At 49.4% G+C, this 71,419-nt stretch overlaps 1 protein-coding gene across 1 annotated transcript; it reads right to left on the minus strand.

Moving 5' to 3' along the window:
* Window positions 1-3,960: 3,960 nt before the first annotated feature.
* LOC135996164 (heparan sulfate glucosamine 3-O-sulfotransferase 3A1-like) lies at window positions 3,961-35,639 on the minus strand. Its single transcript, XM_065647937.1, has 2 exons — window positions 35,068-35,639; window positions 3,961-4,579 (listed from the first exon to the last, which is right to left on the minus strand). The coding sequence occupies exons 1-2, from the start codon at window positions 35,637-35,639 to the stop codon at window positions 3,961-3,963; spliced, it is 1,191 nt and encodes a 396-aa protein (XP_065504009.1).
* Window positions 35,640-71,419: the final 35,780 nt, after the last annotated feature.

The raw sequence follows: 71,419 nt of genomic DNA on the forward strand, positions 1-71,419 counted from the left end.
GGGCTCTACGAGCCTGTGCCAAAACACGTCACCATCAGTGGAAAAAAAAAACCAAAACAAAACCAAACCCAAACCAACAAATTTTTGCAGAATAAGTGCAATACTTGTGCTCAGCCCCCCTGCACCAAAGCTCACGGTGGTTTCTGTGCCCCGTTTGTGGGGCTGAGTGGCGTGAGTTGCTTTGCAAAGCCTCCAAGAGCCACTGCTGTGCAAAGGGGGGTGACGGAGATGTGAAAGATTAATTTGACACTTGACATTGACAGGATGCTTTATAAAGGTGTGTTTTGTTTTGTTTTGAATGTTCTAAAAATCTAAGTGTTGCATGGCATATAAACCAGCGCTTCATCGGTAACTAATGGCACATTTGTTTATTGAAACCAGAAGAATTTGAATACACCTAATTAGTTTCTCATAGTTAATGTATTGGTTTTTCTGCTTTTTTTTTTTTAATCGAACTCTATATGTCACTTTAATTTTTATTTATAGCTGCTTTTGCTTTCCCCTCCTAGTACACATGCTCATTATTGTAGGCATAAGACGGGAGCAGTTTTCAATAGTTTACTTCCAATTCTTCTTAGGTTACAATAATCTAAACTTCATGGCTGGATTTTAAAATAAGCCTAAAGAGTTTAGAGGCTTAAATGTTATTAGAGTTCAAAGCATTTGATTGCGGGACCTCTTTTTTAAAAGCCATTGTTCATACGTGGAGAGATTTTCAAAAATACTTATGGCCCAGGTCGAAAAAATCAATTACAGTCTCAGATCCCCGGATAGTTTTCCTAGGTGTGCACCGAGGGATTCAAACCCTCAGAAATTAGTGGATGTAAAACATTCAAGCATTTTTGGGACTGTATGGCTATGTAGCAGAGATCAGTGTGCTGGGAAGAGTTTTGTAAAGGCGGGTACGATAGCTAGGCTTGTGTACACACTGAAGCTATATACTGATTTAATGACGGTGATTTGGTGGCAGTTACAGAAATTCATTTGTACGAAGGTGCTCGCTAGTGCTATAGCTGGTTCAATATGGGAAGAACAATCTGTAGCACTATAAAGCTGCTTTTTATCAGTCTAAATGTGACCGTATGAGAGACAAGAGCAATATAATTATATTGATTTTTTAAAAATCATACTCTTAAGTGATATTTATACTTGTCAAAGGCATGTACAGATTAGCCCAACCTTACGTCTGCTTGAAATACCGAAGAAATGGCATACTTAAATCGTTTCAGCCTGGAAAACCTCAGATTCGGTGCCTCCGTGGTGCTGCACGGTTCGGTCGTGCCCGTGAGGGGTGCCTTGTCCTCGCCACCAGCTTGGCTTTGGCACTGGGATGGAAGAGCAGAGCATGGGAGGGACAGTGGCCATGGCCCAGTCCTGCCCCAACAAGCCTTGCTGTTTGAAGGGTTTTCCCAAGAATTAACTCCCATCCTTTTGGTTACACCTTAAGCCCATTCCCCCTTGATCTGGCTGGCACGGGCAGAGTGCAGATTGCTGCCCTTGGCTCCAGTCATACTTTGGGGAGACCATTACCAAGAGCCCAACACTCTTCCAACTTCAACTGAAGCACAGGAGGGTCCAGCTGAACATGAGGAGAAACTTCTTTGCTGGGAGGTACCAGAGCCTGGACCAGGCTGCCCAGAGCGGGTGTGGAGTCTCCTTCTCTGGAGACATTCAAACCCGCCTGGACCGACCTGTGTGATCTGCTCTGGTGACCCTGCGTGAGCAGGGGGGCTGGGCTGGGGGATCTCCAGGGGGCCCTTCAGCCCCCACCAGGCTGGGATTCTGGGATTCTCTGATTTGGAAGCTCTGAGCTCCAGCAATGGGCTGCAGAGATGATGGGAGGGACCACAACCCCGTGAAGCCAAAGCTGTTCATCCAGCTCTGATCTTCTCACATCATCTCTTGCATGAACTTCGAGGGGCTGAAGGGAGGCAGGTAAGAGAAAGGGCTGTTGGGGGTCTGTGTGATCCCCCATCTGCATTTTTGCTGTAAGGTGTTTGCAGAAGGCAATTATGTAAAATGTTTACCCAGATGTGGCACAGGACATTGCCAAAAAGGGGCTTAAAATGGGACACACTGGAACAAGAAGGTGGGAAGAGCCTGAAGGTCTCAGTGGAGGTAGCGAGGGTGGCACAGAGCTGTGCTGTGCCAGGACAGACCACTGAGCACAGCCCGGCTTTGGTGCCACCAGCCCATCACCAGCTGGGGCACGGACACCTGAGCTCAGGTGGGGCTTTGGGGCAGCAGTGGTGGGAGAAGGTCCTGGGGCCTCACAACGCTAATGAAGTTGTTTTAATTACCTTGAGAAATAGGCTTTGCATGTAAAACCGGTGTGTCTTCAGGGGATAGGAAGGTCCCAGGACTCCGCATCCTTGGGACTCCGTGCCATCGCTGCTCGGCTGTGATTTTATTCACGTCTTGCCTGGTGTGCAGGTACACGGTGAGCCTGGTCCCCAGGCCCCCAGGTTACCAGATGATCCCCCACTTCGTTTTACCCCATCCGGGCCTTTCCAAAGTTAGACTTGGGAGAAGGAGTTGTGTTTATACAGTACCAAGCGATAATTAGATGCTCCTATAGTCCAGAAAATGCTGAAGATAAAGACCCAGCAGATAAATGAGCCCACGGTAATAACAAGATCCTGCTTCACTAATAGATTTCTGTTGCTGAGACACTTCTACGAGCCAAAAAAGGTGATAAGGATCAAAGCAAAGAATTTAAAGCTCCTGGTTATTGCAAACAGGAGATTTGTTTTGCCTGATGATTTTTAAAGCCCTGCACAACCAATGTTCCTGTTCCTGCTTCTCCCTCGGTTCTCCTTTAGGAAAGGACAAGAAAACTTCCAGCACCTCCTCATTTTCTCCCCTTTCTGGACATGACTTTTGTTCATTTTTTAGCCCAAACAACCCTTTCTCTGCTGTTTTAAGACCGGTCCAACTTAAAATATTCTTCATTATGGCTTAAATATTATCCGCCAGACACTGTGAACTTGTTCCCTGCATACGAGTGGTGAGACAGTGGGTCCCCATCACCTTCAAGATGGGTATCATGAGCATCATCTCAGTGTGGACCTTTCTTGCCCATCACCCAAAGCCCTGCAGATGGGCCTCCCCACCCAGGGAAATGCGCTTTGCTCTCGACATCGCAAAGGGGTACATGGTGCAGGCAATGGGGGACCCTGGTTTAGAGCCAACCCCCGTGAATGAGCCTTTTGACTACCTGGCAGTTTTCACCATTGAGTCAAAAGAATCATTTGTTTTCTTTCACTTTTGGCTACCAAAATTGTTTTGTCTCAAAACACAACAAAGGATTATTGGTTTTGGCTTCTGTAAGATGAAAAATAAGTTTGGTTAGTGAAAAGAGCTTGATTTAGGGAGGGCAGAAGTCAAACAAAAAATTGGATAAATGAAAATAATTTCACCAAAGGTTTCACACAATAAAAAAAAAATCCCCTAAGGTAAGGTTTTGAAAGCCAAGTTAGTTATTAAGCCTCTTCTGTTTAATTGTCAAAAGTGATGAGGTCTGGTCTAAAACGGCATTGGCAAGCCAAAACCTGGCTGACCTTCCAGGAAGGCTCTGAGCTCCCCCAAGCACCCCTCTCACTTCTGGGGGTGGACCTGAGGACATAGAGAAACTTCGCACCTTTTTTTTTTTTTTTCTTTTCTTTTTTTTTTTTTTTTTACAGAGACAGTGCTAAACCTTGGGCCCATTGAAGGAGGCAGCTAAGCTGCAGGCCATGTCAATAGGACCAGGTTGTTCACGGCCTCCTTTTCTGGATGGACACATCACCTCTGAGAGAAGAAAGGAAACAAAGCAATGACAAAAGCAAAAAAAAAAAATCCGAACCAATCGTGTTTCAGCACAACTATTTTTTTTTTCTGTATTTTCCCCCTCTCTACTAATATGTAAAAAAAATATATATTATATTATATTTTTCTTTTCTTAAATTATTTCTTTCAGCCTCAGTCCCAGCCGAAGTCCTGCCCCGTCATCTGGTAGAACTTCATGTTGAAGGGCCGGTAGAAGTCCCGCAGTCTCTGCACCACCTCCTGGTCTATGTCGGGGTGGGTCCTGCCTTTCGTCTTCCCCAGGCAGTGGGGTTTGCTGCTGCCTTCTGCCTTCTTCAGGCAGGGGAAGCCCTTGGTTTTGTTGAAGTAGAAGTGTTTGTCGGTGATGATCCTCTTGAGGCCCAGAAAGTCCTGGACCCTGCCCAGCTCCCCCGCGGGGTCGCTGATCAGCCTCTCCCCGCTGACGAAGAGGATCTGCCCGATGGGGAAGTAGAGGAGCCAGTTCTCCAGGTGCTTGGCGTAGATGCCGATCTGGATGGCGCTCCACGACGTGTCGATCAGGCCCGTAGTCCTGTTTTTGAAGGTCAGGCTCTCAAAGGTGGGGATATCGGGCTTCTTGGAGAGCGTCTGGGTATAGTCCGAGATGGCTCTGGTGACGGGGTCCCGCACCACCACGATGAGCTTCGTGCCCTTGGACATGGAGGAGATGCGGGCTGGGGCCTCCTTGGTGACAAAGTAGCTGGGGGTCTTCTCCATGGTGATCTGCCCCTCCAGGGTCCTGGGCATGAGGTCTCTGAGAGAGGGGGAGAGAGGGACACGTTAGCGCCGAATGCCCCAGGGATGTCCTGGGTACCAAGGATGCTCCTGAGCCTCACGCCTCCAGCCCAGCTGTATTTCTTCCCCGCATGGATCACCAGGAAGACCATAATGCTCTGATTCAGCAAAGCAGCCAAACACACTCCTAATTTCCTCTTACTTTGGGTGCCTGTTTATCTAGAATTAGACCTAAACCTATTTTGCCTATTCAAGGGCATCTTGGAGGCTTCTTCAGGGGGATCCCACCTCCCTTCTAGCAATGGCACTGTAAGAACAGAGCCCATCTCTACAATCCTGATGTCCTATCCCTTTAAATTCCTCTCTGCCTGCACTGGGGTTTCCTGCACATTGGCTGAAATTCTCTGGAATAACAGAGAATTTCTGGAGTAACAACACTCCCTTCCTGCAAGGCACAAGGGATTTTCAAGGCCAGGATGTAAGGCTCTATCTTTTGGTATTTTCAAGGTGGCAGCAAGCTGATGTCACATAAAAATGTGCAATATCAGCCCCCTGACCTCAGCAATTTCCTCCTTCCACCCAGAGAAATCCTACCCGCAGCACTTTGGGAAGCTCTCCCAGCCGGGAGCGCGAAGGGGCTCAGGGCTCAGTGCCGTGTCCGTCCTGCTCCATGGTCCCCTCGGGAGTTCAGAGCCCTCCTGGGCCAGGCACTGGGTGTGATTTGCTAAGGCGTCGCAGGATTTGGCTGCAGGATAACCTCAGCTCCTCTGTGTTAAACAAGACAAGGCAGGAAGGTGGAGGAGCCACATGAGCGGTGTTTGTCTGCTCGTCCTGGGCGCTCCCAGCTCCTCTCCTGCCACACCACGTCCCATCCCCTCACACAGAATCACAGAATCGTTTTGGTTGAAAGAAACACTCAATATCATCAAGTCCAACTATTAACACTGTCACTACCCCATGTCCCTGAGAACCTCATCTCCGTCTGTCCAACCCCTCCAGGGACGGTGACTCCACCACTGCCCTGGGCAGCCTGTTCCAGTGCCCCACAGCCCTTTGGGGAAGAAATTGTTCCCCAGATCCAGCCTCAACCTCCCCTGGCGCAACTTGAGGCCGTTTCCTCTCATCCCGGCGCTTGTTCCTGGGGAGCAGAGCCCGACCCCCCCTGGCTCCAAGCTCCTTTCGGGCAGGTCAGAGATCAGAAGGTCTCCCCTCAGCTCCTGTTCTCCAGCTGAACCCCCAGCTCCCTCAGCCACTCTTCTTAAGACTTGTTCTCTAGACCCGTCACCAGCTTTATCATGTTGTCCTGTATATCACCCCTGGACAGGAGCCAGAACCTGCAAAACACCAGTGATTCACACCATCATCATGTGGTTACACAAACCCGTCCCTCCACCCAGGCTCTCAGCAGAGCTCTCACAGCTTGGTCTCCTTCCACCAGTCCGGTCCTTCCCGGGGGGATGGCAGATGGATGGGAGGTGGCTGCAGCACCAGTGAGGGCCACCCTGTGCCACCAGCAGGTCTCGTGGCAACTGTGGCCCCGGGTCCCGAGGAGCAGGGACCCGCGTCCCCCCCACGCCCTGACCCCTCGTCCTTGACCTCGCGGCGGTTGCGACACCCGTGTGGCATGATGAACTGCTCCCTGCCCGCGGTATTGTGACCCTCTCGCAGCAGCAACATCTGGTTTGCAAACCTGTGCAATATGCCAGCAAAATTAAACTCATCTATCAAAAAAGCAACAGCGAAAAGCCAACAACAGCTAAAAACACCAATAACAACCAAACCCCAGGCTGAGTTGTTATGTTACAAATGAGGCAGTGAGGATTGACCCTTCCTAGAGCAATTCTTTCTATTTGCAACCACATTGCATAAAGGCTGAACAAAGACATGGTCCTAGAGAAGCCAAATATTTGCTGGTTTTTGCTGAGGGTTTCTGTTTGGGGGAAACTCCATGAATTTGGGACATTCAGGCTGGAGAAAAAAACAAAAACCAAACAAAAAAACCCCTAAAGGATATGAAGACATAAAGGCAATCGCTGGTCACACTAAAGATGCAGGTGGGTTCAAACCAACATGAGGATGGCCTTTGCTGAGCAGACACGTAATTCTACGGTGGGATGATGCTGCAAAGGGCAAAAGTGTAAATGGTTCAAAAACAGCCTGGCCAAATCCATGCTGGACAAAATGAACTGGTGGCCATGAAATGTGAGGGTCCCAGAGCCACTTCAGCCATGGGGAGCCCCCAACCCCGATTGCCCTCAGCTGGGAGGAGACAGGAGGAGAAGGAGCCCTACAAACCACCAGCTTTTGTACACTTGTCAGTAGATACCTGATGCCAGCTGCCCTCTGGAAGAAGGTACAGGACGGCTGTTTGCTCTGGCCATCCATATGGTTTTTTGCCCAGGGCAGTCTTTTTTTTTTCACCCATGTACACCAAGCCCACATTTCCCAGATTCTTTGGACCCCCTGCAACGACTGAGTCACCTGGAAGCACTTGAACCCTCAAAAGGGTGAAAGGGACCAGGTTATCCCCCCTTTCCCCACTGCTCCCCGGCTGGTCCTTGTCCCCATCCCGCAGCTCCTGCAACTGCGAGTTGCTGTCAAGCAAGAGCAGGAGCTGCGGAACCGGCAGCAGGAAGGCAGGATGACTTCTGTTTGTGTTCGGAAAAGTGTTGAAATCTCTGCTGTGTCTTCCCAAGGAGGAGATTAACCCCTTCCACGGTGAGGCTGCAACACAAAAGCTTTCTTCAGCACCCAGGAATGAGCCGGCACCTCCGCTGCCAGGCCAGCGGGCAGGGACACGCCAGGAGCCACGGGGAATGTGCTGCCACAGCTTTTGGGAGATTAATTAATTACAAAGGGCATCTTTCATGGATGTAAACAGTTGCCTGGAGGCCTCCCTGGACTAATGGCATCTGGGTTTTATTGCAAAAGAGCCACTTGAAAAGACAAGAACCACAAAAATGTTTTTGGCAAGAGCAGCCACCAGTGGGCCCTGCCAGAATAAATGGATTCTGTTATTTTAATTTTAGTAGAGCTTGGGGCTTTATTTAATTACTTAATAGGGGAGGAAGACTTTCCTCAAAGGGAGCATTTCAGCTAGGCATGCATATTCATATCTGGCCTTTTCCAGGTCCATACGTTCTTCCCAGCAGTGTTATCTGAGACGGCCGTTCCCAGCCAAACCCCCAAAGGTACCTCATGGGGCTGCTGCTCAGGAGGGTTGTGGCCCCTTCCTCACCCCAATGGGCTTTGCAGGACTTCACTTTGGTAATGCAATGGTTCGGATTTGTCCTCCCTTGGAGCTGCTGCAGCAAATACTCCAGGGCCGGGCCAGGGTGGGAGAGGTGAAGCTGCAGGTCGGCTGCCTCAGAGTGCTGGGCTAGGGGATGATGCTGTGCAAGGGCTGGGGACAATGCTGCGCAAGGGCTGGGGACAATGCTGCGCAAGGGCTGGGGATGATGCTGTGCAAGGGCTGGGGATGACACTGTGCAAGAGCTGGGGATGACACTGTGCAAGAGCTGGGGACGATGCTGCGCAAGGGCTGGGGACGATGCTGCGCAAGGGCTGGGGACGATGCTGTGCAAGTGCTGGGGACGATGCTGTGCAAGAGCTGGGGACGATGCTGTGCAAGAGCTGGGGACGATGCTGTGCAAGGGCTGAGCACCAAGCGGTTGCAGGACCCAGCGATGCACATGGTGCTGCTCAGGGATTTATCGATGCAGCCCAGTGTGCCAGTCCTGGACACTTGACTTCAGTGCTGGGGTCACATTAAGACATTCCAGTAACAGTTGCCCAACTCTCAGACACTCCTGGTGTGGGAACTGAGCTTTGGTGTCGTGTTTATTATGGCTTTTGTATCTCTTTATGGACTGTACAATGATGCCTTTAAAAATCTTAACTTGAGTTTCCCAGGGCAAGGAGGGTGCTGGCTCTGCCCTGGAGATCAGAGTCCACAGAGATGCCACTTTATCTCAAGTTCCTGTTCTTAGCAAAAGCACATTTCTGCAGAAGAAAGCATCACTTTATGTCAAGAAACCAGAATAATGTATCAGGCTCCATCCTTACAAGACCAAGCACCCAAGGGTTGTGCTTCTGGAAATACAGCTTGGAGGAATGGATGCAATGATACGTGGTGGTGGTGGTTGCCACTGGCCCATGCTGGGTACCTGCCTTGACTCCATCAGGGGCTGGGAAATGGGTTAAAACAGCTGGTCTGTCACAGCTGACCTGTGCTGCTGTCCCACTAACTCAAAGCAGCAAGAGAAGCTGGAGATTAGCGAGAAAACAAGCACTGGTTGTTCCAGAATGAGATTTTTTTAGGAAGGCATAGCCTGTTTCATATAGGAGGAGCAGCCCTGTGCTGTTGTTTCCCACTGAAGTGGGAGCAGCTTTTGGCCACTGGATCTAGAAAACTCAAGGTGAGTTTGCTGTTTGAAGTCCATCTGCCACTTTGCTCCCAGCTGGACCAAGCCATGTCCTGCTCAGGACCCCCTGGGCTCCTCGGCAGCACACAAGGCATTAAAAGCAGCTGGGGATGGACTTGCTGCAAACCTTTCCCACATAAATCTAGTCCAGATCCCTCTTGACGGGGGGCTGACGTTGGCAGATAAGGGCAGCTCTTCACCAAGCCATTGCAAACCAGAGCAATAAATAAAGCTGCTGTGATTAAAGCGATCAGCCCCATGTGCTCCCTGGCCTCTAGTCACACCTGCCCCAGTCATGTGCTAAGGGCAGGACTCAACTCTTACCTCCAGAAAGTGAGGTCCTTCTCCCTGGTATGACTTTTTAAAAATAACCAGCCTGTCAGAGCCCGGGTATCCAGGCTGAATGGACTGAAATGATCTTTCAGAATTAAGGTATGCCAGCCTAAAGCCATACAGAAGAGCGATGGTGTCACCCCTGTGCTGCTGGGGTCAGCACTGCCCTGTGCATGGCCAGGTCTACCTCGAGCTCACCTGCAGCGTGAAAATGAGTTTGTGCACTGCCTGAAATGGCAATTGCAATACAACTGAGGAGGAGGAGGATGCAGAGCAGGGGTTTGGAGCAGCCCTGGGGTTTGCAGCTTGCAGCAGTGCAGCTTCTCGGTGCCAGAGCAGGGAACAACCCAGCGTGACTGAGCAGCAAAGAAAGATCAGTCCCTGCTCACCAAATGCTGATGCCTGGTCCCAGCACTAGCAGACTGGGACCTGGCCACAGCCCTGAACTGTCCTCTGGAAAAGGGATGGAAATGAAGCAGAGACGTGAAGCCGGAGTTCCACACAGCCTGTTCGCACAGGGCTGGGCTTTCCCAAAGGTGCTGCTGACTTTGGCCATCAGGATCTTCCCATTACGCAGCCTGCAAGCTGCAGCGGGGTTATGAGATGCAGCAGAAGGGCATTGCGTACCCCTCCCCTGCACCCCAAAACACCTTCCCTGAACAGCCCAGCCTGGGGAGCACCTTTCTCCAGCCTCCGGGTGCCTTTTCCATCTTTCTTAATAGCCTGAGCTACTGGTCCAAGCAGTGGGATACACACAGGGCCAGTGGGGAAGGAAAACCCCCAGGCAGATATTAGAACATCCAAGGAGCCTCCCTGTTTCCATGGCTCGAAATGAGTTGCCAGTGAATTGCTAATTAACACCTTACCGCAAGCTTCACAGAAGAAACCTGCCCTCTGATACTTTTTGCCCTGCGCAGCTTAAACCAGCAGCAGTTTGGTTTTGCTCCAGGTTCAATGGCCAGGGTTTGGCCGGGCTCTGAGGCAGCCCAGCCCGCAACAACAGTGGGAAAGGAAATCACTTGTGGTGGCAAGGGCTGTTTTTAAAGAAGTGTCACCGACCAGGTCATTGCAGGAAAAAACTATATCACAGAAATGCTGCTCTTTTCAAAAGAGCCCAAGGGCTCTGCAATCCCTGGAATGCCACGGAAAAGCCTTCCTGGCAAGGAAGGGCCATATCTGGTCCCAGAAACATAACACAGGGGCACGAGGAGGATCGGACACTCTCCCACCAGCAAACACCCGTCCCTGGTCCTGCCTTTGCACCATGAAGTGACAGCACAGTAAAAAATTAAATCGGCTTGTTAGTGCAAAATTATTTGGTCTTTGTGTATGGGAGGAAGAAGAGGAGGAGGAGGAGAAAAAACACATCCCTTTCATCTGTGGGAGCCAGCAGTGTTCAAAGCTTGAGGGGAACCCTCCTCCATCAACCACCCGAAAAACCCACTAGCACTGAGATGGGCACTGGTGCCTTCCTGTCCTTTAGTCTCACTCGACAGCATTTTCTGCCTCTCTCTCGGGTGCTGCTTTCTGTATGTCAAGTGTTCAGTGGCTGGTACGATGGTGGATGCTGTGCCAAGGGGAAGGAGAGCAGAGCAAAAGGAAGATTAACTGTCTGATGGGGGCTTATTTCACCTCTAATTTCTCTACCAAAATGCTATCAGAATGTCTGTCTCCAGGATGAGGCATAAGTGTGGATGTCACACAGCTCACAGTCCCGGGGGAAACACGGATCCTTCTCCAGCATGAAGCTATGAGACGAGGATGGGGAAACCAAGGCACAACAATGCCTGGGGCTTGATGCAGCCTGACGCCTCCGAAGCAGCGTGCATTCCTCCCTGTGCTACTGCAGCCACCAGCGAGTTGTCTTCTCCCCCCCAACCATTTCTCTTTTTCTTCCAGATCCTTTTAAGCAGTGGCTCTGCAGCAGAAATTTATAAAAAAATCAAAGCCTGCTATCACAAGCAGTTGCCTTTCCCCCACCCTCGAGCCCACACTCCCAGAAGTACCATTACAGCCTGTACCGGAGATGATTGAAAAGAAAGATGCTCTGGCAAGAGTGATAACTTGATGTAACCAGTAGCGTACATGTATATATAAATTAAAAAACGATGCCTAAAGAGATGAATGTGTCCCTCCTCCGAGGCCAGTGTCCCAGCCCAGGGGCTGTGCTGCCCTGGCAGCCCTAGCAAGGTTTTAAATTTGCTTTGATGAGCTGTGAGGGCACATTGGAGTTAGCTGAGCCTCCTGCTTTGCCTTCCTTCAGATGTCAGGTGAAATCAATAAATGGAAAGATGCATTTCAGGAATCTAATAAAAATTAAAAAAAAAAACCCCACCAACACCAAAAACACCTCCAAGAAAAGCTGTGGGACTGAGGAAGCTGAAAGGAGAGCGGGAAAAGATCAGAGAGGTCTGAACGGAAAAAAGAAAATCACTTATTGTGTTGCTGGATGTAAAATCAAGTCTGATGGACATGAATATCAAAGGGAGATTCTTGCTATTGGTTTTAACAGAGGACGGATTGGGCGCAGGGGATAAACCCGGCACACCGGTAATACGTCACCTTCCCGAACAAAATGCTGTGGCAGAGGCAGGGCCTCTCCTCCCTCCCCAAATCTGCTCTGCGCTTGCTGCTGGCGGGAGCTCCCGAGCTCGTCCTTACGGCGGATGTCGGTGTTTATTTGAGCAAGTCTTGATATTTATGTATTTCATTACATCTGCAGCCGGTAGCATCTGTTTTCACGCTGTATCTGTCAAGGAAAATCTTATCAGCGGAGCTGCTTTCCTCTCCTTCCAGTTAAGCTCCCTCTGAAGTTTAGGAGGCGGCTGACAGCCTGACATGGATGGAGCCAGTACCCGTGGTGCAAACCTTCGCCTAAACTGCAGCCCACAGGGACCCCTGGACACCCGCCCTGTCCCCATCCAAACCCCAGCAGCTGTCCCAGCCCCAGGCGCAGCCCAGCCGGCAGGCAGGGTCTGTCAGGGCAGGGCGACACAGAAAGACAAGGCAGGTGGCCATGCCCATCACATGGGCATCCTGGCAAAGGCATCCGTGAGTCCACCCAAGGGCTGTGCCAGGCTCCTGGGGGTTCCTCAGTAGATTTCCCCCCGGCTCCGTTGCACCCCCGCTGCATGCCAAGCGCTGTGGGCAGCTCTGCTCCCTGCCACCAGCGGGTTTAACCACCTCAGCATTTAAAAAACACCTCCAATGCTCTCACTGCCTCCAAAATGGAGACACTAAGCTCCATGGGGGCAGCAACCTGTGTCACCCCATCCCGAGGCCACAGCCAAGAAGCCTTCTCCTTCCCGAGGAGCTGGGAAACCCATCAAAGAAACGTCGCAGAGAAAGCGGTGTGTTTGCAGGGGCTGTTGCTGATACCTGCAGGTGCGACATAGATTCATAGAATCATTTTGGTTGGAAGAGACTCTCAAGGTCAGCAAGTCTAACCATTAACCCACCCCTGGCACCACCCCATGTCCCTGAGAACCTCATCTCCACATCTGTCCAACCCCTCCAGGGATGGCGACTCCACCACTGCCCCGAGCAGCCTGTTCCAGTGCCCCACAGCCCTTTCCAGGAAGAAATGGTTCCCGATATCCAATGAAACCTCCCCTGGTGCAACTGGAGACCATTTTCTCTCATCCTATCACTTGTTACTTGGGAGAAGAGACCAACACCCTCCATGCTCCAACCCCCTTTCAGGTAGTTGCGGCTCATTATGTGTCTCATCACAGAGCTGATGCTCTCTTTGTGGCTCTTGGGGCCACGAACTTGCTCAGGATGAGCAGGAACAATCCTGGGCCAGGGAGAGGGCGGCTGCTGCTCCATGGATCTGGGGCCGAGGTGGCCGGTCAGGAAGTGGCAGTGTCCCCAAGACAAGGGGCTCATTCTGTCCCCAAAAGCCCCGTGTACGAGCAGGCTCACGCATAACTTCGCATCAGTTTCCCCGGCCCTGGGGCGATGGAGCTGTCGGATGTTTCAAAGGGTCAGAGGAGCATTTGCACGCAAAAAGCAGCTGCACATGGGTCTTTGCTCAACAGCCCTGTCCCCCCCACGCTGTGCTTTCAGTGCTGCCTCACTGCCCCCTCCTACCCTGGGAAGGGAGATTGCACTGATCAGAGCTAATTACAATCTGCAAGCCCTCTGCCTAATTGCTCTGATTAATTATTGATGGGCAGAGCTGCTGCTGTGAGGGCAGTAGGTGACCTCCCAGCTCCCAGTGACGATGATGCTGGTGGCAAGGAGCAGTGCTGCTGTCCTGGCATCCCATGAGCGGTCTGGGAGAAGGAACCATGCCGAGAGGCTCCTGAAAATGTTCTGTGCTGGGAAACACATCTGGGCATCTCCCCAAGACATCCAGTGCCTGAGTGCTATCGACAAGCAGAAACTCCCCGGTGCCATTAGCTGTGCAAGCCATTGATTTTCTGTGCTGGAACAAGAAACTCCTTGGAGCTGAGGCAATCATGTGTGGCACCGCTGCCTCCTCCGGGCTGACCAGCTGCGCTTTGGAAAAGGGGCGTTTTGTAGTTGTTTTCTTTCCAATGGCTAAAAAGTCAAGTCATCATCATGCATTTCTGCATCCATCTGGGAGGATGCTGAGTCCTGCCCAGTGGTGTTGCTGGTAAATCCCAGTGAACCGCCTACCAGAAGCAGATGAAGAGCTCCAGAGCCCTTGGCCATGGACCCCTTTACCATGTCTCCATCCTTTGTATGGGATGGGAGACACCACCAGGCACCATCTAAGGAAGTTTCTCTGCTGGGCTCGGGGATGACTTCCTGCCAAGGAATCCTGCCGTGGTTCTCCCTTTGCTTGGCCACAAACCTGCTCTGTAACCCAGTCTTAGAGCTCGTCTCAAGGCACCCCAGCAGCTCTAGCAAGGGTGCAGGTTTGGGGTACACCATGCACAGGGGAGCACAAACCCTGCCCTTCCCAGAAGCCCTGGACCCAATGCTCATCACCCCTGGCAGTGGCCATGTACATTTTTTGATCTCCTGTGTTTTTACATCTCGGTGGTCTCTCCAGCACCACGTACCTCCCCCAGCAGGAGCTTAACCCCAGCAGTGGTCGGGGCTCCAAGTGTGGAGCACGAGCCTTTTGCCCAATCCCTGCAGCACCAGCTGATTCTTACAAGGGGGTAAATCAGGCCCACAGTGATTTTAGCCTATTTCCAGACTTAGCTCCCAAATGAAAAGTGATTCCTCATTTCCCAGATGGATTTGCTTGGGTAAATTCAGGCTTCTAGTGCCTGGTTCTGTTGGCTTTTTGGTGCTGCTTTTTATTGTAACTGTGGTGCCTCTTAGTGAAAATGGACATGAGTTCTGCTCTCCTCTACAGATGCCTCTATTATTCTGCAACCTGCTGATTCCCTTCTACGCCATATGATGCCAAAGGAGGATTTTCCAGCTGAGATGATGGGCACGATCCTTTCCCAGCCTTGCACCCTGCCTTTCTCCCTTGCAAGTGCCCAAAGTGCAAATCAAGAGCTCCCCATCCCATTCCCACCACTGGAGGTGGGCAGCAAGGGTCAGTCCATGGCTGGAAATGAATCCTATGACCCCAGCACCTACCAAAAGCAGCAGGTTTGCTGAAAAACGTGTGCCCGTTTGCCCGCTGCACAGCTGTGCCATGGGGAGAGAGCTCACAACCTCTTCCCCATCACACACAGGGATGCAGGAGAGTCACATCCTTCATAAGGACCGGCATGGCCTTCAGCCTACACCTCACTCTCCTCAATTCTGAGGTTAAAATACCCAGTTTGGGGACCTGCATCGCCCTTCTGGAAGTGCTCTGCAGTTTTTTGTTCGTATCAAAGATGTGCCTATATGGGCTGATCTTTATCCCCGGCTTGTAGATGAAGAGGGCAGGAGATGGCATGTGCTCTGAAAAGCTTATGGAGTAAAGAGAAAAGACTGAGAGAGGAATAAGAATAAAAAAAAGCGTCTGCTATAATTAAACCTTAAGCCTGTCTCTAGGGGCACCCCTGAAGTGTTAGACATGTGCATCTCCCCAAACATCCTCCCAGACCTCACCCCAGGTGAACCCTCTTGATGGGCTCAGCCTTGGGGTGCCAGGGCAGGGGGGTTTGTACGGGAGAGAACGTGGAAAAACCTCAACCCCCAAACCAGTAACCATCTCATGTCTCTCTCACTTGAGGATCTTGAAGACCACACATTTCAGCCCTGACTAAGCAAATCACCTAAAGAAGAAGGTTAAAGAACTGTTTATTGTTGGAAATGTCTCCCTCTCTAGGATTCATTTTTTGATAAATTAGCTTCAGCTTCATTACTTCATGATATATTTCCCTTGACATTTAATTATACTTACCCCAAACACATTAAGCCAATCAGTCTGAACAGCTTCTTATTAATATGCAAATTTCTCCTTTGAAAAGCCATGAATCTCTGAAAAATCTCTTCAGACTTCAATTAGGCCCATTTGGGAAGTTGGGAACCCCCTGAAATACCCTTCTGGTCAGAAGCCAGAGGGGACTGGCGGGGCCATGGGGCCCAGACCCACAGACACACCTCAGAGCCTGGTTTTAGGATGGGAGAAGGGGATGCTGCCATCCCCTAAAGCACCTGCACAGGCCGGGAGTCATGAAGAGGGATAAATTGTTGGCCCTGAGGGTGGTGAGAGCCTGTCCCAGGTTGGCCAGAGAGGTGGTGGCTGAACCATCCCTGGAGACATCCCAGGCCAGGCTGGACGGGGCTCTGAGCAACCTGAGCTGGTGCAGATGTCCCTGCTCATGGCAGGGGGGGCACTGGGGGAGCTGGGGAGGGCCCTGCAACCCAAACCATCCTGTGATTCTAAGATGGGAGGTTGAATCCTGAAAAGCAGCACAGTGATGGTGACTTATCCCCATCCCAGCCTTTCTCTGTGGGAGATGATGTTTCTCCACCAGTCTGGGAGACAGGGTGACCCTCTGCCGAGGACCACGAAGGCTTCTCCCGGCAGGGGAGCTTCACGTGGGAGCTGCAGAAGATGCAGTGAAATCTCAGCCCAGATTCTAGCAAAACAAACAGGAAACCGGTTCCCCTGGCTCCATGGGCAAACAGGACATGATTTGCATTAGGCAAATAAATTGAACCACACAATTAACCATCTGCCCTGGAACAGATTTAGGTTTTGCTTTAAAGCATCACTTCCAGCCTCCCTCTGCTCTCATACCCATCGGAACGCCACAGGATTTTCTAGTCAGAAACCAACAGGGATTAAATTCATTGAATCATTCCTGTAAGTAATTGGAGAGGAACATCAACATAGGTACTACAGCCCCGGTGGCCTTTGGTCTCCCTGACGTGTTTCCCGTGGGTTACGCCAGTGGACAAGCCACAGAACTGCTTCAAACCCTTCCAGAGTCTCCAGTTGCCACCAAAAGCTTTTACTTGCTAAAACGAGACCATTTCCTGGGAGCTGCTGAGTGCCACAACATCTTCTCAAGAAAAAGTTACCCATTTCTTCTTATTTCAAAAAAGGTTGCAGTTTTTTAAGAAATATGACTCAGTATATTTTTTTTTTATTCCCTACAGTTAGACATTAAGATCGGAAATACATTGCAATCAGCGCACTATATAAATAGTCCAATTTCAGAAAACAGCTCTCATGAGCAATAAAGAAACCCAATTTACTACGCACTATAATAAAAATATCTCTTTTAGCATATAAATCAAACCAAAGTGAACAGATAGAAAAAAATAAACTCAACCCCCCTGGTTTTTGCCCAAGAGCGGAGGCAGTTGGCCCTGGGGAAGAGCTCGCCTGCCCTAGATAAATATATGCAAGAGCAAATCCGTTAAAAATTGTAGCCACCACTTTGTTTTCTAAAGGTCCCAGTTTATCCTTCGGCAGAAGAAAGAGAGCTGGGGAGAGGCTGGCGAGAAACAAGATCCTTTCCTGTATAAACAGCATAGCCCATGCTGATTTTAAGTGCATCATATGGTGTATATTTTATGTGTGTGTATATATAGAGAGAAAGGGAGATTTTTCAAGCCAGCCAGAGACATAAAGTGATCTTATATCATCTAAAACCAACAATTGGACTTGGACTTCTGGCAGTTTTCCTTGCAGTTGTCTCTGCCACCCCCAGCCCCTTCCCCCACGGTGCGTGCTGCCGTCTGCCCCCATTATTTTTCACAAAGGCATATAAATCACTGTGGAAACTCTTATTATCTTATTTTCCCTCTGCTTCCCTCTTGTCTGTTTTGAGAAAAATTAATGCATTTGTCTCCAGAAAAATGTGCAGTCTCTATAATTCAGTTTTAAAACAAGCACAACTAGCAAATGGATAGACCTCGGTTAGGAGACTCATTTTTCATGCAGTAATTGAACCCTTCCCTTCGATTTTTCCTTTGGGTGTTAAAGACAACTGATGCCTTCCTGGAATTTGCTGAGGTCTAAGAAAGGTGGAAAGACAGACAGACAGCAAAAGATAGAAAGAAAAAGACAGAGAGAAAGGAAAAGAAAGAAGAAAATGATGAAAAGGGGAAGGGAAGGGAAGGGAAGGGAAGGGAAGGGAAGGGAAGGGAAGGGAAGGGAAGGGAAGGGAAGGGAAGGGAAGGGAAGGGAAGGGAAGGGAAGGGAAGGGAAGGGAAGGGAAGAGAAGAGAAGAGAAGAGAAGAGAAGAGAAGAGAAGAGAAGAGAAGAGAAGAGAAGAGAAGAGAAGAGAGAAGCCTACCAGTACACCCACCCCTAAATGGGAACTCAAATCAATACAGTTCTTCAGATAAAGTCCCTCAGACAGCGGTGTTTTTTCCCAAACCACAAAAATCACAGCCAGCTTTAAAATAATCCCCATCCCTTGTGTCGTGGGGCTCCGGGGCACAGCAAGAGTCTCCTCCTCAGAGCAATACATACAACAGGCTCCTGTACAAAACCATCTGCATCTCCAGCACAGTCCCTGGACCGCATCCTTGTCTCTGATCAGCTCCGAGGTCCGATTCACCACTCGCACAGAAGAAGTCAAAAATAATTCCAGAAAAGCCACAATCAAGTGAGCGCTCAGGCCAGCAAAGTCTATTGTTCCTTTGTCTCTCACCATATTATCTCTGTCCCCTGGGAGCTACATTATTGCCTGCAATATATAATGTGATTTGCTTGTTTTCCATGTCTGCCTCATTTTTCTTAGGCGCAAACACACAGGCACCTTCGGCTGTGCAGACTCACAGCGATGCATGTGTTCTGCCCATGGAAGATGGGAGAGGAGCGAGGACGGGAACCGGAGCAGGAGAGAGGGGACGTGGGTGAGAAGCTGCAGGCAATGGAAAAGGGCATGAAATGTTGCCTGGAAACTGGAAGGACACAGAAAACCATTGAATGGATGTGATTGGAAGAAAAAAAAAAAGGTGTTCCTCCATCCTCCTTGCTTCTGGAGGAGAAGAAATTCTCAGAGACCAAAAATCAGGACATAGTGACTGCAGAAACTAAAGTATTAATAGTTACATTAAAGCAGCTGAAGCCAGAGGTAGGGAAATAATATCAGGAATGGGCAGTGGATGCAGGAGGCTGAGACCCACCTGGGCCACTCTCCGGAGTTTTGGACACCCCTGTGTCCCTATAGGTTAAAGGACCAACTGTGGTGTTTGTCAGGAGTGAGGAGAAGGGCTTTCTCCCTTCTCTGCAGACATAAACCGATCCATCCTCCAAGGTGTTGTTCAGAAATCCTGAACAATTCAACAGAGATTATTAAATTTTGGAAAATACTGTGACATGCCCTATTCTGCTGGAGATGCTGCATGTATATGTGTGTGTGTGTGTGTGTGCACATCAATAGAGAGATTTATGAAAGAGCCGGACACCTCAAAGCACCCTTCCTGCTTTTTGAGAACAGAGGTTGTTTCTTAAATTATGCTGAGAAGTGACTTCTTTATATATCACTACACATCTCCTCCTGCTGCAATGCCAAAAAATCCTCTATCTGTATTATAAAAAAGAGAGAGCCTGACCTCAGGCTATGACAAGTTTACCCTCAGCGTTATTCTTCATCCTTCCTGTGCCAATGCTTTGTCCTTTTGCAAAATGAAACTTTAATGGCTGGGAAAGGGCTCCCGACTTTCATTCCTGGAGCAAAGCAGTCAAGTGCAAAGAGGGCAAAAGCCTCCAGAAAATAGAAAGCTTAAAAAGATTCCTGCTAGCTTAATTTGCAAGTTCTGGGCAAGGTGGGGGTTAGTGCTGAAGAAACTGTGCCAAGCAATCGCATCCTGGTCCCTCCAGCCCCTCGGTCTATTAGGGGATTTGAGCCACAGCTCACAAGGTCACACATTAAGAGCTCGTTTTTATTCCACCTCCTCCCAGGGAATGCATCACTGTCTGACCCGGTATCAAACAGAGTCATCTGACATATTTCAGCAAGTTTTAGCTGATAGCATATCTAAATTTCATGAGTAAATGCACAGTGTCTAGCTCGGGTCCGGCTGGTCCATAGGTTTGTACCACACTCACTTTCCTGTCGCTGCATGGGGGGGGAACACGGTGGCTGCTGCTTGGGCATTAGTGTGACACTAAGGGTCCCAAGAGTGAATCCAGCTCATTACAGTAAAACAAAAAAACAAAACAAAAAAGAGAAGAGAGGGAAGGGAAGGGAAGGGAAGGGAAGGGAAGGGAAGGGAAGGGAAGGGAAGGGAAGGGAGAAGAGAAGAGAAGAGAAGAGAAGAGAAGAGAAGAGAAGAGAAGAGAAGAGAAGAGAAGAGAAGAGAAGAGAAGAGAAGAGAAGAGAAGAGAAATGCTCTCTAGAATATGAATGGATGAAAAGAAAACCAATTAGTGACCTCAGCTTCATGAGTCAACTTGAGTTGTTTGGCTCCAGGCCAATAAACTCTCATCTTTCTCACTCAGCACCAAACTAACATGGGCTGGGGGTTTCAGATCGGCTCCTGGGGATGATCCCCAGACTCTCATTTCCCAGGGCTGCCCTGCCGAGAGCTCTTCCATGCAGAGACCCCTTGGCAAGGTCAACCCTCCTCTCCCTTCATTTCTCAGCATCCACAAAGAGCAGAAAACGCAGCCCGACCATGCTCTGTCTCATTGCATTCCCCTGGGAAAATGTAAGAAACTACAGGAAAAACTGGCCAAGCCCACACTTGATGATCTCAAAGGTCTTTTCCAACCTAAACGATTCCATGATTCTATGACACTCTTAACAGCAGCAGGGATTTGAAATCCATGCCGACCCATGGCCCATGACCATCAGGCATCTCCTGGTGGTTGGGGTACAGGGTGTCACCTTGCAGGGCGGTGGCACCACCGGGACCTTTGGCATGGCATGGTCTTCCCATCCCAAAGTGGAGAGTCATGGGGGGAGCTTTGAAAAGTGATTCTGTGTCTTGGGAGCCCAGGTCTCCCCGAGAAGCAGTGAGACTCCTGCTCTTAAGCCACTTTGGAAAGCCCAGCCAGGACCCCTGGAGATGAAGATTTTGAAGTGCGATCAAAGAGACTCGCAGAGATAGCAAGGAGGATTAATGCTTTTGCAAAAGCACAGGGAAAGCTTCTTAGATATTCCAGTGGGGCTTTTTTCAAAGTGGCCTAAGGGAGTTAGGCACTTAAATCGCACTCAGATCCTTCATTTAGTTTGCAAATCCTGCGCTGGAGTGGTGCAGAAGTGTGACCCCTGAAGCATTACTTTCCCAGCGTGTCTGTTTGAGTGAAAAGCTGAATTGATTCTGGCTGTGTTGGTGGCCCCCTGCAGCTGCTCCTGCTCCGTATCAGCGGGAGCCAGCTCACCGGTGGGAACAGTTGAGAGTACAACGTGTTTAAAGAAATAAATACGGGACCAACTACACACTGAAACCTTGAGGGTTGTGTGTTCAAGGGAAATCACTGAGAGCAGCTCCATGTCTGGGGTTAACGCTGGACGCAACGTGTTGGAGGATGCTGCTCATGGCAGATCCGGGCTGTGAGACCGACCTCCAGCCGGGCGAGCAGCATCACTAGTCCTGCCCAATGGATTTCACCAAGATCTCTAAGAAAGCTGCAGGAATCACTTATTTAACGAGTTTGCTTACTCTTCACTGTTCATGTCCCCCTGTATTTTTTTCCCCTCCACCGGCAGCCTTTTACAGTTAAAAAAAAATGTAGAAAGAAGACTGAGGGGTTCCCCAGACAGTTGCACGTTCATGGTGTCTTTCAGCATTTCTACCGCCGCTGCTAATGCTATCGTGGAGGGTTACAACTGTTGGAAAGCAATATGAGGAAGCTGGAAAAAAAGGCACAAACAATAAACAAAGAACCTGTTCTCATGCAAATGTTCCTCACAACAACGACGACAATAATAATTATAAAAAATAAGACAGACAAGAAACGCACACCACGGTCCAGCCGCGGTGAACACTTTCCAGGCCTTCCTGTCAGGTCCCTGGACTTTCATTTCACCTTCTCCATCACCACAAACTGGACAGGGAGCCCCATCCATCGAGCCTCCGGCACAATGCAAATGGGTTTGGTATTGTTGGGAAACATGGCACACATGTGATGTGCTATTGTCCCTAATTTGATTAATGAAGCGATCACGCTAACGGGGCATTCCGCACCCCCCCAACACCTTGTTACTAACCCATGCCAGGAACTCCCCATCAGAGCATTAATTCCCCCGTACTCCGCTTTCCCAACCTTGTCAGGTAATTGTTTATGAAAAGATGAATGTATACAATAATACTGGGTGAAGGGAGCTGATGTATGTGGTGTTAATGAATGAAATAATCAGTTTGGTAATAACTGGCATGTGTATTTGTCAAAAGGGAACCAGCAGGACATTAGCATTCTGTAGCCACCGAACCTTTATCTCCTGGGCTTGTGTTTGACAACCGCCCCCAGATAGTCCATGAATAAAATCCAGAGTAGTACCCAGACATAATTAAACTGCCAATGTGGATGTATCTAAATGAACTTGATATCTTAATGACACTAGATAGCATGCGAATAATGAAGGCGGCATGAAAGGGATGTGCATAATGAACACAGACATCCCGGCTGTCGCTGAGGAGCCGCCCGTGGGGACCGTCCTCGCCAACGGTGGCCCCTGGACCTCCTTGTTAGCACGGGGGCCACGGCCTGTGCTCCCACGCCGTGCCGAGGGGACCCGTGCCATGGTCGTGGGGCTCGGATGTACCAGTGCTGGGGACAGAGTGCTGCCCCTGTGGGGACAAGGGCTGGTGTCCTGCACTGCTGGCCGGGTTGTGGCCATGTAGGACAGGGTGACATGTGGGCACAGGGCTCTCAGACCTGCCTGCTGGCACATCGCGCCCTCCCTCCTCCAGAAATCCCTCCTTTGCCCCATCCTCTGCACCAAATCCTCACCGGTCCTGCTGCATCTACTCCTCCAGAGACCTCTGGCATGGTCTTGTGCAGCACAGACATGGTATTTAGGAGCATTTGATATGATTAAATTACCAGACATGCTCTTTTTTTTTTTTTTTTTTTTTTCCCCCAGCATGGAGATTGTTTTCCAGGAGAGAAGCCACTCCTCGGGGACAGGCTGCTCAGAGGAGCCTGGCTGCTGGACGGGTAACATGTCCCGAGATAACTCGGCACCATGTGCGGAGCCACAACCCCTCCTCGTCCCCATCATCCACAGACGTCAAACCAGACGCACCCTCTCCCAGCAACCCTGGGTACGATCCTTGCTCTGGAGGATGCTGGGCACTCCTGAGAGCCCTCCCACCCATCCCTACAAAGCCACCCCAGTGTTGTGCTCCCATTTGCTGGCGTTTCCTCCCGAAAAGGCAGATTTCAGCCTCCTCCCTCAGGGAGGCACTGCGCTGGGCTCACACGCCACACGGCTCAGAAGGTAATTGCCACTTATTGCTCTAATGGCTCCAATTTTAGCAGCAAATGAGTGATGTACAGTAAGTATCAGTCTTATTAAAGAAATAATAATGGGAAATTAGAGCAGGCACTATGGGGAAGGAACACTCCCCTAGGTATGAGGGATACAGCTGTGCTGGCATTTGACAGCACAGAGTCCCTGCCTGCTGCTGATCTAACTCCAAGATATTTGAATACAATAAGTTCAGCACGTAGGAAAGCAACCGGCTCAATACGGCTCCGCTTGGTCCGTAATGACTGATCCATCGGTGGCTCAGCAATTGCTGCGAAACCAGCGTGGGAAATGTGAACTGGAACAGGTCCTATCTCCCTCTAAAAAGGAGATAAGGAAAAAAACGCTTAACGAAAGTGAGAAAGTACAGCAGGCTTGAGGGAAAACAGCTTAAAAACCAGGAGAAAACGTAGCCTGGACCACCACAGCGACAGCCGATGCAGAGAGCAACCTGCCAGGGTAGCACAGCAAGCTGTGATGCAGGATGGAGTATTGAGATGGGTTAAAAAAACATAACTCCTGCTTGGGCCAGAAAAAGGGAAAAGGTGGCACTGACGTGGCCCAGGGAGGTGACAGGAGAGACCTGGGCACACACTTACCACCAACGTGTCTTGAGAAACGACAGTCACCATTAGAAAGACGCCGGAGAGATGCAGCCAAAGAGCTCCATGTCCTTTCCAGGTGACACCTTTAACTTACTGCACTCTGCCCCTTTACCCCTGCTGGAGATTTGGCCCTGCCTGCCAATTATTTCACCATTGCTTTCCTTCCCAGTAAAGACATCCCTGTGGTGCATCCTCATTAGACAGTAATGGTGATTTCATTAGATTAAATAACTCCGATGTCCCCCAGAGACCAACAGCACTTTAAACATAGAGCCTCGGAGTTAGAATTACTGTTATTTAACATTGATTAGATTACAAGGCAAATCCAATTTTTCCCCTAAACATATGACGGCTATGATTTGCCTAGCGGGAGACGTTAAGGACAGCATTCCTGGAAATCCGTGCCGAGGGGGAGAACCGTGCCTGAGTCAGCAATGTTGGGGTGACCCGTGGGCTCGTGGCTGACAGCCCTTTTGCAGAGAGCGTGAACGAGGCTCGGGGGTGTCCCCATCATCCTTGCCCTCACTGTGCTCCAAAGCCAGAGGGTCAGATTGACCCGTATCTCCTGTGTCAGCTTATCGCCCCCTCCAGCAGGAATATCACCAGGAAATAATTGGACCTTTTTAACCCATGGCCCTGCCATTAATCACTCCCTAAAGCTCCCTCCTGGCCCTTTTTTCCTCCAGGAGCCCAACAGCTCCCAGCAGGGGATGTGTCTCTGGGACCCATGTCTTCATTCACACCAGAACACTCAGCAGGCTCCAGTCTGGGTCTGGATTTCTCCATCCCACTCACCCTTGCAGGTGTCCAGGACGGTGACAGCCAGGACAGCCCCTGGGAGCAGCCAGGGCTGAGCACAGCTCTGCAGGTCACCCAGGCTTGGGCTCCTACATCTTGGTGTGGGCTTACACCAGCTTTTACAACGCTGCTGGAGTTGGCCAGTGAAACCAAGTGCTGCTGCCCAGGCTTTAATAATATCCAGAGTCACTCATAATTTCAAGCCAGATTTACTCCAGAGCAAACACACCCAAATTCCTTCCTCGCCTCTGCAATCACCACCCCGATGCTTTTCCCATCTACCTTTCCAGGGCTGTAATACAACCAAGCCCGGGCAGTTCCCTGTGAGAGTGGTGCTGGGGGCAGAGCTCTAGGGTGAGAGCCAAAAAAGCAGCAGAAGCATGTGCTAGGGAGATGCTTATATTGTCCAAAAATAAATACTAATTAAAAACCCACTGCTGCAATAGCATGTTTTCTGACATACCAAAGAATCCAGAGGTACGCTAGGAAACCAGAGGTTTCACATCTGGCCTGGGAAGGCTGGTGGGTCCCGATGGATAAATCAAGCCCGTGGCTTCTCTTAGCTGCTCCCTGTGTTTGTGGCTGGGGAGATGAACTGCTGCCCTGCTGCATCTCCCAGCACCAGCAGGCAGTGATGGGGAAGCACCAATTTCTTCCTCTCACCTCTATTTTGGGGCAGGCTGGAAGGGAGGGCAATGAAGGTTGGGTTTTACTGTTGTAAAGCCCGTTGAACAGCCAGGCTGCAGGGATGGGTGCGTCAGAAACGCGGACACATCCAGGCATCAGCTGCAACCCAGCAGTTTGCTGTCACTTGGCCAAACAACTCAATTACAATTAGGAAGCAATGATCAGACCAAGTCTGTAAAACTCCGAGGTGCAGCCTTCTTTAACCCCACGGCTCACAGCTTGGCTCGCCGACCCTGCCACATCGTACCGTGTAGGCAGCGTGTCCCCACACTGTGACAGAGGGCTGTGGCCCCCCACGCAGGCAGGGCAGAGCTCAACCTGCCCAAGTGCCGAACAAAGCGGCTCCAGTGCCTCAATGGGCTTCGCCACCGGGGCTGACTGGTCAAACTCAATTACGTGCTGTGCACAGCATCTGGGTCAGGCTGCAAAGTCCTCCCCCCCATCTTGGCCCCTTCAGAGGCTCCCGGTCTAACCACTTGCACACTCTACTAAATTTTTTCTTTCTGAGGCTTTTCCAGAGGATTTACTGCTGCTGGAAGCGAGAGGGGCAGAGCGGCACCAGGACTTGTTGCAAACACAGCTCCGGGAGCTGAGCTCTGGTGCCCTGAGCCCAGCTGGGATAAGCAGGGATCGCACCCCGTGCACGTGGAAACAACACTTAAAACTGATGTGACGCTGTGTCCAGCCCTCTCTGCATCCTCTGCATCTGCCTGTGGTTGGAGCAAACACAACCTGGAGCTGGAGATGCTGGAGGGAGGGACCCTGGTGCTCACCAACTGCAGGAAAGCCAAGTCCCACCCACACTAGAAGCATCTTTAGCAGCAACCTTAGTATTTCCTTATGAGCTCAGCAGCATAACCCCATTTCAGAGATGGGGAAACTGAGGCACGGGATAGAACAGGCCCTTTCTCACCACCACCCGGCCAGGCTGAGTGTGTCCCAGAGCACTCTTGCTGCCCTGGACATGACACAAGAGACACACAGCACAACAAAAATCCCATCTCCTGCCCTAAGAAGGGGCTAGCCCAAGCAAGACCCTGCTACAGCTGGGACCACTGAGGTGGGAACCAGCCACCCTGGCTCAAACAAGGAGCAGTAGTAGCCAGACAAGAAACTCTTTGCTGTTTGATGCGAGACATTTAATGTGTGGGCTTTCCTACCTTCACTTCTTTGCTATGAAATGACGAGGTTGTTCCTGGCAAGTTGCTGTTGCTGGTCTCCTAGGAGAGACGAGTGTTGGTAGAAAGTTTTCCTTCCAGCAGCTGTAGCTCACAACTCTGTGCTCCTCCCTCCTCTCCAACCTGCCCTGTGATGACATTTTTTCCTTTGCTCCATGACCTCCTTCTGCAGGACGGGCGATGCCACCGTCCCTGTCGCACCTCTCCTGGGGGACGTATCACCCTCCAGCCACCCAAATGCACAGATGGGGTTTTAATGCTTGCTCAGACACCTCCAGCAGCCCTTTAGACCCAGCCAGGCTTGCACAGGGCTCACACCCCTGTCCAGGCAGCAAAACCCTCCAGCAGATGGGCAGAAGTGAAGAACTGGGGCACTACCCATGCTCTTCTCACTGCATGCAGTAAAATTTGACTTATGGGGTTTTTTTCCTTCTTTAGAGACGATGAAGGAGCTAACAACCATTGTCACACAGGTATGAGATTGATAAATACAAGGCAAATATTTGTAGACAAATATTAATATTCACATAGCACAGTTCAGCAGTGCAAGAGGGCAGGAAGATTGCACAACGTTAGCTTTATCCCTTGCAGCGACATGCAGCTTTTGCACAGAGAAAAGCCCAAATCATCTTGCAGACCAGAGGAAAGATCGCTTCCCAGCCATCAAAAGCCAACCACCCCGAGCCCCATGGTGGGGCTCTGCCAGCAGCACGGTGCCCAGCAGGTCTGTGGATGGCAAACAAAGACGACTGGAGCCAGTTAAAACCGCAGAGTTAATTTTTAGGGGCAGAGACTAGAATTACCTGTGCTGGAAGTTAGCCCGGACACGGGGATTAGCACCCTCAACCCTTGTAAGAGGAGTCAGGAGAACTTTCCATGACCTTCAGCACAAGGAGCAGGTTGAGAAGCGGGGCAGCACCGGGGGGATGCGGCTGATGCCGAGGGAAGCTCAGCACATGCTGAACACCCATCGCCGATGCTGGTACCAGCCTCCCTACCAGGATTAGAGGAGACCAACAGCAGCACCATGCTAAATACCAAGAGGTCCCGTATGCTAAAAGATGCTGGTATGTGGTACTAGATGTCACGATACAATACCATGAAAGCAGAAATCAAATGTTAATGACAAAATGCAACACTCGAGAGCCTGAAGATGCACATGTGAGTGCTCATGCACATAAACCACCAGACAAACATGGCAGTCAAAACAATTGGATTCGATATTTTCCCATAAATGGCTTCCCCAGAGAGAACAGGCTGCAGGAAGGAGCCTTCTTCCAACAGGCCATGTCACAACAAATCAGCCTGGCTTTTTGAGATTCTCAGCAAAAAAGAGATCCCGCAAGAGAGATAAATAAATTAATAAATAGCCAGCTTCCCACCGCGATGTCGCACTTGAACATCTCTCACCAGGGGCAGGTGTGGGAAGGGCAGTTGTGGTCGGACCTGACACAACTGTTCACATCCCAGCCCTTGGCCGTGCTCGGGAAGCGGAACCGAGCAGCACAGCCGGGCCAAGGGAAGCTGCTCCGTCCCCTGTCCCCAGCCGGGAGACAGGCAGGATCCCGCTGAAGCTGCTGTGCTGACATCCATGGTCTGCACAGCTTCGTGCAAGAAAGGCAGCCGGATGCCTGGAGTTGCCCAGCTGGGATTTTCTTATGTGATGCTTGGGCACGGCTGCTCAACAGTGAGGAAAACAACCACACGAGGTTTCCAAAGCTCCCTCGGGGTAGCACTGGGAAGTTTCTCCTCTGTCTCCCACCAGAGATGTACTCGGCAGCAGCCTCGAGCCTGGGGGAATTTGAGCAGGGATCTTTATATCTCTGCAACAGATGGTGTTGCAACAGCAAGAGCGTGTTCTGAGTCTCCTCACTTCCAGGAAGCAAGAAGGATGGTCTTGCCACGCATGAAGGGAACCGGCGATTTCTTTTGCTGAAAGATTTCCTCCTGCAGAATCGCATCATTCAATGAAAGAAACGCTAAGAATAATTCACTTCCTAAGTAACTTTATTTATATTCCCACCATGGGCACGGTCTTACTCATGTACCCCCCAGGGAGTCACAAGGGCTCAGGAGGGCACAGTTTGGAGGTTAACATGTTTAACCACAAACCGTGAAAAACTGAATTACCCAGGAGGTGGGTTATGCAGGAGACAGGCAGAGACACTGGCCACTGTCACGGTCCCCAGGATGGCCCTGGTCCTACAGACCTTGCACAAACAGCCCCACTGACCCACACTGGCCTTTGTAAGGGGGTGAGACCCCAGCAATGCAACTTTAGCTGCAACCTAATCCATTTCCCTTCCATAATACCTGCACGTAATGAGAATTTGCGAAGATTTATGGCCATAACAACCACCCCGCTCCCCCTCGCTAGCCACTGCTGTTTCCCTACAAAAGCAGTTTGGGTTACGTCGATATTCTCCAGGGGAAAAGCATAATTAGCAGCTCAGGACTTTTAATGCCTATGAAAGGAAGGGGGCACACGGGGGGTTTATTCTCAGGTTTTCTGCTCACTTGTTGTTCACTCTGAGCTCTTTGGAAAGGCACCAGCTCCCTTCCCCCTCCCCAGACCTAACTGCTCTTATTATAGACTTCAAAAGCTCGGGGTGAAATCCTAGCTCGGCTGCAGTGAACAGACACACTGGTGGTGATGGTGCAGCCAGACCATGGCCCCGGACCCCAGACTCATCATAATTATTCCCAGGAGATCCCCCAAAGGCAGCAGAAGGACAGACTATGTGCCTAGGTGGGGATTTGCAAGATCTGACCTTAAAGGAAGACTGGAGGTTTAAGCGGGGTGAATCTGCTGCTCCTCTAAAGCGTATCGCAATTTTTGCCATAAATGGGCTCTCGCCCCAGCCAGCTGGAGCTTTGAGCTGCTCTTCACAAGACCCGGCTCTATGAATTTAACTGACAAAATCTTGGACAGTCAAGGCCATATTTTCAGGATTGCTCAGCGCCAGCAGGCAGGGCCAGGGGAGCCCCATTTTCCAAGCATCCCAAGCCCAGGCAGAGCTATGGGGGGACAAGGAAGGTGCTGATCCCCTCCAACCCCCCATGCCCCAGGGCATGAAGCCATACTGGACAGAAGGATGGGGTCTGTTGACTTCTGAACCTCCCCAATATATCCCCACGCACACCACAGGATCTGCCAGGAGCTGAGTCCAATAAAATCCTAAGCACTTAGTTTCATAGAATGTCCTGAGTTGGACCCAAAGGATCATCGAGTCCAACTCCTGTCCCTGCATAAGACAACCCCAAAATTCACACCATGTGTCTGAGAGCATAATCTTGATGCTTTCTAAGGGGAATGGGGTTAACATCTCCTCACACAGCAACTCATGAGCTCACCCCATCATCAGGAACGGACATGAATCCTGGGTATGAACTTCTCTGCTAACAGAAAACAGAAGTGATATATATAGATGCAAAATGCTTAAAAGAACCACCGAAAACAATAACTCCTTGGGGTTTATTTAAGGAGTAAGAGGGGAAAGAGCCCAGCCCCAGCTCTTTGCAGACAGATCTTGCTCGGGGTGTGTGTCTGGATGGCGCCATCCATCAGGTGGGCACACTAGCTGCCAATCCACCCGGCCAGGAGAGGACAGCGAGCCGAAGCTGCGCCAAGGCTACAGGACCTCTGCCAGCAGCTCTGGTGGGGTTCAGCTGCTTTGGCTGTTATTTAACGCACAGCACAGCCCAACAAGCTCAGACTCCATATAGCACTTCATCTCCATGCTGGAAAGAGGTGCTGCAGAGTCACCGCGCTGCTGTCCCACCCTGCAGCACAGGGCAGCGACGTTCCTCACGCTTTACAGATGGCCAGACTGTGGCACACCACGACGTCTCCCCAGCAGCAAGGTGCCAGCCTTCAAACTATTTCAAATCTTTGCCAAGGTGCCTTGGAGTATCTGGGTCCAGGCGACACACAAAGGCAGCAGCAAAGCACATGAGCACCAGAGCCACTTCGTATCTTGTTATAACAGACTCAATGACCCCAGCCCTGATCTCATCATCATTTCCAATAAGCTCCTTCTTCCCCTTGCTGTTCCCTAGCATGGAGAGGTTCCCTCAACCACCTCAACTCCCACCTCATCTCCAATGACTCCTTGACCAGGAGACCCAGGCTGTCCAACCAACGATCACTCATTTTTGCGCCCGTCTCAGCCCATCTCCACCTGTTGTTTACAGTGAATTACCTGCACTTTGGGGCCAAGACCATCTTTTGTTCCCTTTTTGTATAGTACCTGGCAGAATGAGCTCGGTACAGGGATGTATCTGATTACACAGCTAATAAATAAACAAGGACCTTGGTCCTCTTCAGCATGTGGTTGTCCAAGGCTGCAATTTCCAGAGAAACTGCTGCAGGCTGTGCTTGATGCAATTAGTGTTTGGGAGACGAGATGTTCCCAGGACAAGGAGCCAGTGCTGCTAAACCAGACCTTCCTACAAGCACAGCAGAGAGTGTAAAACCCAAACTGGCTTGAACTCGATGTCCAATGGCACAACCCTTGTTCTGGGCTGGACGCACCCCGAACGCAGTCAAAGACCTGGTGTTTCTTGCAGGGGCTGCAAGGATGGCCGAAAAAAAGTGGGAGAGAAAATCACTATAGAGCAACTACTACTACAGCATCTCCCTCCCACAGAGGTTTTACAAGACCTTTCTCCTGATGGCCACCTGGTCCTGCTCCAGCTTTCATGAACCGTACTCGCTCCCCTGAAGTCTCCCCTGGCATCGTCACACACTCCTGCTCCCCACACCTATGCTCCCATCCTCACTTCCATGGCTACAAAGCAGTCCCAGGCTGTGCTGCTGAATTACAGTGACCACAAAACCCCACGGACCTCCTGGCCATCCACTGATACAGGAACGACCCGACTCCTCCAACCCCAGGGCTCTGATTTCACCAGGATTTGAGGCACAGAGGACGGGAAACGGCACGAGGTGGGATACAGCTGCTCATAGCTACCGTACGCACATCTACCCTAAAGAAACCTCCTTTTCCTCCATCCCAGATCTCTTAAGCACCTGAGATGTTCTCTGTTCCCTTTGACTCAAAACAAAAACAAAAAAACCAAAACCAAAACCAGTGGTTGCCTAGAATAGAAAGAAGGAAAAACAAAACAAAACAAAATTGGAGAAAAATCCCAAGAGAACATTAATTAGGGGACAGAACTCCCCAGCTTTGGAAGCATCGGGGAGGAGTGATACTTAAACTCCCAACCTGACGGAGTAACTTTGAATTATCTTTCATCTTGCCCTGGATCGGGTGTAATCTAATGACATTAGCTTGGCTTCGCTCTAGTGAAATTGGCATCGGTGCTACAGAGGCAGAGAGATTAAAACATATGAAATAAATGTTCCTGGGGTGACTGACAGTATAATGACATTCCAACAGGCAGCTCAATCAGCGCGAGACTAACAAAGGATCAGAGGGAACCAGCCAGACTCGCAATATCGCCCGCAAATACAGATTTTTTTTTTTTTTTTTTTTTTTAATCCAGACTTTTTTTTTTTTTTTTTTATTTTTCACTTGAATGACTTAGCTCCTATTCTTGTAGTTTTCCCCAGGCAGTATACAGCTGTATTCGAGGTGGGGGATGGCAGCTGAACTCTATTAAAACCCATGGTCACCTGCTATTGAACTCTGTTGGCTCAATAGCCTTGTTCGGGGCTGGAGGGGAGGTTTCTGCGCTGGGAAGTCAATGCGAGCATTGTGGGCTGCCCCCTCCCGCCTTTTGTCTCTGCACGAAGAGAGGACTCGCAAACCCAATACGGAGAAAGCTGCTTTCGGCACACAGCGTCCCTTGATATTCGACCCACACACAGGCGCACACGGAGGTGTCACACTTACCAAATTCGATCACTCGGATTGTTTTTTATAAAGTCAGCCACTCGGTAGGACAGCTGCCTTCTTACCCAGGCACGGCTCAGGCTCTAAGAGCCGAGTGATTATTCCACTTGATTTAACGGACAGCGTTTTCCTGCATTCTGTGGCACCCCAGAGGGTGACAAGATTTTCACGCTGCCCTACAGGTACCAACCACCCAATTGGCCGCTTCGGGAGCACCATCCTGCTGCTGCAGCCACAGCTCAGCCCCTGTTCATCCACCCTCATACCATATAACAAGCAGCTATTACTGGAGCTGCTCTTGTTTCCCAGAGGCACAGGGGTCCCCTCCATGCCCCAGACCCCACAGCCACCCTGCCACAGTCCTGGTGTGGCACCCTAGTGACAGCCCACCTCTGCGCTCTGCTGACAATAGCACTATCACCCACAAAGGCTGGCTGGCCCTTCTCCGTTTGCAAGCCTGTGTCGCTGCGAACACCCAAGAGCTTTCTGTTCCCTTGGCCAGGGCGCTCGCTGCCTGCACCGGCTTCCTGCGGGCGCTGAAAGCGAACCCAACTGTTTATACCTCGTAATGATGCTGTTTAGTCTGACTGCTGGGAAACAGAAATGCACGTGAAACCTAAGCTGCTGATGCCAAAGATAAGGAATCAGGACCCCTGGCAAACATCTGGCCGTTTCCCCGACACTGAACCCTCATCAAACCCATGGAGAGAGACATATTTTTTTAAATGAGTATTTATAACAGGCTGGTAACTGGTTACCAGCGAGCTGACACTGCAGCTCTGCCATCACGCCGGGACTCTGTGTGTTAGTAAAGATTACTCATACAAGCAAAGCCAGCAAGATTAGGTCTCAAAGGAATAATCTCATACAAAGAATTCACTGTACCTCAGCCTCCACAGGGCTAATAAAAAAAAAAAAAAAAAAAAAGGAGAGATGAAATTCAGTACATCAAATACCAGAACAAACAAACTGCAGCAATTAACGGGAGAGCTCATGTACCAAATGCTAAAACATAATGATTACACAAACAGTCTGCAGGGCAGTACCTCGAATGAGTAAGAGCTGCAAGATCAAGACCAAACCTCTGGAAAATTAAATCCCCTGCACCAAGGGCTGTACTATGCCCTAAATGCTGGTGGCTCCTCCCCTGTCTAGGTCTGCACTCCTCACCCAGGCACCGTTGCCAGAAGCGGGTCTATCCCACTGCCATCTGCTCCTCAGGGCTTCGAGAGCATCTTTGATAAATGAGCTTTTCTGCATAGCCACCATAAATTTCAGTAGATGCCATCCCAAAGCCACGTGTTTATTTTTCAAAGTCAAGACTTGATTAAAGTTCTTGAGGTTTTTCAGATTCGTTTTTAATGTTTCCTTTCTGATACGGGGTCAGCATGGGGAAATTGGATAAGCACACACTAAAAATATAATTCTGTTGACATCTTCAGCCCACACAAAAGGAAATCTTTCTTCTCGGAGAACCCACACTCTGCTGCCTGCAAAAACCCAGCGTGTTTCTGACACCGGCAGATACACAAGGAAGCTCATCACTTCCACGTGTTAAGACTTTTACATAAACACTCAGACCATCAGTACTATCCTACTCCACATTTCAATACTGTCACGGCAAGCTGAGCCAAAATCATCCTCTCCTCTCTGCTAATAGCTGGGCTTAACACGAAAGTAAAACAAGCTCCGGGGGTACCCGAAATCCTCTCCTTTTTGCTTGTTCATTCAAAAAAGCCACAAACACAGACACACTCTGGGAAAGAGCAGTTTTGCCCTCAGTCTAACCAATCCTTCCCATAGGAATCTGCCAGAAGACGCTCCTCTATGAACTCTAAAACACACACGGAAAACATTTAAGGAGAATCCTGCCCCTTGGCTTTAACGTTTACGGTCTTGTTTTAAAGGGAATACCTTTTATTTAGTTTAATGAAACACTAATTAATTCAAGGAAGAACCCCATTTACCTTTTTGCTCATTTTTTAGACAAGGTGAGTGCATGGGTTGCACTCCGGGAACTGACATTTTTGGTTACTCATTAGCAGGCTGCTGAAACATTTGCACGGGAAATCTGGGGTTTTTTCTCCACATTGAACACAGGAAAGCTGCTTTTAACGGCTGCATCCCCGGGCTGGGAGTTGCGGGAGGTGATGGCACGATGTTTTGCAAGGGAAGGCAGCTGGGGCTCGGCTGGTAGTTAGGATGAGCCACAGGTTTTGCAAAGCCCCTCCACCCAAGAAAAGCCAGGGAGCAGCAAGATGTCGGGGAACCTGTGCTCCTCGGGAGTGGTTGGGGGGTTGGTTAGCTCTGACGCAGTATCCCTGGGTAGTCGCCTGGGCTATGGGGTACCCACTGCTCTTCCCGTTGCCCCCCCCGCTGCAGGGAGGCACCCACGGGGGGACCCCGCACCGGGGCTGGATGTCAGCGGGAGAGGAAGGGTGGGGGATCAGGGGATGGGTGGCGGGGAGCAGGGAGGAGGATCTGGGGGGAGAGCGGGGCTGGCGATTTGGGAGCAGGGATGGGAGAAGGGGTGGAAAGAGGGAAGATGGAGGGGAGAGCGTCTGGGGAATCGGGAAACGGAGACGGGGGCTGGGAGACCTGGGGAGTGAGAAAAGCGTTGGCGAGTGGGTCTGGGGAGCGGGGCCGAAGGGGACCAGCGATGGGGCTCGGGGCAGCGGGGCTGGAGGTCGGGGGGACGCGGCTCCGGGAACGCGGTGGGCGGCGGAGGGGCCGGGCGGCCAGCGGGGGGCACTGCCGGCCCGCCCATGTCCCCGTCCCCGCCGCGGTGCCACCGCCCGCCCCAGCCCGTCCCGTACCTGTACCAGGCGAGTCCCCGCTCGTAGTTGCGGTCGAAGAAATGGGGTTCGGCGCCGACGGCGCGGACGTCGGGGTGCACCCGCAGGAACTCCAGCAGCGCCCGCGTCCCCCCCTTCTTCACGCCGATGATGATGGCCTGAGGCAGCCGCTTGCTGCCCTCGCCCAGCAGCAGCGTCAGGGTGCCGGGCGTGCCCGCCGTGCTGCCCCCGCCGCCGCCCGAGCCGCCGGCCCGGCTCCCACCGCCCCCGGCCGGCACCTCCTCGCCCGGCGCCGCCTCCTGCCGCCGCCGCCGCTGCTTGAGCCGCTGCAGCAGCCGCTTCCGCCGCGCCGCCGCCGCCTGCCAGGGGGGCAGCTCGGCCGAGCCCCCCAGGTACCCGCCGCCACCGCCCTCCTCCTCCTCCGAGGCGGCGCCGGCGGCGATGATGGGTCCGGGCAGGGTCTGGCAGCGGTCGGCCAGGCAATAGAAGACGTAGAGGGACATGAGGAGGGAGCAGAGCATCACCAGGAACTTCTTGAAGATGCTGCGGGGCAGCGGCTCGGCGGCGGGGGCGGCCGCCGCGCTCACGGCCATGCTACCCCGAGGCGGCGGCCGGGCGCCTTGGCCATGCTCCGCGGCCGCCCCCCGGCGCGGCCCCTCCGCGCAGCGCTCAGCGGTGCCGGGGGGCTGCGCGCTGCCGCATCCCCAGCGCGGGGGCCGCGGCGCGGCGGCGCTTCAGGGGGGCATCCCCCAGCGGGGGGGCCGGGAGCCGCCGCCACCGCCCCCGCTGCTGCGCCGGGGCCGGGCGGGGACGCGGGGCCGGGAGCCGCCGGCGCTGGGGGCTCGGTGCGGGGCTCCCACGTGCGGCGCTGGCCGCGGCAAACTTCGGCGGAGACATCGCCGGGCGCGGGGCGGAGCGGGGCGGGCGAGGCGGGGCAACGGCGCGGCGGGGGCGGGGGGCAGAGCCGCCCCCTGCCCGGCCCCGGCACAGCCGCGGGGAAGCCGCTTCCGAGCTCCTTCGGGGGGAGCGGAGGGCGGGGGTGACCCGGGAGCCTGTCCCGGGGGGTGCAGGGATGCCCCGGAGGCTGGCCCGGGAGTAGAGGGGTTCCCGGGAGGCTGACCCAGGGGATGCGAGGATGTCTCGCAAGTCAGAGGAGATCTCAGCTGTCTACGTCTTTTCCCTAGATGCTGACTTACTTTCCAGCCGCCCGCTGGAGCTGCAGTGGGAAATCCACCCCGCTGCCCTCAGACAGGCTCATTCGTGAGCCGAACTCCGCAGGAGTTTTCCTTAAAGCGTGTGCTGCGTGATGAGACCATGATGTCCGTCTGACCGCACTCTGTCCACCTTTCCGTCCCTACACTCAGGTTTTTGAACTACCCGCCCTCCATCTCTCTGGTACCTGAGCACAAATTCCTGATTTGCCTGCCGATCATATCCACCCCTACATACACAAGTACCTTGAACGGAAGAATAGTCCCCCTTCAAACTGGTCAAACCGCTGACCTGGGTGTAAAATATATTTGCAGGCTTACAGCCAACAGTTAGACTAAGCACTGTACTGAATACAGCACGGAAAAAACCCTGAAATCAGACTTTTCCCCACTCGCTTGAGCAAATTACCTCTAGGCTGGCTGCAGAATCTGGCTTGGAGTTGGTAAGAAATATCTACAAACACAACATGATATTGCTCTCAGAATTTGCTCTTCTCCTTTGAGAGTACATAAAATGTGGAAATAGCTATCAGCTTCATGCCTCGGCTGCCTGATTCTAAGGACTTCATTATTTCATTGCCTGTGGGAATGTCCTTTTAATTTGAAATGTTTGTCATAGATTATAGAATTTTTAAACAAACTTGCACATGAAACACTTGACTTAGATCTTTTTTTTCCCCTCTGTTTGGTGTGGACCTAGCTGAGGAATTAAACTTCAACTACTTGGAAATAAAGCTGGTGTATCCACAAATTATTCAATGAAAAGAGGGGGAAAATTGCAATGAATAATAATGAGCCATCTGCAGAGCTGGCTGGCAAATAAAAATGTGTTTCCAAATAGTAAACAGGCCAAAATTAATAACAAATGTTTTTTGCAATGAATTATTTTATTAGATCTTCTCCCAACTTTATTACATTTTTCCTCTCTAAGCAAAGAAACTTATCTTGAATATATGGATTTCCATATCTATACCCAGCCCAGCCACAACACAGCCAGATCACTTTATCTAAAATTAGTGCGCGTAATTCCAACTCGATATGTTTGGTGACTTCAAGAAACTGTAGCGTTTCAGGTATTTCAATGCTTCAACATGTAAGTAGATGCCTGGTGTGATTTACAAAAGGGTATAAGCAGGTTAGGCCCCCAACACCTCTAGGCAACTACTTACATCATTAGGAACCTAAATGCCTTTATAAATCTGCGCTGTGATCCGCAGCTCATTGAAGCCAATGAAAAGACTTTGCTGACATCAATGGGCTTTGGAGTGGGCCCTGCAGAAGGAGCACGATCAATGCAAAGTGATTTGACTTCTTTATGCCAGTTATTATGATACTTTTTTTTTTCCTAGACACTTAGAACAATGCTACATTTTCTGTTTGAATAAATGGTCATTTCAAGCAGGGAAAACAAGAAAAGAGAAGTAAAATCGGTGTGAAATGGTGCAGAGGGATGATGTGTGTGTATCTGCTGTGATAGTATCACAGGACTCACATTTGCTGCTTTTTTTCCTGGAAATATTGGTGAGAATCTCAGCTTCCCTTTAAAAAGTCACCAGTTGCCTAGGGAAAATATGACCAGAGTCTATTTTAAAAGTTTTGGTGTCTAGAAAGCAATAAGCCAAATATATCTGTATTTAAAACAGCCTTACTATATTTAAGGCAATCTTGTGATTTTTTTTCAGAACCTGACTCACTGTTCCTGCCTGCTGGGGCTGAAGGCACCGGGGGCTCCGGCAGCAGAAACAGCTCTCTGAGAAGAGAGGTGTCTGACCTGGTAGAACGGGCAATACAGGGAAATAAAATTGCGGATAGTTTCACCCCTCTGTACCCCATATTGCTGTGGACTCTGCTAGCACAGTTGCAAATACGAGGTTTATTAGCAGACTGGTTTTGTCCTTATTTTTAGATGAGTTTCTCTTAGTACAAAGACTGTTTGGTGAACGCTGTACTATAAAGCTAGAAAAATTGAGCGGCCGACGTCATGACATCCAGTTCTGAGAATTTACACCTCTTATCTGTTCTAGCCCTAATGCCAAAATAACCCTTCTCAGGGATAACATGGGTTTTTTTAATGACCTAGAGGCTTGGAGCAAAAGGTGCTTTGCATTTTACTCAGCCTCTTACACAACTGACTTAATATTTTCAGTGCAGCTTCTTTCTTTTCCCCTTAAATTTATTCCGCGCTGATCAATCTCCCTATTTCGAAGCATTTCGCTACGCCCCATCCCAGATCCCAGCATCCCTTTCCGGCAGCCTGGCAGCAGCGGGGTGCCCCGGGGTGCTGGGATCCCGGGGGGCTCGGGGGGAGCTCCGGTGCCGTGGTGGGTGCAGGGGTGTGCGGTCGCCCTCCCCGGTGGGCTGCAGGCGGGGGCGAGTGCGGCCGTCCCGGCTCACAGCGCTGCATGTCGTGACTCACGGCTCCCTGGCACCGGCCCCGCTGCTGGCGCAGGCTCAGCCCGGGGATGGTCCTGGCAGCTTCTCCTCTGTGGTCCTGTTTGCACTTGTTCCTGACTTTGCTCGGTTGTTCCTTTCTCCTTTTATCTATTTCTGATTTAATTGCTTGTCCTCCTCCTGCTCCCCCCAAGGAATGCTCTGCTGCACAAGGCATTTCTGCTGCTACTTCTGACAGCAAGTGGGACTCTTCTCCCAGCATGGCTGGTGCCGAAATCCTCCTCCACCACCATAACCCTCACCCATTAGTAACGTTTCCTATTCCAAACGGGCTGTTTTTGGATGCCCTTCTTTTGGGGTCCCTTCATGGGGCACCACAGAAAGAGACCTGCTTACCAGGAGACCCCTTTGGCAAACAAGTCTGCAAAAGTTTAAACTCAGCAAGCCAAATCCTCTGACACTTTGGCAAACAAGAGCTGAAGGTTTTGCTTCCACCATCTGATACTTCCAGGTGCTCCCGCACAATCGGGAAAGTGGAAAACACCCAGCTTGGATGCCTCGTGCATGTACAGCCCGCGCCAGCCCCACAGGGACAGCTGTATTTTTTCCCCTTTCCCGCTGACCCGTAGCATAGATGGGATCAGGGGTTAAACTGGGAGTATGGTGGCAAAGGGACTGGGGGAGCCCGAGGCAAGCGCGGCTTAACAAGTGATTATAAGGTCTGAAGGCAAAGGGAACCGCTGCCTGTCAGGAAGCTGTTGCCGAAGAAAACATCCCATTGTAGTGGGGAGGTGGAGTATGGGACAGAGGAGAGAGAACCAGATTGATAACCGAGGGGCGATGTGACCCCGCATGGGCTCCTACAACAAAAGCCCCTTCATCTAAAATGAATCGGAACAATAGCTGATGGGGACAAGCCAGCAGTGCCAAGGATCTGAGAGCTCAAGGAGAGGGAGCAGTCAATGGCGGGTCCTGTTTTACCCAAATCCTCTATTGATCTCGGTAATCTCCTGGGCCTTCCCCCCCTTGAAATCACACAGAAAGTTCAAGGACTTTTTGCCTTTGGATTGTAGGGACATGCATTGTCCTCAAGAGCCAGCGGGACCGACAGCCAGGAGGTGTGGCAGGGGAAGGCTGGTGGGAAATGCCCTGGAGCGGGACCAGGGTGCCAGGGACGAGCTGCTGCCGTCACCTGGGCAGCCCTGGGGTGTCCCCAGCCCCAGACTGGCAGAGGTGGCAGAAGGACCGTGGCTGGTGGCCTCATCCCAGTGCTCTCTGGCTCCTGGGTGGGTTTTGACTCCACCAAACTTTTTCACAGAATCACAGACTGGTTGGGGTTGGAAGGGATCTCTGGAGATCACCCAGTCCAACCCACCTACTAAAGCAGGGTCACCAGAGCAGATCGCACAGGATCACATCCAGGTGGGTTTCGAATGTCTCCAGAGAAGGAGTGTGGGTGGAAGTACAGAGCCTGGTGCAGTGAGGTTCCAGATGAAACCTCCTGTATTATTAAAAAAGGAACTGTGGTCTTTCTCTTAGGGGATCTGCAGAGCCCTCATTAGGCACAGCGTGTGCTCGGGGTGTACAGGGCAGCAGCGGAGCCAAGTGAGCGCTGGGACTGGGAGCTGCATCCCCACAGAGCATCACCGCAGGTATGGGCAGGTGCTGGAGATGTGTGGGAGAGTTGAGTAGAGTCTCCAGTGCTGGGTGTTTTGTTGAAAAAGGTATCCTGAAATATTGAGCCATAGACACTAAAAATGTAGGGATGGGATTTTTTTTTTCTTTTTTTTTTTTTTTGGAAAGGCAAGAGTATCCACAGGAAATATAATCCAGACAAAAAAAAGTTTTGAGGGAGTATTTTCATCCTGCACTCAACCTGACAAAATGATTTGTCCTGTTGCAGAATATGCAATGCCTGCACCCAGGAAGCAAACAGACCTGTGAGCAGAAAGTGGATGAAATCTTAGTCCTAGTTTGGCTGAGGCAGGAGGAAATGTATCTCTGTACCTGACATCTGAACATGGCACGCTGTCCACCTTGTACCTGATACCTCCTGCCCAGCGGGGATGGAGAACAAGTCAACTTCATTAGAGAGCTGGCACAAGATGTGAGGACATCTGGGAGGCCTCGGATCGGGAGCATGAATTAATAAGAACCAGTAAGAGGAGGAGACTGACTGGGATTCAGAGCCCCGACGGGAGCTCGGGGCTGCCCGGCTGCTGTGGGAGGGTTGGGATTTCTGGACCTGCCCTTCCCAGCGTGGCCACCACGCTCAGGGTGATGCATCTGCCACAAAGGTGGCGAGAGCATGGCCTGGAGCTGGGCGCTTCATCGTGTGCAATATACTCTGGGGAGCAAAAGGGCTGATGTTTAAATGATCCCTGTTTGTCCTTCCCTGAGATATATGGGCTGATGATTTATCTGGAGGGTGTCTGCAGCTTGTTAACATCTCAGCCTCCCATGAAAGCAGCTGCATCGGCGTTTGTCAAAGATCGGCATGGGCTACGGACCCTCCAGGGCCAGCAGGACTGATCACACCTCTCTCCGGTTTATTGAATTCACAGCTCCCAGTTGTGGTTTTGGCGGCCTCAGCTAGTGACACCTACTTCACCCAGCAACCTAAGGGGACTGGCCCTGCATCTAGAATAGAATAATAGAATCATTTTGGTTGGAAGAGACCCTCAAGATCACCCAGTCCAACTGTTTCCCCACCCCTGGCACTGCCCCATGTCCCTGAGAACCTCATGTCCGTCTGTCCAACCCCTCCAGGGATGGTGACTCCAGCACTGCCCTGGGCAGCCTGTTCCAGTGCCCCACAGCCCTTTGGGGAAGAAATTGTTCCCAGGATCCAATCTGAACCTCCCCATTTCCTCTCGTCCTATTGCTTGTTACTTGGAGAATGGACCAACACTCCCCGCTGGCTCCAAGCTCCTTTCAGGCAGTTGTAGAGAGCAAGAAGGTCTCCCCTGAGCCTCCTTTTTCTCCAGGCTGAACCCCCCAGTACATGAGATAATAATAACAACGGCGTGAAGCCTTGTCTGCGTGTCGTGCCTCCAGCCCGCGGTGCAGGGTGAGCTGTGCAGCACCCTGAGCAGCAGGTTCGTTAGCTGGGCTGGCAAACTGAGATGATGAACGTCTCCCTGGAGTTCCCAAGGGTCCTCAGTCACTGCAGGCAAATGTTTACAAGAGCTCTCCAAGGGAAACCCATAAACTGCTCCCTGGTACAGCTCTGAGGCTCACTCCAGACAGCTATATTAGCTGGAACATGAAGTAGTTACACTCCTGCTGCTCTTCCAGTGCTTTTGAAACAGATACTTGTCTCTTTTATTACCTTTGTTTGTGTCTCGTTTTATTTGTGCGCTGCGGGCTTCATTGTGCTGGGTTTGATACAGTTGTGACTGGTTACAGGTTGGAACAACAATAAATACCTTCCAGGACTTTTGTGCTTTTTAATATTATTCTCCACTTTAAAAAAAAATGCCAAGCCAGACAATGAGAACAATACAGGGAAAATTAAACCCTAAATCTGCATTTATGGTTCTATATTAAAGGTGCAGGGAAGCCTGATTTCTAACTGTTGACAATTTTTTTTTTTTTCTGTTAACATTGTGCTTTGGGGGAAGGCTTGGCTTTCATGAAGATGTACTCGGTAAGGTTTTCCTGGTTCAGGACAGACAGACCAGCCACAGAAAATGTCCCCAAGGACCAGGCTGGGGACAAGGTGCCCCATTTGTGGAGAGAAGAAGATGCTCATGCACACGTGCTGCTTCACTTCGTTCCTCATGAGAGCCTGTACAAAGCCCTGTCTCTCTCCAAAAGTGTAACCAAAGGGCTCTGAAGTTAAAGGTGGTCTTTTTATTGACTTCATTGGACATCCAGCAATGCTTAGAGAGCACTGAGTGCTGAATCAGGCTCCCGAAGGGCTGGGACAGGGCAGCTGTGCTGGACAGAAGAGCCGGAGACCAAAGGCTGGGTGTAAAGTCCATCAGCTCCTCCCTTCACAGCAGATTTTAAGAAAGAACTTGCCCTTTGTACAGCCATGGTATATGTGGGGCTCCACAGTCGCTGATTCCTGCTCCATGGCTTGCGCTTTCCATGCAATCCCTTTGAAATATCCCGCTCCCTCAGGAGGGCTCAAACCCCACCTGGAAACAGCTGGTTCAGCGCCAGGAGCTGAGCCAGGAGCTCCGCGTTGCTCCCGGGGTGTTTATAACACCCAGAGAACACCGAGCCCTGTGGTGGCACCAGCAGCAGAGAGGGGCAACGATGTACCCCCAGCAAAACAGCATCAGAGCCCGCAACCCCCCGGGGGTGCCGTGGGAAGGGCAGGGCCTTTGGGCCCTCCCCGGGACACCCTGCGCTGCCGCTCTCGCTCCATCCCGGCTGAGCGGAGCTGGTGACAGCTCCAGTTATTGGCTTTGCTGGGCTGAAGAGAGCACTTTAAAAGGAAGCAAAGCAGTAACATAGCTTTAGTTTCTGCTGGAAGGGGGAATGAGAGCTGCACATTCCTGCCTTGTATGGGAAATCTGGCCTGCTTGCATCACCCCAGGAGTTTGGGCTGAATACTGTATTCTCAGCATCCCATCCTCAGGCAGCCCGCGCTCCTGCTAGGCGATGCTAAAACCCGCTGCCAGCTCGGAGGCGGCTGTGCTTCAGCAGCGGGTGAAGTCAGGGCTGGACAACTTGCTGAGGCTTCGAGATAGGGCTGGGCGATGGCCGAGAATCAGTGACAGCCGCACCAAACCCGCCAGAAAAATCCCAGGGTGATAACCTGCCCTGTTGTGCTTTTGGCAGTGTGTTCGCACCCACCTGCTGGTCTGCGCTGGGGTGTTTGTGGGGATTCACATGCATGCACTAGCTCACAGATAAGCCCATCACTGTGCTGGGATGAGGTCTGGATATGGCCAGAGCGGGGTGTGACATGATCCCGAGAGCCATCCCCGCCAGGGACCGCCTGGCTGGCGAGCACGTCCCAGCGCTGGTGGGTTTTGGAAGCAATCCCAGGGCTGAGCTTTGACAACTTGGGAGCACAACATCCCGGTGTCATTTCAGGACTAATTTGCATATACAGCGCAGTGCCGAGTGTGTAATTACTGAGCTGTGCAGGCAGCCAGCAGCTCAGCTGTTTCAAAACATGATCTTTAGTGCTTCAGGAAACATAAGCAGACACCTTTCCCTTGACGCAGTCATGTGTGAAGTTCGGGTAAGAGAAGCAGTGGGGTGGGTGGAGGTCAGACAGGTCCACCCAGCCAGCATCGGTTGTACATGGTCACCTCCTCTACACAGGGCAGAGGGCTGAGACAAGGTCAGGTTTGTCTGAACATGTTGATGGCCAGCAATGGACTTTTTTGGCCTCCGCAGCTGCCACGCACTGGCCAGATTTACATTTCCCAGCCCCCAGATTCCACCTTCCCATCTCTCTATTCCCTTCCTGGCCTCCATGTTCACCCGTGAGCCCTTCCCTCCCTCCTGGGAGCCGTCAGAGGCATCTGCAGCAATATGCTGGGAGGGCTCAGTCACTAATGAGGCAGGAAAAGCTCAGCCTTGAGGTTCCCCTTCATTTTGTGAGCCTGTGTCCCAGCTCAGAAGTATCCAGGTAGATAAAGAAGGGAAAAGTCAAGCTCAGGACCCAGTGTGTGTGTGTGCGCAAAGGGATGTTCTTGTTTGTGCACAGGCATTTGTGTTGCATGCACGTACAGGAGAGCAAACAGAGGTATGGACATGCATATTGTTGTGGGGATATCTGCATGTTTGCATGTGCAAGCTCTATGCATCTGCATGTCATGCATATTTTTCACTGAGGGTTTTGTGTCTTCCTAAGTTTCCCTGTGTGGATGTTCACAGAAAAAGGGCCTCACACATTTTTAAAGACACCTCTATGTCTGGACAGGTGTCCCATGCCAACAGACCGCAGAATCAGTAGTTCCAGAGCCATGATGAAAAATGGCAGAGAAGGCTGAGCATCATCATGCGCCTGTGTCACCACCAGATTAGTTCTCCCACCAGCCCCATTTCCCCACGCCTGTGCTGAACCAGGGAATGGGGAGGGAGGTGACGGACACCCCGTGCTCCCTCCAGCCTGGGGTCAGCTGGAGCATGGGTTATGTTTTCTGCTTGCCTGTTTCTTTGCAGCGGTAGATTTTTTTTTCTCTCCCTCTGCTAATATCAACAAAACCTGCCAGGGCACCTCATCACCGGAGCTCCCCGAGAGCAAACGCGACATACTTGGAGCATGCAGTCAGCTTTTCCAGCCAGTCCGCACGGCCGGCGTAAACTGTCTAAGTACCATCAGAAACCACTTTATAAACTCAGGATGGGGAGGAGATGATTGATAGCTCCACACTGGACATGACACAGCTTCTACACTTCTCTGTATTTATAATATTTGTGTATTGCCCCTACCTCAAAGCTTGACAAGGCTAGTCCCATTCACTTAGAGATATGAATTTGGCACAGCCTGACATAAACTCCATCGCTTCGGGCCACCAAGGGAGAGCCATTGTTATAAACTTTCTCCCCCCGCACCCTGCTTGGCCCCTTTTTTTCCCCCCTTCCAGTCGCATTATTTCTTTACAAGCCAACAAGAACAGAACCAAATGTTTCACATCTGTTCTCGCAGTCCGGCCATTTGCATGAGAATCGCGGTCAGTGTTTCAATGAGCACAGCTCGCTGGCCAGCAATGGGATGGAGCGGCTACCACGGGCCCCTTGTGCTTCTGCCAGATGTCTGGGCTCTGCACAAAAGAGATGGACCTGCGGCATTAACAAATCACCTTCTTTCGGGATCTAATTGCTCTAGAGATATGTCAGGTGATTTTTCTTTCTGGATGGTGTCCTGGAGCTGATCCTCATCCTCGGGTCAGCCCTTTTGAACCTCCTGTTTAAGGGGTTTGGTGAGGGTGGTCTTGTCTTCTGACATCACCTTCATCGAGGGGAGATGGCACCTTTGGCTAAGCTTAAGGCAGAGGTGTTTTTTGTTTAATCAGTAAGTAATGGTAATTTTAATGGTAGATCATCTCCAGTGATACGACACCACAGGGAAAGGTCCTTGAAAATTATGGCCCCATTTCACAGGAAGTACCCAGTAAAAAAAAAAAAAAAAAATTAAAACACCTCCACTAATCATCTCTTTTTTTGTTTGCCAAAAGCATCTTCCTCCCTGCCTGCCCCCCCTGCCCCCCCTGCCCCCTCTCCAGGCCTGTTCGGCTCCTGCCCTGAGCACTAGTGCCAGCGGTGAGACACAGGGCTGTGATTTTTGGAAGCTGCTCGCTCTCTTTCCAGCCGGGCTGGGCATTATGAGCTGCTGGTTGACTGACACAGCGGTGGATGAAAGAGCATGTCAACATAAGTCGGCAAAAATGCCTTGGAAATTGTAGCAGGGAAGTGTAGCAGTTGAAGCCCCTCCATGTCATCCGCATAAACTGCTCTGAGTCTCCTTCCCTGTCTAGCTGACGCTTTTATTAACTCTCCACGCCATGGGATTCTATCAGAAAAATTAATGCGTAAAGAGAAGTTTTTAAGGCATCACAGTCTGCAGGGCCTCTTGGGTTAAGGGCTGTGGTTCTGACTTCCAAGAAGCTCTGTGCACAGCCCTGGCAAGGGCAGCTCAGCCTTGGCGTGGGGGATGTTGGGTGGCTTTGGTGCTTTCAGCACACTTGCGCATCTAAAAGGCTTCAAGGTGGGAGTCACGCTCCAAAATGAAGATTATCCCAGGTGGTAGTTAGTGGGCCTATGCATGAGGCTGTCCTGCCTCAAGATGGAAAGCTGATATCCATGTGCTGGCATCCAAGCCCTGCCTGTGTGTTTCACCGTCGTTCCCAAGCTGGGAATCAGCCCATGGTGACATTTGGGAAAGTCAGGGTGGCCCCACAGGAGCAGGCATCTGCTGGGGTCGTGATCCCCAGCTGTGACATCCTCCTTTGGGCCTGTCCAAGCATTTAACTGTGTTTTGGAGGATTCCCCACCACAAAGGCAACACAGATTGTGTATTGATCCGGCTCCCTTCAGTCAATAGCTACAAACCACCCACAGGCATGGAAAGGTCCTTGCAAGCAGACAGGGCTTCCTGTCCCAACCTGCATGCAAAGGGGAATGAAAAGAGAGTATGCCAAGACAGCAGAGGTGTTTTGGTGGGGGCTGCTGGAGTGTGGCAGCTGTGGACAGTGGCAGGACCATCCTGGCGTGTCCCTCAGCTGTGCCCTTCACTCTCGGCTGGGCCACCGCTGTGATTCACGCTGACCTTCAGGGAATGAGTATTTTTTCAGGCTGCTGCCTCATGGGCCAAGGGGCTGGAATGCACCAGGGGAATCCCTTTGAAGCTGACGTTTCCCAGCGAGCCACGTTTTCTGCCTTTCATTTGAGAAGTGCAGAAAGGCTCATCTGTGCCGCCGGTGCCTGGGACTGTCCTCAGCCCAGGTGCAAAACGCTGCCAGCTCCCAAGGCTCATGTGCACAGTCAGCTGGGCACAAATTATAGCATCGAGCTCATGGGACAGTCTCTGTCTGGTCTGGTTTGCATCTCTGCTTACAGCAATACCACAGGACTGAAGTTTCTCAGTGTAGCTGCCCTGGGGTGGTGCTTGAAAGGCTATGGGCAGGTAAACGGCAGCACGAAAGCAAGTCCCTGGGACATCTAGAAGACCAATATGGAGAAGACAGAAACATGCATTTCCACTAGAGTCTTCCAGCTCAAGAGCTTTTGCTGTTTGAGCTCTGTGGTCCCACATGGCAATTCAGAATCTGTTTTGTCACATTGCAGCTTGGGCGTTTGGAGAGAGGAGGCTGTGGGTGATGAGTCTGCAGCTGTCATGGGGTATTCACCTCCCTCTGTACAACTGCTGGAAACACCCTGGGCATTGCACCTGCCTTGCTGAGAAAACAGCTCCATTCCTCCACCTGCCCCAGTCCTTTCCCTTGCAGATGGTTTGAATTTTGGAAGTCCACCTTGTCTTAAAACAAAAGTAGTGGGAGCAGCTACAAGACTCATCTGCTCCATTTCCATGCTGATGGTGATGCCTTAGATGGCCTCCTGGTACCTAAACTCCCCTCTCTTGAGCATCCAGTGAGAGTAGGTAAGATATTGTTGAATATCATGATAAGGTTTGTATTTCTGTTTAAAGAAAATAAATAAGGAAGGTTCATTGTAACTGATGCTGTCTGGAAGCAGGAAAGAGGATGTGCAGTATATACTTGTGAGCACAAGAGGGAGAGCAAGGAAGGAAGAGAGAGGAGGGACAGGAACGAAGGAAGTAGACTTGATACCTGTTTGTAAACTAGGTCAAGATTAATAATGATTTGGATAGTCCTGGATCTGGTCCCAGTTCTACAGGTTTTGCAAAGGCATGTAAAGAAAAGACAATTCCTGCCTGGAAGAAGGAGCAGTCGATGGCTCCGCTCCGGCGGTGATTTACACAGTCCTTACTTTACACATGCCGGGAGCCCAGTTTCCACCCGCATAAACCTCACCACATGAGTGAGGATTTGTAGGCTCCGGGCTCAGCAGGTTAAGTCAAGGCTCTGGTTTAATCCTACTTATGACAGTCAAGGCAAGTCTTACCCACAGAAAAAAAAAAAAAAACAACCCTGTCTTATGAACTGACTATTTTTATTTCAGTACTTCATATATTATCTACTTTACTCTGCCATTCCCTTTCATTGCTGTATCCAAGCAGACATGAAAATGATTGCTCCAATGGTTTAACTGCTTTAACAGCAGTGATATAAAAGAGAAGAAAAAATTGAATGCCGGGGTTGGTATTTTGCAAGACCAACTCAGCGTTTGCGCCCTGGACACAAGTTGCTTTAAGGTAACTGAGCAGAAAGTCTTGCAAAAATCCTCTAGAAAAGAGAGAGCGATGGTGCAAACTTGACTGGTGTCTGCCAGTGACATGGGGCTGGTGTGGGGCAGCGCCGGGCAGGACTCCCCGGCAGAAATGCAGTCCCACAGCAGCATTCCACGGGCAGCAGAGTGCTGGAGAGCCTGATGAGAGGGTTTGAGAGCTATTTAGCAGCACTGAATTGGGACTTGAAGCAGAATTAATTGAGCTCAAATTGCATCCTCCTAGCAATCCGCTAATCTGCTCCAGCAGGAGGATAATGACAGCTCAAGAAACCAGCTTCAAAAATCGAAACTTGCCGAGTTTTAATAAAGGAGCTACTTAAAAAGAGGATTAATACTTGCATATAAAATATCGCCATACCAAGACTTATGTTCATATGGGAGTCTTTTGCCTCCAAATGGAAGGGGGATCTCAGGAGAATTTGTGAACTACATGCACTCGCACACACACACACACGATTATGTGCCCAAAGGCACACAGAACCAAGCTGCCGTCATGTCCCCAAATTACTTTTCTTAAACCGTGTTTATTAGTCCTAGGCAGTTCTTAGCATGCAGGAACTTTAATAAAAGCTCCTTTCAAGCAAAGACCTCAAAATTCTCTGCAAACAGCAACAAATCAAGTGTCACGTCATCCCTGGTGACACGGGGACAGCACTGCAGCCTCTGGGAAATAAGAGGCATGTGGCACATACATGGCAGAGCTGGCAGCAGAGGCCGAAAGTCTTTTTGATTCCTGCACCCTCTCCCACTTCATTTCATTTCTCCCAGTTTCTTAGATCTCTTTCACTGAGAACCAGCTGAGAAAATGGGATTTTTGCTCTGATTGCAGTAGCAGCCCTTTGGGAAAATGTCCTGTTCACAGTGTCCGTGTGTGACATGATGGGGTTTCAGGATTGCTGTTCAATCCAATAGCAAATGGGTTGGATTTCTGGAAAATATTCCCCTACCCTCCTCACTCCATCGTTCCTGTTTGGGTGAAAACACCAGTGGCCTTAATGCCAAATGACTCCCTTGGCGCTTCTCCTGCACCTCAGAGCAGCGTCCATCTCCGCAGGCGTTACCTCATTCCCTAACATCTCCCTCTTTGCTCACATTTCTGTATGAATCTAATAAGACAGAGAAGAAGCTCTCCACAAAGTCTTATCCATCATCCTAAATTTACATTTCATTAGTGTAGGTACTCACAGCAAAACAAATAAACCATAGCGGGTTGTTCTCTCTGTTGCTGTCAATAATATTGTCATTGTCACCGACCCAATTAGAAGCATTTGTCGGTGTTCAGTAATAAGCTCAGAGCCGGCGCTGAGGTCTCTGTTTTTCACCAGGTGGCTCATAGGCTGCTATGAAATATTTATGAATGATCTTGGATGACATCTGTTTGCTATTTTGCTGGTGATGTTCCCAGCGAGCGGCCAGCCTGGGGAGCACATGCTGGTCCTGGCAGCATGGGCATCAGGTGAGCCCTCGCTGGTGGATCAACCGGAAAATAAACAAAACCAGGGCTTGGCTGCTCCATCCCAGAGCAGGTCCCAGTTGCTGCATCGGATCACGGCCTCGGGCTGGTCCAGGGACGTGTGGCTGGAGAAGCATCACCTGGGATGTTGCGTCTGAGGCTCAGGAGACAGCGCTGGGGATGCTCCAGCCCAGCCCAGGGCCGGTTTCCTTCACAGCAACGTGCTTTTGACTGGTTCTGCTTCTGGTTGTGTGTGAGATGTGTCTCTTCCCTGGACAGTTGTTGAGGAGGGAAAGCTTTATCTAAGAAGAAAATACTTGAAAGATGAACTATTTCAGATTTGGCCAATGTGCTGAAATACTGTGTCTGAGCACCAAAACATTTGGGCCAGCAATGAGAGTTACGCTGCCAGCACAAATTTTTTCCTGTTGTATTTATATCGTATCGGGAGTCTGAGTGCAGCTCATTTCCCAAAGCTCTTGATACCACCGGCACTTTCTCCTGAGACCCCGTCCACACCTCCTGAGCCTCCAGCCCACCCCTAAACAGTCTCTGAGGTTGCACTGGAGCTGTCAGGAGCAATACTCATTAGGAGAGGAGTTAACAACAGAGGTCTGTGTTCCCAATCTGACGTGCTGGTGACACTTTGAGGGAGGTGTTAGCTTGTCATCGGATAACCTAGTCACCACCATGCCTTGGAGAGATGTTTTCCCACAGGATGAGCCCTGGCAAACCCCACATTGCTGCAAGGGTATGAGGTAGGGGTGGTGCTGGTGTATCAATGTGGGCACCGAGGTGCCGCAGGGACATGCCAAGGGCCACAGGGTGAGCTGGTGTCAGAGCCAGGACTGGGCTCAGTCCTGGGGACCTCAGAAGGGGACAGTCCAGCACACTGCAGGGCATGTGGAACGATGCAGGGCAATATCCTCTGCCCATATAAAGCCCAGGGTCTTCTCTGTGTTTATTTCAACCATCATTTGCATCTCAAGTGTGGAAGGAGCAAATGGTCAATGCTGGATCAAGTGAAATGACCTACAAAGAGGTACCCATCTGACTATTCCTTGGACTGAATCTCCCTTGGAAGCCAGAAAAACTCTCGGTTAAAGACCTTCTTGAAGCATCTCTCCATGGTCACTTTTCTAACCAGGACCTACCACTGCGAGCTCTTCCAATATCAGTCAGAAAGTCAGCAAAAGTGGGGAAAAAAAAAAAGATTAAAGGAGAGACCCCTTCCAGTGAAGCTGCTCTGGGCATTTTCTAGACTTGGCAGGAAGGACCCCCAGCCATTCCATGGAGCTGCTTTAATTAAAACATGCACAAGCACCTTTTCACATCTGCTCTCCAGCCAGGCACTGCCTCATGGTGACTTTGCTCACAGCGGAGGGTGCCGCTGTTCTGCTTGAAGTATACGAGGACGAAAGATGAGTGGAAATAATTTTCCACTGAAGGACATCAGTGAAGTATATGAAAACTGCCTGTCTCTGGACCATCTGGCTGCTGATAATACAATATTAATAACCACAGTCAATTAAGCTGGGCCTCCCTTGGGGAGCAGGGTTTCAGTTGGGCAATGTCAGCAGAATTGATGTAATCCAAGTTCTGATGCCATCGATAGCAGCTGGCCTGGGAGTCAGGGCACCCAGGGAGGTGTCCAAGCACAATCTCCCAGGAGAGCTGCTGCCACTAAAAGATGCTTTGCAAGGAACCCTGGAAGAAGAAATGTTCAGGATGAGCTGCAGGTGCTTTAGGAGCCCAAGCTGGGGCACCAAAAGCCTCATGTCTTAGTTTTTAAGAGGTAGTTTCTCAGCAGAACATTCCAAGAGAGCTGAACTACCTACTCAAGTCAGGCCAAAGAACCGTTAAAAAAAATGCTTACATTGAAAATATATTGCGTGGTTCGTTTAACCACGGTTAAAGCAATTTAGAGCCATCAGCAGGATCAGAGTGAGGGATTTGCTCTGTTTGATCAGACAAATAAGCCGTGACGTTGGATGTCTCTGCCTGCAGAAGTTCAAACGCTGGAGCATCTTCAGAGACCCCCTGTCTGCTTCACCGAGAACCTGGACATGTCCCATGCAAGGACAAGTGTGTCTTTCCTGACCACCTCAGGCAATCTGCTGCTGCTTTGCTGGTCCTCTAAAGCATAAGATTGGATTAGGCTTTTCTTAGCTCGCCTCACTCCGAATGTAGTGTTGCCATTTTGTATGATTTTATGCCAAGCCTTGTGATATTTGGGATTTTTCTTAGAGTGTCAGTTCCTAGAATAACGTGATTACAGAAGAACCTCATCCCTGCCTCAGTTATAAAAGTACATTCCTGTCCCACATTGTTACCAGAAGGGTTGAAACAAGGAAAGAAGAGCATGTGAGAGGGAGCTAAAAACACCTCTTTTGGGGATTTGTGTTAAATCTCCTGCGTGTTTTTACATGGCGATCTCTGATCTCAGAGTCTCTGGAGCAATTCTGGTCAAATTTACCTTGAAACTGCAGATAAATTTTCTACCTATCCGGTGCATTCGAAGTGGAGCGTCATTTCTGGAGAGGGTAACAGGAGATCACCAAAATGACCCAGCTGGTCCTGACCAGGCTGGGCTGGTCCAGCATCCTGTGCCTGGGACAGTGTCACTTCCCCAGGACACTCTCACAGCCTCGGTGATCTCTGCCTCGGAGACAGCCTGAGCTTTCACCTTAGACCATCTCCTACAAGGACTAAGGTGCAAGGACAGACACAACTGTGCTCAGCACATCTGGGTGACCATCCCACATCTGCTGAAGGCTCTTTGCTGTGCCTGTTCCAGGACTGCCCAGAGGTGGCCTTGGTCTTCTGCAATGAGGGTGACCTCCATGTGGTTAGGAGGATGCTGAACCGCTGGGATAAGCTTTATTGCTGATGAACTCACTTCAGCCCTTCCTTTCAGATATCTGCTCTTTCTCCATGTCTCACTGTAAAATGAAACACCCCCTATCCTTTCAAGATGAGCGTGTTTTTCCTTGATTCAGAATTACTGGAGTTAGTTTTGGGGGCCATCGAATTAGTAACTTAAAGGATTTTAGCTGATTGCTGCAAGCTTGCATCTGTCCCTGCCACCGGTGTTCCAAGCCATGATGTCACATAGCAAACGGACGATGGCAACCATGGAATCCCACTGAAAGACAAGCCTTGTGATTTTTTTGTACCAATTGCAAGGTTATGGATCAGGCTAAAAGGTGTTTAATATGTTGTAATATTTAGGCACACTTGGCTCTCACATTTATTGGGGCTGTTTGTAGCAACATGTGATATGTGCTCACTGTGGAACTATGTGGCACGCACATAAAAACGGCACAGATGTGCTGAGAAGCGCCAGGGAAACTGGGGCATGGGGAGAAAGAGCTCCTGCTTGAGGCGAGGGCAGCAAGAGAGGGGAAAAGAGGGCAGGAAAAGAGATAAACTCATACCTGCTGGGCTTGCTCCACTCAGTTGCATCTTACTTTTACGTAGTGTTTTCTTTTGAGGTCTCAAAATCCCATTGCGCAATATTGTAAAAAAGTCATAAAATATTTTATTGCATCGTACAACTGAAATGCTGCCAAGAGCCTTAACCCCTGAGCTGCCTCCTTCCCGCGGGTGCCCAGCGTGTCACTTATCAGGAACTCTGTGTTGTGGCTGAACTTTGAAGAAGATGGAGGGGGTTTAGGGGCTCGGAGGTGAGAGTTGCTAGATAACTGCTCCAGGGCAGTTAGTCTCTAAGACTGACGTTAGCTAATGCGGGCCTTTCCCCCTGTCTGGGGATTTCAGCTTGGTCAGAACTAGAGGCAAGATCAGTCCTGATGTTTTCAATCCTCGCCATCTCCCTCAGTGCCAGACCTGCCAATGCCTATGGAGATGCCATCACTGCTCTGTGGGTACCATGGGTATGTCCTACTGTCTTGTTTCCTGCTGAAGCCATTGATCAGCCATAAAAGGACTTTTAGAAGCATCTGGTGTCAAATCACAAAGGTTTGGGAGGTGGTGGACCAGCCCTTCCAGTGAGGTCGTGGCCATAGGTTGGCCCTTGGGAGGCTGATGGTGCTGCTGGACGGGCGAGTTTGTGAAGTCACTTCTCAGCGCTGGGTCTCGTTTTCCCAAGGTGTGCATGGGGACAAACTGATTTTTTGACCTGCCTCTTGGAAATTTGCTGGTGAGGAGACCGTGGTACCAGTGTTTATGAGACTGATGGTGGATCTTTCGAGGTCAGTGGTGACATGGGAGTTACATTAGACCCTTCCCTTATGCTGGTCCCCCAAATCAAGGAGCAAACGGCACAAGGCCAACATGAGATTAGGAGGCTCCTGTTCCTCATATTATGCCCAGGAAGAAAACCTGACCTCTTGAAGCATGGTTGTGGAGTCCAGCTCTGCACAAGGTTGGGTTTGTCTTCAGTCACTTGCCCTGTGATACCCAGTGATGTATCACAAAAATGACCACCTGGCTATCTCGCCCTACCTCAACAGTCATTGTCATTAGCTTGGGAAATATTTCACATCAGCTGGAAAATTCCAGCAAGCTGGGGAGGCCAGAGGCCTCTCCTCCTGCAGATGGTGGGTCTGTGTTTGCCAGGAACCAGATCTTGGCCCGAGTTTATAAAGAAAGACTGAAAATTAGCCAGCTGTTCTCAGTGGAGATTTTCATCCCTTTTTCTCCCCCTTTAACGAAAGAAATAATAACTCTATGAAAGGCTCAGGCAGAACTTATTCAGGCCCAGGGGAAATTCACCCTTCTCAGAGGTACAGATCCCAATTAATTCTCACTTGAAGCCTATTTTGAGTGGTACTTCATGGGTGTAAATCTTTCTGTTGGTGTTCGTGCAGAGGTGAATTTTCAACCTAGTTGTAGTCTTGAAGGGCAAAATCCAAACTGCCTCTTCTTTCATAGTTCCCAAGAACACAGTATAAGCGATACCACATTTTTCAGCCTCCTGGGCTGTAAGTAGGCTGTGGTATTGAGTCACAAGCTAGAAGACTCCTTAGGAGAATCATTTACCTGCTGTAATGGATCTCAGGGTAACTCGCGGTTTGCAGGCTGCCTCCCACTCTCTCCCAGCTCCTAAACCAGCCTGTGGTGCCTCATGTCCCACAGAGACATTGCTGGGATTTTAATAAGGGACTCTTAATGCAAATTTCCCCTGAGTTTGTGCTAAATCTCCCGTCCCAGAGGCCGGCAAGCTGGTGGAGATGTGCCAGGGAGGAATGCGGGGATCTGCTCGTTTGCTTTTCTATCTAAACAAAATGCTTTCCCATAAACATGGAGGAGGAAACCCCACTTGGCCGAGCCCCTTGGAAGAAGTGTCTTCACTGGGAATGTTTATATGTTGCCTCTGAAACCTAAACTAAATCAAACTGAGGCTTTGAGCAGAAACTGCGCGGATTGTGGCCAGGGCAGGGCGCTGCCGGCCCGGGCAGCAGAGCGGGCCCTGCCTCAGGATCTAAGCCAGGATTCCCACAAATGAAGGTGGCAAATGGCTCCTGTTGTGGCGTAGACCTTCCTTACATTGGGGACAGCAATAACGGTGGATGGAGGAGGAACCTTCAGCTCCTGCTTGCTTGTATTTAGTGTTCATGAGGGGTCATCGCACAGTGTCTTCCCGGTGAACCCAGGGTAGCCAAAACCCCGTCATCTCTTCCATGAGGAACTCAGAACCTTTTGGGAGCTTCAGGGTTTGCGCAGCGCAGCCCTGAGTCCTGGCAAGGAAAGCCAAGTGCCCGTGTCCCTGCCTCCTGTCAGCCCGGGGTACCCCACGGGTGTCTCTCCTTTGGAGAACCGGGCAGCGTACTCTGTCTCCTTCATTTTAAATCATCTGCGGGTTGTTACCTGGGGGCACTCCAAGCTCCATGGACCGGTGTGTTGTGCAGTTTGGCTTTGCCATGGCAGTGCCTCAGTTTCCCTGATGCAGAGTAGAGATAACTGTACAGAATCACCACAGCTGCGAGTCCGGCTGGGGAGCACAAGGCAATTTTTATTACACCTCAAAGCAAAGTCCTTTAGGATTATTTGGTGTTGGGACACTGCCTTGTGTCACACTTGGTGTGAATGACATTTCGACTGCCTGATGGTCACTACAGCAGTAAAACTGCCATTGGTGCTCTTCACTCTCTCACGAAATCTATTTCTTCTCCCCAGAGCTATGAGGAATGAGAAGAGGAAGATGACTGAGGTTTTTCAGCCTCATACCATGGGAACCCACCAGTCTTTTGCTGCTGGACAGACTGACAAGACCAATGGACAGTCCACTCCAGTCCCAGCACACAGACGGCTGCATCGGCAAGGCTGCAGTTCCCACATGGTCCCTATATCACAGGGAGCAGTTTGACTCTACGAGCACAAAGCAGAGCTGGACCAGAATAGCACACGAGGAGAGCTCTGCTGTTACTCCCACACCGATTCTGCTAAGCCGAATGCAGAAATAATCCACTGAGCTGGGAGGTTTGGTTCTCGTTAGCATTAAAGGGGATGGGCACCCAGACTTTAATGCCCATCCACTGCCAAGTCCTTCACAAAAGGGCTGGAAGGTTTTTGCGATAACAGTTTCCTGTATCAGAGCTGAATGTGTTGTCTAGAACAGCACAGAAATCACCACAGACTCAATCAACTTCTTGCTATTAGTTTTTCCTCCTAGCTCAGCCAGAACAGGGTATCTGAAATACATTTTCCTATCTCCAGCATTTTAAGAAAATTTAACTCCCATTATTAGCTCCATTCCTGCCCCTCTCAGAATTTCTGGGAAACAACACTGATATTACAAGGACAAGAAATCACTGCCAGGTGTAGGAGCAGTTAGGGCAGCAAAGTGGCTAAACATCCTAATAAATGGTGTAATCACCCGTCAGCTTGATGTCCTCACAGCTGGGCAGTGAGCTGAGACCCGCTGTGCTGCATTTGACAGACCCCTCTGCAGACACAGCCTGCTCGTACCTACATGCAAAATACAACTGGGTGATAGAAAGATGCTCTAAGTTCCATCAGGAACAGACACAAATCCATATATAACACCACAGGAAAAGAGCAGATGAATCCACCCCACATGCCTGCAGTGCTGTTTACAGGCTCAAAAGCTATTACAGGTGTGTCTGTACTCGCAAAGCAATGCAAGCTGTCACTGCACTGGGATGCACGGTGCACTAACAAATTGCCTGGCGCAGGGCTAAACGGTTTGTAACCACTGCAGGAAAGCATCATCAGGTGTTACTGCAAGGTCTTTGGAGCAGAGGTTGCCATTTTTAGGTGTATACGACTTAGGAGGGCAAGGTCTATTACAGGCAATATGGGTGCACACTTAGATTAATTAGCAGTGTCTAAAACCCATCTCTGCCTGAGCAGTGCGAAGTCAAGGCTGTGATGCAGAAATGAGAACCATGGGACAGTGAGGAGCATCTCCCACCATGAGGTTTGGTCATACAGGACACATATTATACAAGACCCACAGCAGTAACAATGCAAACCCAGACAAAAATGACAGCTATGTATTATTTTGCATTCGGGCTGTGGTACAGCGTGTCCTGTCACATCCCACACAAATGCACACGCACGTTCTCCTGAGAGCACATCTGCTTACAAAAGCAAACACCTCTGCAGTCACTGAATTGGCCGCAAGCACTTTGCATAGGCAAAAACGTGCAGGGAGAGTGACTTCAAAAGGTGAGCAAGGAGAAAATACAGCCGCTAAAGAAGCACATAAGCTCCTCCATATTACATGCTGACAGACTGCGACATTGTAATCAGCATCAAAGTTCCCATCTCCTCTTTTTGCAAAGATTTTTTAGGAAATCTGGGGATGAAAGCAGGGTCTGATATGGGATGCGCAGCACAACCCACGCAGGTGAAACCAGATGGTGGCAGCTAACGCAGGCAAATGGCAACGAGTAACACAAATATAAATAAACTCATGTTTTCAGGAATTCAGCAGAGATTCACGCAGGCACAAAAATGATGGATCTTCAAGGAAGGCTAAAGCAAAAAACGATGTAGGTTTTTTGGTCTCTTGCTGTTAACTGCTGCGAAATTACACTGTTTTACTTCATTCAGCTCTTTATTTCCTTTCTGGAGGTGCAGCCACATGGAAGCAAAGCTGATCAGCAGGCTCCCTTGAGTCTGTGAATGAAACCTGCTCGCTGATTAAAACACCGCAGCACTTCGCTCTCCCTCTGTCTCGGTCTCTGGTCACATCGGTGCTGCACCAAGACAAAACATGCGCTCATCTTTCATAAAGAATTGCATCTCCCCTTCATCCCAGCGCTGTGTTACTGGTGAGCGGTTCCCATCTTCCATCATGCAAAGTGAAATGATTAAAAGAGAATTACTGGAATTCCCTACATCTCCATCAGAGATCAGGCTTGGTCATTTGGAAAATAAATAATGAACATCATTTGTTAATGTCACTGTTAAGTGATGAATTTTTTTTATGCTTAACATCCCAGGCCTATTTTCTCTTTGTTTCCATGTTTGTTTTTGAACCTGCTAGTGTAATTAAATCTCTACTGTTGAGGAGCCATTAAAGGTGACCAACCATGCAAGGTACCTGTTGTGGTGCACCAAATAATTACAGAGAATGGGAGGGAGCTTGGGGGAGAGAGGAGCAGGTCCCTGCACTCTACCAGGGCAACACCTGGGCTTATGGGGTTATGCCTCTGCAGAAGGAATTGTAGGATATTTTAACATGTTGCACAGGATATTCCAGTCCTAGGGCAATGCTCTGAAACTGCACACTGGATGATTTTGGCCTTAAATACATCTCCTTGCAGCTTTGTTGTTTAATATGTAAGATCATGAAGTGTCTTGGTATATGCTAAGGGGTCTTTATCTTTGAACATCTGGAATGAACCAGAAATGTAAATGTATTACGCCCTTTGCTTTGGGGAATCCTCTCCATGCAAAGGTAGGGAAAAGAGCAGAGAGGGAGGGGAAGCATCAGACATAGCAGCCAAATGCCCTTTTCCTCTTCCCCTGATCTGGTTTCTCAATTACCTGCAGCTTCAAGACATCTTGTTAGCAAAAATTGGAAAGTGCTGGGTTCCCGAAATGAGCCTCAGCAGCCTCATGCACTTTATTCTTTGTAAAAAGTAAAGTGTTCACCTTGTAAACAGCATCTATGGCTCCTCATAATCCGAATGAACAGTTAGTAAGGAATGAGATGGGATTTGTGCTGCTCTGAGACAACATTAAGCAGGGCACAGCTGAAATTATCACACGCTGTCTGATAAAAATACTGTTCTCCAGAGCTCGACGTGGAGCTGATGAACGGCACTTTCTTTCCTCACAACATACATTCAGTACCTGCTTCGTTACTTCCCAGAAGCCGCTAAGAGCCGAACCACGGCTCCTGCTGAGCAGAAACCGTCTCCTGCAGCCCTTCCATGGTGGGTCTGTGCTCATTGCTGAAGCCAACGCAATTTATCCAGCTATAAAAGGCTCCTATCCTCCTATGAGCAGCCATGCTCCAATTTAAAGCAAAGGAGCTGTAGCACTGCCATGCTCATTTGCAGGTGGAGCTCGGACATCCAAGGCAGTTTCCCATCACTGCCAACCTTGAGCTGCCCTGATGTAAGTGATGTTATTACACAATATTGAGTTATTATAGGTTATTATATGTTATTATACAACTGGTGAGGATGCACCTTGAATTCTGGGGTCAGTTTTGGGCCCCTCACACCAAGAAAGGCCTTGAGGTGCTGGAGCGAGTTGAGAGAAGGGAACGGAGCTGGTGAGGGGCTGGAGCACAAGGGTGATGGGAGTGGCTGAGGGAGCTGGGGGTTCAGCTGGAGAACAGGAGCTGAGGGGAGACCTTCTGATCTCTGAGCTGCCTGAAAGGAGCTTGGAGCCAGGGGGGGTCGGGCTCTGCTCCCCAGGAACAAGCGCCAGGACCAGAGGAAACGGCCTCAAGTTGCGCCAGGGGAGCTTGAGGTTGGATCTGGGGAACAATTTCTTCCCCAAAGGGCTGTGGGGCACTGGAACAGGCTGCCCAGGGCAGTGCTGGAGTCACCGTCCCTGGAGGGGTTGGACAGGCAGAGATGAGGTTCTCAGGGAGACTCAGGCTAGACATGAGAAACAAATTTTTTTACAATAAAGGTGGTGAGAGCCTGGCCCGGGTTGCCCAGAGAGGTGGTGGATGAACCATCCCTGGACACATCCCAGGCCAGGCTGGATGGGGCTCTGAGCAACCTGAGCTGGGTGAAGATGTCCCTGCTCATGGCAAGGGTTGGACTGGATAAGCTTTGAAGGTCCCCTCCAACACAAACTATTCTATGGTTCCATGGTTTAGTTCTTGTTGTCCCCATTTTGCACCAGTGCTGGATTTGGCCAAGTCTCCTTGGGAAGTGAAGAAGGATCCAAAATGCAAATGTAAATAGATGCTTTAAAAAGCACTGGAATATATACAAGCTCCAGCAGGAATGCAGGGAGCAGCTGCTGTTTTTCTCCTTGGCCCTCTGTTGAACGTACACATGCACATTTTGTTGGTTGTAAATGTTTAGAGAAAACAGTTACAATTAGACTGTTTGAGGACCACTTTATATCAGCTGGGCACTTGTATGAGAACCGTGGCAGTGATGAGCTCCACACGTACAGCCCAGGCTATCAAAATCTTTATCCTGAAGCACGTTAAGCGCAGCTCCTTTGCTCTTACATGCTGGTATTTCAGCATAGGTTACAAAGAGCAAACACAAAGCAAGCTGTTGAAATGATTGCTCATACCTCTAGCAAGAATATCTAGCAAGTGATAAGTCTCACAGAGCTGATCCAGCATCAGGAGACAAGTCTGCTGGCCCCCCTGGCAGCAGCCTTAGCCCTTATACTGATCCGTGGCTACTTTTTTCTTACCAGCTTTCTCTTCGGAATTGGAGGAAAGCAGAGGTGGGCTGAAAGCAAAATCTCTGAGTCCAAACAGCTCTGGATGCTGCTGCTGCAAAAAAATATCTTCTCTTTCCTTCCCTTACATCCTTCTCACCCATTCCAGAATTACCAGCCAGCTTAGGATAATGCAGCAATTTAAACCAGTGATATAGGGAGGATGGAAAGGAAGTCAATGGGTTGATCTCCATAAAGGTGATGGAGAAATGCAGGCACATCTTTAGCTCTGTCTTAGACTCCCATTTCCCCACATTGACTTATGTACCTTGCTTAGACATCTAACATGCCTGAAGCTAGATGAGATCACCCTGTCCAACGAGTTGAGAGGCAGTTGAAGATGGGAAATTGGAAGAAAAGGAAAGAGGAAAGAAGAGAAGCAAGAGGACACAGTGGGAAAAAAAGCCATGAGGAGCTGTTGGAGAGCCTGGCTGAAAACCTGTGCAGTGTCCCTGTGCCTTGAGAAGCTCCCTGTCCCCTCAGGCAGAGGAGTAGAAGATACTTCACCCCTTTGGGCCAAGGTTCTCCACAAAGTGCTCTGCTCGTGTCTTACCCCAGTCTGGGCTGGAGCTCTCCTCCAGCTGGGGCAAAGTCAGGCAAGGCAGAAAACAAACATGTCCTAATTGCAAGCGGCATCTCCTGCTGCGGGTGGTCCCTGGTCAGAGAAGCGTGACATTGTCTGGGAGCCCAGCAGCACGGCAGAGGGGTGGCATGTCCCTGCCCATGGTTTTCGTCCTGCTGCTGGGTAATAAGGGCTTAATGCAGGAACGGACACAGCGGGCTGTGCAGCAATCAGCCTGGGGCTGGCTGCAATAGTCATCATTAAAGGTGCACAACTGGCTCCCAGAGAACAAAAACCCTGTCTCTCCCACCAGCCCTCCCAGTACAGTTTTGGTGCCGGGCCAAGGCGTTGCAATTGTTGTTTTGATGGACGCCGATTCAAAACAAGCCCTCAGTCAGTAATGAGGCTTGTTCAAAATTGCCTGGGACTCCGTTTGTTCTCCTCTCAATTAATGGTTTCAGAGGAAGAATGCAAATTATTTCCCAAATTGGCGGACGAGGAGGGGGTGGGGACAGAGATAGTGTTGAGAGAGGGCGTCTAGTTCATCAGAGAGAAGGATGAACCTCCGGCACTTTGCATCCAGCCCAGCTTTGCCTCTTGGACAATAAAACAGTTTAATGTCAACAAGTGAGTTCATAAATTAATAACCTTTAACTGTGTGTCATTAATGAAGAAGGTTATGGCAAATTCTAACCCCACCACGCTACATAATAGCAGTGGTCACCGGTCATTAATGCGTGTGCTGAGTTGCAGCTCTCCTCCAGCCTCTGCAGAGGAAAAGGGGGAGGCAGAAAGCTGCTTCTATGGGGACAATTAGGCGACATTTCATGGCACCGTGATGCCCTGGATGTGTCAGCAAAGAGACTCACTAGTCCTGATACAGAACTGGGTCATGGGAGAAAGTTTTCTGTGGTTAGACAGGGTCTGAAATATGCCAAAGTTGGGTTTCCCCTGCGGGCATGCAGTCTGGAGCAAACTGGTATAAATCTCTGTATTTCCAGCATGCAGGCGGGTGCACATGTGCCACCTCTTCCCACCCACGTGACCATTCACCTGCTCTCCCTTATGCACCACATCTGGGCCAGAGCCTATCACCATTTCTCCTTCCTTCCCTTTTTCCAGGGGCCAAATTTCTATCTATAGTTTGCCCAAAAACTACACTCGTGTCAAGGCAGACCGCAAACTTATTTGTCATATAGAAGATCCCTAGAACTGTTTTTGCACATTTTACCTCTTTCGTTGGTAGCTTTGCTCTGATGAAACATTCTCCTTTCTCCCTTTTCCACCTATTTTTGGGTTTTTTTCTCCCAGTTCCCCTTCCCCTCCCTCCTGGCTGAGCCGACAGACTCCGAGACTCCAGTGGGACCTGGAACAGAGGGCTGGATGCTCACAGGGCACAGACAGAAGCACTTTGGAGCTCCTACATTAAAAAGAAAAAGGGGGCGTGGCATTTTTTGGTCAGCAGAGTGTCCTAGGATCATAGTTTTAATTCAGGTCCTAAAATGTTTATTTGCTGAGTGCGCGGGGTACAAGGCAGGTGAGTGTGCCGGGGTGCAGGGCACCTGCCATTGGGAGCCAAGTGGGGTTCAGTCCAGCAAACAGGGCCAAAAAAACAAAGCGGTATTGAAAGGAAAGAATCAGGAGCACTGGTTTGATTCTGGATGGAAGATAAGGAAGAGTAAATGAATCTCAATCTATTCAGTTCTTAAAACTGATCCTCTCTGAAGGAAAAATAAACAGTTCCAGATTTTTTAAGTTTGTGCTTGGTTCCTTATGTGCTCAGTTCTCTCCTTCTGAAATGTTCTCTGCACTGTGCTTGATGGTCATTTTCTAATTGGGCAAATGCTTTTTAGGTTTTTTTTATTTCTTTTTTTTTTGCCTAAAAACGACAGCTCAGTTCTCCTGGATAATTTAGCTTCTTATAAAATATTGAGAATTAAGACCTAATGGAAAAAAAAAATTAAAATAAATATTTTATGGCTCTGAAAAGCTCCCAACCTCCAGCAAGGAAAGCTGTTAGATACTGCTGTGTTTCTTTACAAGAAAAAAAAAAGTTTACTGCTTGGAAAAAACTCATAATTAATTTATTTATGCCCCCGGTGGCCAGGGGCAACAGACTGTGATGAGGGGAGGGGATGGGCTTTGGGCAGGTTTTAGGAGAAAAGCAGAAAGAGCAAGCTTTGCCCCCTTAAAAATATCAAGTACTGATCTTGATTTATTGACATATTTCTACACAAGCCACTTTTTAAAAGACAGATCCTGTGAAAGCCCAGCCCTTGTAAATAAGATGCTTGAAGGGACTCAGGCTCTTTGCAGGAGAAAGCTGAGTGCTGGGCACAGGACACGGGAGCTGCTGCTTGCACAGGGCCGGGCATCGCTGGAAAATCACCGAGGTACCTGCTGGTACATCTACGTGTCCCCGCTGGGGACAGGGAGCGAAGGTCACAGCCATCGCCTCAGGTTCCCCAGGGAAATGCCTCCAGCTCAGTGGGGTGAATCCAGCCATGTGCATTTGAACATAAAGATTTAGGGATGTTTTCTTGCTTGAACTGGTTAGGGCTGCTATGGGTTTTTTCCAGTAGATTTAAAAAAATGCATATTTTGTGAAAAATCTCCTTCCTGCACCACTTCTTGGCGAATGCTGGCCCAGTGTTTCCCTGGTGCTGGGCAAGGGAGCGGGTCCAAGAGGTGACAGCATCAGGGAGAAGTCAAGAAAAGTTTGAGAAATGTTGTAAATAGGACTTAGCCCATTTTTCTTCCTATCTAATCAATGAAGTTCTTTACATGGATGCATACGAACCCATGTCCTAGGAGGGAGACTGGAACTGTGTGGGGAACATGGGTTTTGATGGATCTTTCTGCACGAGGGCAGCCTCCTCTTTGGCTCCTAATAAATCCCCCCGCTCTGGCCGCTGACTGATAGATGGCAGCTAGGAAACCCCGGGGGAGGGAAAGTGAAGGATATTCTTATTATCTGCAGACGAGTTCATACACAGGATATTTTTTTTTTTAATTATTATTTTGAGTCTCTATCCAGAGAGGGCTGGTTCTAAAGGCGAAAATTGTTCGGCTCATTATCCTTTAATTATTGAAGTGAATGATTTGGGTAAAATGGAGGAGACTGAAAACATGGAGATTATATTCCAGTCCATTAGGCAACCTTAGATTTCCTAAAGCAGTATCTTTAAATTAGAAAATATTCCTGCCAGCCTTATTCTGTCATCTGCAAACTGAGAAAACTGTGTCATTACAAAAAGGACTTTTCAAAAGCTAGACATTTTATCCCCGTTTTGCTGCTTTTAGCAATAATCTCTCCATGCCTCCCACCCCTGAGCTGCTGGTTTCTGTTTTAGTTGGGCTTCAAATTTACGAAAAACGGTGTTTGAAAGGACTGCCTGCTCCACTAGCGATCGTACTTCACCTCCCCAGAAACGTGAAACACTAAAAACCAAGCAGGACACATGGAAAGATAAAGTTTCATTGTGGTTAGAAAATGTTCAATAAGAAATCGTATTGCGAGAATGACAAAAACATTTTCAGTAAAATTAAGGCGGTATCATGAAAATGCCCCAGATGAAGAATGCAGATGACCTATAAGCAGGAAGAGTGCTGTGACATTAGGTATGTACCTCTTTCCATAGTCCCATTTTCTTTTCTTGCTAAAACAGGCCAGGAGGGCTCTGGGATTGCCCCTTCCCTCTGATTTGGGTGGCTGGGAGCTGGGCAGCCACAGAGCCATGTCCCTTGCTGCCGGTGGCACCAGCATCCCCACCCCTCCCCACCTGGGAAATGACACTTGTGATAAACTTTATAACAAGGTTTTCTAAGAAGTTTTCCAGAGGAAGGGAAGAGTTTAAGCCACTCACTTCACAACTCCTCTGTCAGGCCGTGGAAACCCCGGTAATTCTTCCCGCAGTGCAAAGGCACCAGCCGGTCATCGATCTCCTACAACATCATTTCTTTGCTGTCATGGAGCCACCTCCTGCTCCTCTGGACCAAACACCTTGATCTTCCTCAGCTGCCTCTTCCTGCACTTCACATCACTGCTGAGCTCCAGCCTCTAACTTGTCTTTTTTAACAGTACTGGATTCAGAGCGGGACACAGTGTTTTGGTCAAGACCTCAAACGTGCTAAGAAAGCGAAGAAATTATTTTCATACATCCCCAAATGAGATTTGACTCAGGATTGGCATTATATTGCAATACTGGTCCATGTTTAGCTAGCAATCCACTTTTATGCCATACTGTTCTTTGGTCAATTAATTTTGATGTGTAGCTTGCACATTTGTATTCTTCCTAAACGTGCCATTTTACAGTTTGTACCAAATGTTACACTGCTAAATTCCTAATCAGGTACGTGGCTTGTTAAGATTGCTTTTGTTCCGATAAGGTGTTTTCAACCAAGCGTATATCCAAATTACATCTTTCAGACAGCGATTTCCTCCAGACAGCCCTGTCCTAAGTTACGAGAGCATCAATCCAAACACTGTCAAAAACCTCCTTACAAGAGCCGTCACATGTATCGCTTGCCTCTTATTCCAAAGGAGGAAATGAAATTAATTTGACGTGTCAGCATACATTTAGGTAAAACGGAGGAGTTTTTTAGCGTGGGAGAGTTGTTGTTGGGTTGCTTTGGAGGCTTTTAGCACAGAGCACCACACTTTAAGTAGATCTACTCCACAAAACTCCAAAAGTTGGGATAACTCAGACTGTTGATACACCAATGAGTTTGTCTGATGAAGATAAGATCTAAATATGTCTTAAATAAAGAGACAAGTTCTTGGTAAAACTCAGCTGGCTTTGGAGTCCATCAGACTCAAACACCAGAAAGTTTTCAATAGACCTCTTCAGCTTCTCTCCCTCTAGATTTTACCTTGGTCCTTTCCATTTATCTCCAAAACTCGAACAGCTTGATACTTGTCTCATGTGAAAGCTAACAGAATTTACTTTTTTTTTTCCCCCCCTCTGAGAGAGACTTAAGTTCATCAATCCTGTTGCTGTTTTTCAGACACTCACTTTCCTGAGTGGCTTCAATAACACAGTTATGATCATAATGTTACTGTATTTGTTGTTACCTCAAACTGTATATTGCTGATGTTTGGACATATTTCCCTTTTTTTCCTCTTTATCTGAAATGTCATATCCTTCTCATTCCTGTTCATTACATCTTACATCATTATCCTCAACTTGCACATGCATTTGTGAGGTTGTTTTTTTTCCACGTGCAGTCTGAATCAAATTCAGTTTGAAGCAAGTTGTTTTATGTCTTTGGAAACCCATGAAAGATTTCTGAAAGCCAGACTTGTCCCTTATTAGCTGTATAACTGATGGATCAAACATAATGATACTAAAAATAAAAACATGTTCTTAACAACTCTGATGGATAGCTGAAGACTGAAAATTTAAAAGTGTTGTCTCTCATAATTACTTTCAATTAGTATGCTTGCCTTTTGCTGCAGACAACCAAGGTGCAAATGGCTCCTGGAGCTGACTCTACCATTGTGTCTGAGAAATTTCACTCCACAAATAAAGGTTGTTTCTTCGCAAAGACACAATGCAGTGTCCGTGGGATTTTGTTTCTATCAACAGTAAATCATTTGTTTCAATCTTAACAAGCGTTTTTACAAAGTAAATTCTTAAATACGGTGGACTGGCTCCAAAAGTTGTGAAAGGACCCTTAGTTTCCCTTGTGTTAGCAAACCACCGTAAAAATATATACAGAGTTGAGACAAAGTTGACAATTTTCCTAACAAGTAAAGAAAACACCCTGCACTCAAATCCAGCAATAAGAAACACAGAAGTTTTATAAAGGTTTTGGATCTGATCCACAGCTGGTAAATTAAAATAAAATATTTTAAACCCACTTCTTCCCATAAGAAGGGTACAGATTTTTAAGATCTATTTTTATAGAGCTAAATTAGGATGATAAGAGTTTCACAACTGTTTCCCATGAAGGAGAACTGACAGCAACTCCCTCAAAATACCTGTTGAAATGCTGCAAGCTCCAAATTTGGGTGTAAAAGACTGATGGAAGCATTTGACCTTCTTTTTGAAAGAAGTGAGGGAGGCTTCTTGCAAATCTTTCAAACAATGTCAGTCTGTCAATTTTCAGACTCTTTAATTTTTTCCAGCTGTAAATCAATCATCTTATTAACTCTTCTCTAATGTCTCCCACCACGTTATCTGGGACTGGCAGCTTGACAAGCCATTTTTGCGGAGCCGTGAGAATAAAGTTTCTCTTGTGCATTGCCGTGATGTCATGAGCACTCAGCCCTGGCTTCCACTGATCCTCTTGCACAAAAGCCTCCTTCTTTGCTCATAGCAATTATTCAGCTATTAAAGCACATTACGTTAGGTTTCTTATTTTAAGAGTGATATCACTCCTCGCTTTAATGTCCAGCCGATGGAGCAATTTGCACTAACTTCCCCTGACACCGTGTTGGTGCTCAAGTCCTCAGGTTATGTTCCTGCCTGCATAAAGCTGCTATTGACGGGATCTACATGTGGAAAAGACAGAGGAGCTGTGACTGATTTAAATGTGTATGTATGCAACATTATGTACTCCTATGAAACAACATTACCAGAGCCACCATTGAGCCCTGGCTTGTGAAATCTTTAAACCTTTCCTCCAGGCCTCTTCATCTTGGCTTCTTAAGAGGGTGAAGCTCAGGAGCTCAAGCTGTGTGTGGGCACATGTATGTGAGCGTCTCTTCCCCACGTCTGGCCCATCACCTGTGCCAGACCAGACCAAGACATTGCTGCTCCAGGTCTGCAACTCCTACCAGTCCTGCAAACCCAGGTTGCTGGTTTGGAAAGGAAAACATGGAAAGAGGAGCTCAGCCCTCTTAGCAGAGAGCTGCCATGGAAGAGATGCTCCAGAGAAAGGTTTGCTTGGAGCCTGCACCTCCTTATGCACCAGGGCACACATACATAATGCTTTGATGGTCTGTCCCCTGTCTCTCTCCAGCCCATCACCAGCCAAACTGCATTCAGAGAACTTTCTGCTAGAGGGAAAGTGAACTGTGGGCTAATGGGGACACAGGAGGACACCCAGTGAGGGACAGACCTGGCAGGGGCAGAGCCTGCTAGAGTCCATCCATCTCCATGGAGCCATAGAAAACCACATGGCCTGAGTCCTGGCGCTCTGAGGACCAGCTGCTGACACGTGGTCCAATGCTCAGGAGACTCAGGTGTGTATATAAGGCCTGCTATATACATCTGCTCAATTCCTCAGTTCCACTGTCTATCATCCACAAATCAAGCAAAATATGCAGCAATTTGTTATTACCGCTCCACCTAACATGCAAGGTGTGGAGCTCAGTGGCCAGTGAAGGACTTCCCACTGACAAATGCCTATCTGGTGCAGCAAGCAGTGCTTCAGGTTTAAAGAACTAGCAAGGGTCTAAAATATGTTTTCGTGACCCGCTACCAATGTCACATGAATACAGATGTGCTGATGGCTTGATTCTGAATTTATCATGACATAATCAGGGAGCAAGTACCTACCACATAATGCAGCTTTCCAGCCCCTCTCAAAAGCCTGAGCTTGTGATTTGAGATACCAATTGCCCAAATTCATCATTACCATATGGTCTAGTCTTAATTGAGAGTTGGCAAGGTGTTATCGCTATTAACATTACCATTCAAAGTGCAATTCATCATGAACATGAGTATGTCAAATCAAGGTGTCAGTGTTTGAAGACTACACCAAATATTAAGTCCAAGCAGGCTGAAAATTGCAGAAGCCAAGACGAAACAAGCACTTTTCAAAAAGTGATTCATCCAGACTTAAAACATTTGGGGTGAATTGCTCTCTGGAGATCCCTTTTCACTAAGAGCTGAAGGAACTGAAATGACCAACTGACTCCATTAGCCTCTGCTAAGCTGCACAGGCCAGTTTGGGTCCCAATAATGCGAAGAATCAGTTTTATAAAACCATTATTTTTTCGGACTACCTTGGCATGCAGCAGGACAGTGGAGAAAAAGCTTGAAAATTAAGGGTCTCAAGTATGCAACTGAGAAGAAAATGCGTTAGGTGCTATTAAATACTTGGACAATATACTGATGCATCCAGTGAGAAAGACTGCACAGAGAAACCAGTCAGCTGAGACTGCATGGGAAATAGAGCAGAAGCAGCAGAATGGATGATGAAGCCTGGGAAGGATTTAGTTGTGGTTTCATGTAAAAGAAGGTCAGAGAGGAAATCACAAAAAGGGAAAAGGTGTCAGAATAGGAAGTGGCAAAGAAAAGCTTGACAAGCTGCAAGAGTGTGAGTTGGAAGGAGACTCACGGGACAAGATGTTACGAAGCAGCTCTGCGATAACAGGATTACAAAGCACAACCTGGATCTTGGAGCAATCACACAACAAGGGAAATCCAAGCAGAAGACTTTGGTCTGCATTAGCTGCCAACAAAACACTTCACACAATGCTCTTAAGTCTGAGGATCCATGTTACTTATTCCTTCTGGGGTAGGACATGAGGCAGCCGTTCGGCAGCACATGTCAGGTACAGAAAGGATCTAAACAGGCTGTAAAATGAAATAACATACTCAGCTATAACTATTTGGAGAGCATGGGCTCATGGCATGTAACTGCTGCCCTGATGTGAACACTAATGACCACACATGCTCAGGAATTTGCAGTCAGTCCCCAGAAATGAAGTTAAATGGAATGAAGTGATCCATCAGTGTTAGCAACTTAGTCTTTGGCAAAAAAAATCCAACGGGGTTTTCGCTGTGGAGCCTTCTCTGAGGTTTCCATCTGCATCAGCATTATCTGCTGTAGGAGCACTGCTGCAGGACTCTGGCTTCTGTCACCGCTGGGATAAACAGACTCTTTGCAACACACACCTTTTTAATAATCATGTGACTCACTTAATGAGGGCTTTGCAAATTCACATACATTTTCATTTAAGAAGAGTCCCATCAAGGAAGAGAAGCCTCCTGCCAGACTGGTTCTAATGCTTCTTGGCTCTGGGCAACAGCAAGCCCTGCCAGCTCCTTTCAGCTCAAAGCAAAAGAAAAAGAGGAGGGGGAGAAATACTTGCAACTAAAGAGGCTTTAGTGGCAAAAATGTGATTCAGACAAACTTTTACGGGGTCCCTCCGGACAGTACTTGTTAAAATTCGATAATAATTTGCAAAAAAATCCTATCAAACTGGCGAAAGCGAAAAGCTGAAGAAGGAAAAAATTGCATGACATGGGTTCTTTATAATCATAATCATTAAGGTTTAACGTAGTTCATATACGCACCATGGTGGGGGTCCTTACACAAAGGCAAAATGACACGACAAGTACACCTGCTAGTCACTGAGCCCTAAACCCCTCATTTAAAACTTCTTGGGCTTGAGGGCATTTATTGGGTTTACAACACATTAAAACGCAAGTGATTTTTCCCTTTCTGGGTACCCCTGTTGTTCCAAGGACATTGTGGGTCAGTTCCGGACTTGAGAACGGGCAACCACTTGTAGCTACTCCATGAATTTTTCTTTTATGAGCAGACATTTTCTGCACTGTGCATCTTTGTTGACAGACTCCAGCTCTTGAGAAACACGAACACTCATGATTTGATTTCAGCCTAATTTGGACTGGAAGCAAAATTAATGCTAAAAGAGTCCCATGAAAAAAATTCTGCTTCTTGACCTGCTGTGACAGCAGCAGAGCTGATCTCTCTGAGCAGGGCAGAGGCAGCTACTCCTGTTTGCACGGTTATATTTCAAAAGTGGTTACAGATGGACAATGAAAGCCAAGCACAAAATAAGTCTCTTGCAAAGGGAATACCTGATCCAGACACAGCAGTGGGCCCTTCTGCTAAGACCATCTGCAAATGAGATGCCCCAGCAATGGGATGCCCTGGGGACCTGACCTGGGAGATGACCAGGAATGAGGCTTTTTGCTCCTCATCAGCTGCCCATCAGAATGCCAAAGGGCAAGCAAAGCTGCACACACCCAGACACACTTCCAACAGAAGGACACACAGCAGGGAAGTCTCATGTACTATATTAATGTAGGTACATATGTTTCCTTAGCATTGGCCTCTCTGTTGCACACTTTCTGACCT

Source organism: Caloenas nicobarica, chromosome 18 (genome assembly GCF_036013445.1).
Source record: "Caloenas nicobarica isolate bCalNic1 chromosome 18, bCalNic1.hap1, whole genome shotgun sequence".
Taxonomy (NCBI): domain Eukaryota; kingdom Metazoa; phylum Chordata; class Aves; order Columbiformes; family Columbidae; genus Caloenas; species Caloenas nicobarica.

What these genes read in the sequence shown, in the direction of transcription:
- LOC135996164 (XM_065647937.1), bottom strand. Translation starts at nt 35,639, where the DNA reads ATGGCCGTGAGCGCGGCGGCCGCCCCCGCCGCCGAGCCGCTGCCCCGC. An exon ending in CGGGGACTCGCCTGGTACAG is followed by an intron (nt 4,580 to 35,067) that starts GTACGGGACGGG and finishes CCCCTCTCTCAG; the next exon opens with AGACCTCATGCCCAGGACCC.